Below are 72,089 nucleotides of genomic sequence, written 5' to 3' on the forward strand. Positions count from 1 at the left end.
CATAGAAACCAATCAGTGTTTATTTCAGATGCATATGTTGCTTTGTTTAAGTTTTTATGTTGGGTAAAATAATAACGAGTGGGCCACAACGTGATAAACGTAAGTGCTGAAAATATATTATACATATATAATATTATAATGATTATTTATTATATTTATTTTTTGGGCGTCAGGACACCCAGCTTGAAACCGGGTCAATCCTGGAAAAACTGGGTCACTGTAGCTTGTGTTCTTCTCAGAGCCACTTGAATTGCTGACTCTCAGGCTTGTTAATTTGTTTTGACTGAATTTTATAATGAAATTGCTTCAGAAAGTAGAAAGTAATTTTGAGGTTCACTATTCCTTCAATAGAAAAAGAGATGAAATGGGAAAGAGGATGCATTCTCTGTCACTTCTTATAAGAGTGCAAGTCAAAATAGACTCATACTACTAAGCCATGTGGGCCATTTGCATCCTTTGATGACAGTTACACTTACAATGGGTGAGCAATAGCAGTCCAATCAGGCTTATATACAATATGTTTGCCGCACGGAGAGGATTGGAGCAGAGCTCTCAGGGTATTTCAGCTGGACATTGCACAAGACCGGAGGCTGTTGGCTGAGGTCATTTATCAGCAGCCAGTCGCCGCAGGCAGAGGCTGGGTACTTTCTATCCCTGACCTATGTTCTCTATAAACCGAGACAATGTCCTACTAACACTGGGTTTTATTCTGAAAAAAGTCTCTCTATCACTGGTGACTTGTTTGCTTTTGTTTTTCCCGGAGGGAATGAATCGTCCTCTGAGTGTTTACCTGAAATCTGCAACATTTTTCAATCACATAGAAAACAGTCAGCCAATCATTGGCTCGGCGACCTGTTGTTACTAGATCTCCAGAGAGAAGCCTTAGAGAGGAGATGGAAAACTACATTGAGATGTTTTTTGGCTCCTAAAACCCACAAATATATCTTCTTATGGATCAACACTTTAAAAAACACTCAGGAAAACTACCAAATATGGGACCTTTAACACCAATAATTTGAATGGCAGTTGCCATGACAATAATCACATGATCACTTAATAAAATTTCCGTTTCCACAATCATTTACCAGAAGGACTCCGTCATGATGAAATCCAGAGCTCTGTCATGACCAAAAAAGGCAGAGCTGCATCTCCCACTTTAAAAAAATCAGTAATCACAATTTGATACAGAGGAATTAACAAGCACAGAGATTACATAAGACAGCCTCATGAGTCAGCTAATAGAAATGATCCAATAGTAACTAATGCTGTAAACCATGGCAGCATAACAGTTGCGTGAAGGAGGAATATTAGACATTTCTACATGTCTGCAAACCATCATCAGTCATCAGATGCACATCTGCCCTCTCCTTCAGGTTTTATGTAATATGTGTGTGCTTGCTGACACATTCTATCAACTGATTTTGGCATTTTATTGCATGTATTGATTTGTTTTAATATGATGTGACCATGGCCTGCATACAACTGCATTAGAAATCTCTGTTTTCTCAGCTCCTTACAGCGTCTCTATACACATTGTTAGTGAGTGAAGAAACATAATTTCAACAATCTGGATGATTGAGTCAATATCTGCCTCCCTATTATACTCAGGATCACTGACAAGAAAACAAGAATATCTTATAACTGCTATAATCACAACACCTTGAAAGCCAGACATGCCAGAGTTAGCCATCTGCTTGTTAGCCCGGTGTTTTTCCACTCAATAAAAATGCAATAATGTTTACTCTTTGCAATGCAACACAGTATATATTTCAATCTCTGGAGTTAATGGTTTTTCAACTGGAGTGGCCACATTTGCAAATAACAATTTTGCTCCTGCAAATGAACTCAACTCCCTGATGAGGTGAAAAGTCTACCAGCCTTAACAGCCGGCAATGATTTCACACGGGCTCCTTATCATATCATATACACACACACACACATGCATGCATGCGCACACAAACACACAGGCTGTCACTGCATTCTTGACTGTGTGAATGTCAGAATCATTCAATAAGAGAGGCAACAACCAGGGAGAGTCTGAACATCTGGGGAGGCTGTAAGGAGAGGTATATGAGCCTCTCCCTCTGTGGGTAGGCTGACACATTTTATTATTGCTCTCTGTTTTTCTTTGTCACTCTCTCTCTCCCTCTGTCTATCTTTCGCTATATGCTCCATGTCCTTTATTTGCATGAATGGGTAATGTTGATCATAAATTAAGCATATGACAGAACATCAATAAATGACTATAAAAAAATGAGAACATACGTGATACAACAACAGACACAGGTCCAGTTACAAACATATATTTCTATAGTGTACAATGCGTTATCATATACTGTGCAACTGGTTTATAGGGTTTCATCAAGCAGCTGTTTTCTCTCTGATGAGATGGCAGAAGAGTATGCGCTTGCGGGTGTTTGTGCTGGATGTATGTTTTCATGCAGCAGGATGCAGACTGTGCTTTTCACAACTTCATTCATAGAAATTTCACACATATCTCCAGCCTTAGAAAATAATGACCAACAAGAGATGTGTACCCACACACAGAAGAAATGTGAAGAAAAAAATAATGCACTGAAGCCACTGCTAGCATCTACTGTTAAAACCCCCGAAACAGTCCTGCAGCACTGATCTATCTGACTCCCCTCTATGTGCACAATACACTGGTATGTCTCAAACAGAGAACAACAAATGACCTCACTGTGCAGCAGGCAGTTAATTAAGCAGGGTACTTCAAAAAAAAAAAAAAAAACCTGGAATACTCCATGAAATCCTGCAAAAAAAAAAAAGGCATGATGATGATGATGCAGCCAGAGGGGTGGACAAGAGGCTCAGCATTTTTCTTAAATTACGTAGTGAGGACAACTCCACTCTCTAGACTCCATTCAAATTCTAAGGATCTGCCAAATGGCCTCCTCACCTCTCACAATGAAAGTGTCAGAATTAACATCGGCCAGACAAGGAAACACCCTACTTCAACCCAAAGAGGCCGATGTTTTGACAGGATAATGAAATTAAGATAAGGTATGTGAAACCACTTTTTGCGACCTTTTTGGGGTCATCCCGACTGTGGATCTGAAGATAAGGAGCAGCTCAGTGGGAAAACACCACTCAACCCACTGAAATATATTCCACCATTCCATCAGACATACCAGATATATAATGGGCTGCATTCTCTCTCCGATGGGCCTCGAAGGTAAGAAAAACTTACCAGACTCCTGACATAACCTATAGATGCATTCCTGAAATGACATAAAGGACATGTCTGAGTTGCTATGACTTAGCTGTCCAACTATTCAGAAATCCAGTTAAAATTACACAGCAAATGTTTTCAGGAAAATGTTTTCGACTGTGGATAGTTAGATCTTTTTGACTTAGAATGTGTAATTATTATACTAGAGACTGGAGACTGTATTTTATTATATTGTTGATCAAATTAGTCGCAAATTAACTCCAGTCCATCTAGTAATAGTATTAAAAATAAATCTTGATAGTTAACTAATCCTCTATATCATCCTTGATGTGCTGCACTATGATTGTTGCATTATTTACATTATTACATGCAATTGATGTTGGGAACCAGTGTTCACTGACCTTAGTGATAAGCTGAAGTATGTGATCTTTGTGCATAAACTCTCATTTAAATCAATCTGACAGATACAGACAGTTCAGAATCACCTCCTTTCGCCATTCCTTGAGGCAAATGAGTCGATGCTCGTTGGAGACGAGGTGCAATTGAAAAGGCACGTTCTCCACCCATAATGCACGCCTGGACCTGCCGGCTTTTAAAAAAAAAGAGCTGACTGACCTTGTGTTCCTCAGCACTTAAGGCACTCTCTTCCTTTTAATCTGTCTTTTTCTTTTACTTCTACTTCACTTTTGGCTTTTGCTTTGGTTTTTTCCCTTTTTTTTTTCTTTGCTTTTTTGTCTTCTCCTCTCTTATTCTACTTCTTCTAGATGGGTATTCTCACAATAATTGTGTCTTTTTTGTGACACTGCAAACATTTTAAATATTTAATTAAAACAACCCTCAGCCAGCAACTTAAAACCAAACTGAATAAGCAATTTTTTTTAAATACATTTTTGTACCTCAGTAAGTCTCGCTTTGATACTATTTTGGAAGTACACAAATTTTGGAAGAAGAAAATTACTTTCACGACTATTCGACGAGTCTAGTCAGGGGAAACGACTTTAGTAGAACCTGCCTTACTACAACCGCGACAGACCAGTGAGACCGGCAGAGTCTGCATTGTCTGCCAACTTCTGTCTGCTTGCGAGAATCATCCTCAGCCTTAAAAATCGGCCCCATCAACCCTGGGGGGAGAGATCGCCAGATCAGCTGAGCAGCCCTATTATCTGATCCTCGTCTCTTGGCAACGACCGTGTCCCGGGAAGCATCACCTCGCCGGGAGAGCCGTGAGTTAAAGTGTGCACAGAAAAAAACTTTGGGGTCCCAGTGAAAGGGGTTGAGTGTTGAGATGACGCTGCAAAAGAAGGTAAAACTTTACTTCTGCCGTCTGTGATAAGAGTCGATGTCGGGTAGTTGCTTTGAAGTCTTATTTTTAAGTCCCTGGAGAAGCAGATTATCCTCATAGCGTTCTGACGTTCTCTGGTAACTCTAAACCACATGCTTCATTTCACTATCGCCAAATTAAGTGATCAGTTCATTCAAAGATCAACTTTATTCATCTGTTTGATTCTGACCTCTTTGTCCTTGATGTGCTGCCTCATTAACTGAGCTGCTTATAGACATTTAGCTATAAATAAATATCTCGCCAAGTCGTGGACCCGTGTATTCCTTCCTTCCTTCCGTATTGAGAGTTTACTACTTCTGACTGATTCATTTGGTTTGTCTATTTCGCCTTCAGTTGAAGGTGCTGCCCCAATTTTCACTGAGTGCAAATTTAAATTCAAGTGTAGTCGGCGCTACAGTTGATTAATGGCGTGTTTGGTGACCCAAATGAGCAATAAGTAATGCAGATACTGATTATAGCTTTGTCAGGCTATTGGCTTTTTTAATCACCACATTATGTATGCCTCTGACCCTGCTGGGATATGTTCTGTGGACAACATCAAGTGGGGATGATTCTCTTCTCTTCTTTTCTTTTCTTCTTTTCTTTTTTTTCATAATTGACTGGTAGCAATTTATAATTTATAGACACACAGAAGCAGTTAACTGGCATCCTGCACCACTTAGTGCTACTTATCCAAACAAAGCAAATTCAATGTCTTTATCCATCAAAGCTCATAGGCGGAGATAACTTTGAAGATTTATTTTGGAGCAGAAACACATCTGCACAGTACAGTACGGCGAGTACAGCGAGGCGGGCGCTACATCTAGCATCTGCAAGTGTCTTCCCATTGAGCACAGCACACGAGGAGAAAACAAGTAAAGGCAACACTGCTGTGACAAAGCACTGACAAAGGCTGTCAGGTTTTCAGGCTAATTAAAACCTCAGCCTCACTCTGTTCCCTGATCACTCCTCACAAAGACCCTTGAGTGGCATCAATGAGCACGCTCAGGCTTAAGTGAATGTTTACCTCCCCTAATGACTATCTGTCTCAGTGCTGAGTAAATGCAACTGCCTCGGTCCTCTCCGCCACTCGTTGAGGTTACACACACCTCACGCGGAGGCCAGACCTCAGCCCGAGAGGTCTGTGTACCCGCTGCTTGTTGACACGAGACCATTTGCAGGTTGTTATTGTTTTGCTGCGCGTAATGATGTTGTTGGACAGCGCGGTGATGTTTCATGCTAGTTTCATTCCACACCTCTGTTCCTCTCTGCTCCTTTAAAAGAGTTCAGGTCGGGCGAACAGAGGAATCTGACCTACTGGCATGTGTGAACGTGAACGTGAATGTGAACGTCTCTTTATGTGTGATGGAACGATTCACTAGTGCATGCTGGGATAGGCAATACAGATGGAGTACAAAAAAAAAAAAAGGTGGGTTAATGGTGAGCGTTTGATTAAGGTGAAGGCTGAATGTAACCCAGGTTTTATTTGTACACTGTATTGTGAATTTATTGGGTATTTACATCTTTTACATAAAAAATACATTGCAATTAAAAGTGTTCAAAATTACAGTTGTTACATCGCCAACCCTGTCTGTTCATACACTGCTTAACTCGTTTCCCAATTACATTGTAGTGGCAACGTGATCGCTGGCTAGGCTGCGTTCATAGGCAGCACATTCCTCTAATATGCTCCATCTGTTAACGGCAGCGGACTTGCAAAGAGATTGTTAGGGTGGACGGCAGGCGTTACAAAGCGCACGACTGTCACTCCAGAGACTGGAGTTTGTATCTCCAGTACCCCCTGCGGTTGTGTTTAGGCAACAACAGTCCTTTGTTGAGGTCTGGTCTGGTTTAATACAGAAAAAGTTCACAGTGACTTCAGACACAAACTGTTTATTGACATTTAAACAATAGTCTTTCTATTCAGGGACGGTGCAACAAGCTGTGAACACAACACTGATATAAACAGCAGCCTTAAAATGATGAGGTAAAAAGTGTGAACACACAGTTGCCTATTTAGACATTCAACAGACACAAACAAACATAAACATTCATTCAGAACTGGCGAATGTAAGTCCGATATTCACTGAAGAACCCGGCTCTTAGGCTGCTAAACGCTCCACTATGTTCACCAGCTAGTCACTAACTCTGTCCACCGTTAAGTGCTGGGCTGATGGTGTGTGTGGTTGGTTTTTTAGAGCTTTTTCACTGCTGCCTATGCAGATGCAGAATGATGACACTGAATCAAAAACAGCAGGTGTTTTGAGATTTGAAATTGCAAACTTAAAAATGAGTAATGGAAAAACGTGAATTTGGAGAAAAATTCAAATGTCACAAAAAAAATGTATACGATCGGCATGCCCCAGTGGCTCACCTGGTACAGGCTCACTAAGGCTCTGTCCTTCAGTGGCCAGGGTTCAAATCCATAATACCATTCAATGGAATCACAGACCAGTTGCAAGTTTTCTGAAAAAAAAAAAAAATCGCTTCTATTTTGCACAAAACTGCAATGGAAATGTGGCTTGTGAAAAAAATCAAAACAACGAGCTGAAAGATGCCAAAAAGCTCAGTAGAGGGTTTGTCACTGAGTGATCCCTTTCACATTATGCATCGTAATTTTTTCATATAAAAATATTTATTAATATTGCTCAAGTAACAGGATTTTATGTGGTTGGTTGGAGAATATGTTTAATACAGTTTCATTACATTGTGTGCGTTTTAGCTGCACTATTTCCTGACTGCAAAACCACAAAAAAAAAAAAAATTCCATTAAGAGACAATAAAGCTAAAGCTGAACTAAAAGTGGAGGCCGATCGTGACCCTGGATGTGACAAGAGCAGCAGTGAGGATGAATTCAAAGTAACATTTCTACATGGTTTGCAAAATTGAAAACCTCTGCAGGAGCACGTCTGGCTGAATGCAGTTACCACAGTTCTGCTGGTGCAATCTTTGGTGACTGTGGCCTCAAAGAGCGCGTGGATGACTCCTTGTTATAGGTCACTGCTCAGCGGCTGTGACCTACACATTTCCTGCACTTTTTCTAGAGCTATAATGAGCCCCTTTACTGCGACATTCTCTTTGATTTTTTTTTTCTCCACCCTTCATGTGCTTCGTTTACATCTGGTTTCACATGGGCGTCCTTATGTTCCGTCAATGAGGCAATCAATTCTGCTGCCTTGCCCCGTCTCTTCTGCCATATAAGAAATAAACAAGCATGCTTGCTGCTTTCCACATTACAGTACACACGTAAACATATCTTCTCTTGCACATAAACACACAAGCACGAATTGATGAATGATTTATTTGAAACAGTATAAATGTAAGCTGCAAGGACTCGCCTCCACTCTGCTCATATGAGTTTTGGGGCTCTGAAACCTGAAAACAATGTTCTAAAAAAACGACGTAAAAATACAACGTGAATCCATGGAAGTAATGAGCCGTGATACTCTCTCTGCTGAAAGTCATCTTTTATTCAAAACTTAAAAAAAAAAAAAAAAGTTTAACCTGTGCTTGCAGACAAACTTTAAATGGTCGACTACATTGTGGTGTAAAAACAGGCAGGTGGGGGGGAGGGGGAGGGGGGAACAACACTATGGACCAAAGAAATGTCAGTTCCTATTAGGGAGTTGTCCTTCACAAGTCATCGCAGCTGCGAGGCAGGGTCAGAAGAAAAAGGCACCCAATCCCAAGACATGATGATGAAACCGTGACAAATCAACTCATTCTTTCACTCCAGATTCTGCAAGTCGCTGTGCCACAGGATTTCAGCTTCTCTTTGAGTTTGGGAGCCAGTGAATCTCACGACTCAATGGTGTTCATTTCTCTAATCCAATCCCTGTATAAAACCACCCTTTGAACGTCTACAGAAAAGCTGAAAGGCAGCACATATCCCTCCCTCCGTTCGCCCTGCTCTCTGCCTCTCTGATCCGCGCTCAGTGTCCGATGCACGAGCGCTCGGATAGAGCGGGGGATAGAGCAGATCTAATTAAGTTTGCTGATGGTGAAAGTGATGATTATTCCGCAGGAAGAAAAGGGAGAGAGAGGAAGAGGGCAAAGAAGATAACGAGAATAACTGCAGGGGGGCTGGATACACCCTCTCATGATCATCATCATCATCATCATCAGCAGCAGCAGCAGCAGCATCACCACAACCTACAACCATCATTAAAGTCATTATTCAGACAATTCAAACTTTTTTTCAGGATTCATTTACACTAAGATCATATCCATTTTTTATCAGTAGATAACTCCAAGAGTAGAGTGTTAGAATATTCATGTTATTACATCAAATTCCGTTGGGATGACTGATTTTCTGTTGTTTTTTTAAACATAATTCAACTTTTTTCCAGATAACTTTTTGAAATCCAATCGTAATGTTCTTGATAAAAGTGGCCTTATTTTGTTTGATTTGTTATTAGAAAAATCATTTATACTGTTCAAAGGACAAAGGACTGTAAATATGAAGGGAAGTCGACTAATTAAAGTTGACATGCCATTTATTCCTCTCTCTCCACCGTGCCTTTAATGTGTCTTCTTCAATCTCAACTGCAAGTGACTTCTATTGGTTTTCGAAAACGAGGCATCAGACTCCAGCACATCGTTATCCTCTGACCATCGCCTCATCCCCGCCCCCCACACACCCCAATCTGAACACCTCCTACTCTCACTTCCTTCAGTAACGTCCCAGCCAACCGGGAGTGTGCTCGCTGCTGGAATAAATTAAATTGCAGCGGTATGGGAAGTGCTACAGGAGGGAGGGAAAGAGAGAGAGAGGGGGAGAGAGCGAGAGAGAGAGAGAAAGCGCCGTGAATGCCATTCACACATTCTGTGCGCTGGGAGTCCAGGCACCGTCAGCAGCGGCGTTAGAAGCAGCAGCAGCAGCATCAGCAGCAGCTCTCCCGTGCGCCCTGCATGCGCCCCGAGCCCGTCTCTCCAGTCAAGAGCAGATATGAGTTAGAGGGCAGCAGCAGCTATAGCCGCGCTTCTCACACGCAGGGGTGGGGGTGTGTGTGTGTGTGTGTGTGTGTGTGTGGTCATTTGGTCCCCTGTGCCTTCACCGAATCCAAAATATACAACAATTTAGTCTACCTGGAAGGGTTTGACTCCGTGCGCTCTTGAAGCATCGCATCGCCTGCGACTCATTCCTTTGGATTGGATTGGATTGGATTGGACTTACAGTACCTACTGCGCAATCGTCGGAGGCTCTCCGCTGGAAATATGCCACAGTGAGACAAAAAAAAAAAAAAAAAGAAGAAGAAGAGAGGGGTGTGTGTGTGTGTGTGTGTGCTCTGAGGAGGTTGGATGTCATCTTCGGTTTCGCTCCAGCTGCCCTACCTCTAATTGTGCGTCTGTTTGCATTTGTGGCGAAAGTCCTTCACGAGAAAAGTCATTCTCAAATGCCGTCCCGTCTGTGCGACGAGCCGAACCCAACTTCACGATCCTATCAGGGGATTTTGCGGAGATTAATTCCGACAGGTCACGGATCACAATACTTACAGAATAAGGTAAAAAAAAAAACAAACAAAAAAAAACCATCATTCAAACTAGAGCAAAAAATCACTGTCTAAAGGTTTTATATTAAGTTTATTATTACACCCATTAAATATATAAGTGCGTTGATTTGCTTTATTGTGTACAGTAAATTAGTTATAGGTATAGTGACCTCTAAAAAATATTGTCCCTCAGCAATGATTTCTGACCTAGTAATACTGGACAAATGCAGCCCTCTCAGTTCATCTTCATCCTACTTACGCCCAAACCAAAATTACAACCTTATTGTTCTCCAGTGTGTCTCCAACTCCTCTCCCTCTTCCTCTCTTTCCTTTCCTCCCTTTCAGCAGGACTCATCTAGAGTGCAGGGAGAATGAGGAGTCACCGGGGCCGGGGGAAGCAGCATGAGTGGCCCGTGCATCTCCATTAGACTGACGGCCCTCATGTTTCTATGGAAGTGGTTGACACTAAGCCTGCTCCAGAGCTGGGTGTCAGTAGGGGCCGGGGCGGCCGACCACGCCGGGGCTGGCTTCAGTGGCTCCGCCGGGCCCCTTGGCTGGCTCCTGTCGGACAAGGGTCCTTTTCAGCGCTCACAGGAGTTTGTTGATTTCACAGAGCGCTACCAGCAAGGATTCACCACCAAGTACAAGATATACAGGTGAGAGACGGTGGGCAGCTGGGTCACGGTGTGCAAAGCTCGGGTGCTTGTGAGGAAGGCTGTTTGTGATATCTGAATCCAAAATGGACCAAATGCAGAGATGCAGACTCAAAGATTTTACAGATTCAGGTTCTGGTTTTACTTAGAAAAGTATAGGCAAGAGATCACATAATGCTTTTCTTTAGTCTATAAAAGATGGAGATTTAGTAGGTGGCAAACTGTAGGATGAGCGTTGAGAAGATTACTTAGTGGAGTTTTGCATACAAATGAAAAGCTCAGCGAGCTTTATTTGGGGTGCGACTGCCTGCTTCCTTCTATTCTGTGGGCAGCAGAGACATATGGTTTGAGTATGATACGAACCCACAGAACGCTGCATATCACTGGAAAGTCGAAGTGAAGATACCGCAGGAGGGTTCGGGCAAAGCAGCGGGATGTAACAGATATCTGACTGAGCCAGTTGATGTGTGACAGTGGGTAGACAGGATGGCTTCAGAAGTGTGTGGTGTGAAGTGCAGTGGGTGTGCGCTTAGAAGCAGCAGGATATTGTTTGAAAGCTCGCTACCATGACATTTCTTCAGCTTCTTAGAGACAAGAAAGTGGAATTAAAGCAACGTTTGCGAGATGCGATCTCTCACCTGTGAAAAAGCTCAGGATATTAAGGAGTTGTCTCTTCGAATGTCAGTCAGATATATGGGTTTGAATTGTAAACATGATGCACATCAACATAAACCGGTAGCTCTGAATCTTGTACGTCAAAAGAAAGGATGCTAGTTTTGTCATCTCAGACGTTCCACACTTCAGGTTCACCTGCCGTATGAACTTAATGATTAATGTTCGCACGCAAACAGCAGTGTAAACCTCAGCCGTACCCAGCAGGCTTTCCTCATTTGTTACAAGTCCGTGTGGGTGTGTGTTCGTGTGCTGGTATTTCCCCGAGTGTTATTATGTTCCGTGCAGAAACACCTCTGAAGCGTTTAAACGGTCGGATAAAATGCGTTTAGGTGGTGGTCCAGTATGACCCACACACAGTATGTAGCTATAAGAGTGACATTTATTATACAAATTGCCATACTAAGTGGATTTTTAGAATTTCTTTTTTCTGATCTGACCAAACTGTTCCAAAATGCATTTTTTTTCGCAGTAGCTAAAACAAAGCCTGGTTTTCTAACTTTGACAAAGTCGCCAATCAACAACATGCTTCCTAACAGGTTACTGTATGTCTGAGGATGACTGGGCGTGCATACTTGAGTGTCTCGTTTTTGTGGCTGTGTATGTTTGACTGTGTGTGTGTGTGTGTGTGTGTGTGTGTGACTGTGTGTGTGTGTGTGTGTGCCAGGTAAGTGTTTTGATCCTCCTGTGATGAGAGCGATGCTGTCGGAGCGTCCGCAGCCGTGCAGTAGAAAGAAGGCTGATGCCATCTGAACAGAGGTTTGACTGACACTGGCATTTAGCAGCTGACAGGGGTGACAATGCCAGGCAAAGATAGAGAATGTAGCGATGTTGGGTTCCCCCCCTCCCCCACCCCACCCCCCCACATCCATCACTTCCTCCCCCACTTGCTCTCCGTTGGCCTCTTCTTTCTGTCTCCATGGATGTCTCCATACCTCTCTTTTCTCCCTGCTTGTGTTTTTGTCCTCCTGCGCCTTCAGCACCCCACCCTATGCATGCAAATCAGAACAGACATTTGCATACACAAGATTTCACATCACTAAAAACACACAGACAAAACTATAGCCTTAAGCCTTTTTAGCATTCAGTAACCTACAGTACGACTTCTACTGACCTCTATCAGCAAATATCCGGAAATGCAAACTTGACATGTCTATAACCCTCCTTCCCCCTCGAGGTACAGTGGCCTTTTCAGTCTCCCCTGAACAATGAGAGTAAAGCTAGCTAATGAGAACAAAAAAATCCAATAGAAACCGAAGAGAGGAGGTAAAATATCACCACGTTAAAAAGTGGGAATAATGTTCCTGCGTTGTCATTCGCTTCCCTCAGCTTGAAAAACAAGCCTTTTTAGGCTTTAAATATCTTGCACCCGTAACACTGTCATCCATCGCTGAGCAGTCGAGGATGCCAGTTTGCTGAGAACTAAAAGAGATCACAAGTGGCTTCAAACTGCAACGGGCTGCGTTGTTTTTTTTGGGTTTTTTTTTTTTTTGGTCCAATACAGATTCATTCCAAAAGCCAGAAAAATCTAGTGTAAAGCAATCTTTGAGTCATTTGTATTGATCAACAACACCACTCTGCTTCTTGCAGACACATTACGCTCCTTTATGGGTCAGTAAAAACCTTGTTATTGCCTCTTGAGTCGTCACCGCTATGTATCATAATCCTAAGTCCAAAAGCTCAAAGTGGCCTCTTGTGGAGCTGAGGAGCAGCCAAAAAAAATGTCCTCAGTCTGGAAAGACTTCCTCAGCGCTCATGCAGATTTGGGTCCTCGTATGTATAGAAAAGCATTCTCACACACAGAGAGAGAGAGAGAGAGAGAGAGAGAGAGAGAGAGAGAGAGAGGGAGGAAGAGCAATAAGAAATTAGTTTTAATTAACCAGCAGGTTAAAAGAAGGTTAAATAAAAACATTAAAATCTAACCTCTCCCTCTCTCTCTCTCTTTCTGTGCCTCATCCCCACGTCTGTCTCACATTTTCTCTCTTTTTCTCTCCCTCCCTCCCTCCCTTGTCGAATGATCTCAAACCAATTGCTCTCCCTCGCTCATAAATATTCTCCAGAGCTCAGTTGGCCTTTCCCGTCAGGGGGGCAGGGGAGAGGGAGATGAGGAGGAGGAGGAGGACTGGAGGAGTTGGGAGTACAGAGGAAGGGGGCATGAGAGGAGCCAGAGTTTTATCCCCCCCTGCTGGAGGGCCACTGCACCGGAACAGCTTCTTCTTTTTTTTTTTTTTTTTAATGATAAAAGTTTTAAAAATTAAGAATTTTTACAGTATAATATTCTGAGTGGAAGTAATAAAGTATTTCATTTTTACACTCACAGCCTTTATCTGTTGTCTGGACTGTATTAAAAGCCAAATTAAAGAGCTTAGAGACACATACAGCTTTCTGTGGGCAGCGGTGTAAATGTAAAGTAAAAAAAAAAAGTGCTTTCAAACCATAAATCCTCCGAGTGAAAGAGGTTTTCTCTTCTCAAGGTCTGATCAAATCCAGTAATGGGAGCTGTGAATTAATGGATTCAGTCCATTGAAAAGCAGTGAAAAGCAACCATAAGCAAACAGTCAAACAACATTCATTCATTCAGTCCATCTCTCTGTTCTCTGGCTTTTATTTCAAACTGAAAGCAGTCAGCGGGTTGCATGTTTCCCCCGTCAACCACAAACACACGTCGGTGTAAGCAATTAACATAAATTCTTCATTTACTTCACTCTGATAGCATGAGTTCAAATTGGAGACATTTCAGTGGAGCTGCTGCTGTTAGGAGCGCGTTGAGAGGTGGAAATGGTTAATAGTATTTCATTTAATATTATTGAATAAATCATTAATAATTTAGAGGCTTGCGGTTGTTTTTCAAAATCGTTTTTCCCGCGAACGGGACCCGGCTCTCGCTCCGCGTTTTCCTCGGGTGTGTGGTCGAGCCATATCTACAGACAGTAGCATATTAGTCAAAATGTCAGCTCCTCCTTTCTTCTTCATGGCCCATAACTTTTACATCACGCCTCATCTCCCGTGTTTTCTCCTCTCTTTTCTCCTGTCAGCCCCGCCGGCTATTTCCACTGGCTTCATTTGATGTAAGGAGTCATCTCTCGTAATTACGGAGTGATTAGTGTTTCAATTATCCGCAAACATGTTTGTGGAGAGGATAGGGTGCAGAGGCATGACATTACAATACCTGGTGCTGCGCTGTGTAATCATGTCATTCAGATTTGGAGGGAGCAGAGGCCTATTGTGCTCTATCTGTCTCGTGTTTATGACTGTGCTATTGTGTTTTGAACACTTTAGATGGGGAAGCGCATTTAAAAGAGATTATAAAATGGGCTGGAATAAATGGGTACACAACTGCATGAAGCAATGAAGAGAAGAAAAGAGAATATAAAAGAGGGAGAACGTCAAGGAATATATCATAACACAGTGCAATGGAACACAATACTTTCATTTACCACACCATAGATAATACTGCAGGTGCAGAGGGAATAATGATTTAATATTTAATGGAAAATATAAAACTCTTAAAGTTCGCCCTGACAAAGACTCAGTGAGTTCACAACCAGTCGGCGTTTTAACCAATATGTCTGACTAAATAAAAGCTTCAAATACATCTCCTCTTTTTGCTCAGCTTAAGAGTGTCTAAGCTGAGGAGTGTTTCCTCTTCTTCTTTCTGTCTACGCGTGGACACACTTTTTATAGACTGTCTCTGTATGCAGTGTGAGGGTAGGCTGAATGGTGACTGGCAAGTCAGTGGTAGCAACGTACAAAGAAGCATAGCAATGTGCCTGTGAAGGCAGCGGGAAGAAAGACAGCAAGCTAGTAAACATAGATGTAAACAAGGAATAGCAGAGACTACAGTGCATTGAATGTTAATACAGTATAAGACATGTTTTACTCTCCATCACTGCTTCCGTAACTTATGGTTAAGGTCTTAAGTTAAGGAAATTAAACTACTCTGTTAAATTTAAATATAATAAGGCTGTCGTCATCATAGACTGTGAATAAAGATGGTTGTAGCCTCCATGACGTCACCCACAGGTTTCTGAAGGGCAGAGTGAGCTGCTCCACCATCGCCATCTTGGCAGTGTCTGTCTCCGCCCATAACTCCTGGCTAATCCAAAAATGGGCAGAGAGGAGGGGCGTGTGTGAAGCCGAGTATACGCTCACCCACCTGTCAAAGTGGCCACGCCCTCAATTATGCAGAACTTTAAGTCGTAAAAAAATGTAGACAGGTGAGTTATATAAAAATTCACCCCCTGTACAGTTGTCGCGAAGGAGGAAATTAGCTACAGCCACCAAAACCATCTTTTGTACCTGTAAACACTATTATTTCTGCTGTAAAGTTGGACATTTTAACATGGGAGTCTGTGGGGAGCCAGCTTCAAGTGGCCATTTGAGGAACTGCAGTACGACACTTCCATGTTGGCTTCATTTTTCTTCATTTTCTTTTGTTTATATTTATTTAGGCTTAAAGAGTCCATGTGAAAAATGACGGTTGTGTTTTAGATACAAAATGTAGAACACTGTTGTGTGCCAAAACAACAAACTTATTTTATCACTTTAGAAGCTGCCACTCTTTGGATTAGGCAACATGTCATCGGTCACGGCCAACATCTGCTACACCTCAAGAAACAACCCACAGACAGTGCACGATGAAGACTCAGCTACAACACCGCAAAAACAAAACATCCAAACAGTATTTTTCTCCCCGTGTCTTTTAAAAGAGGTCATTAGAAATGATAAATAATATCAAAAATGAGTGATGTGAGCATTTTAACATTTTTGGCCAGATCACCCAGCCCTGTGTTAGAACAGCATGTAAAACGTATGATTCCCCATTTCCCTCCAGTCAACATTGTTTTCTTTTCAACTCTTCACCATGATCGATTTTTATCCTGAACCAAGTTGTGTGTGTGTTCCCAAACCAAACAAACTTTCATATGAATCCTTTTGTAACGCTTCTGGAAGGCACTGACAAAGACTGCTGTCCTGCAGCTAAGGACGCCAGATCAATACACGCTCTGATAAATGAGCTGTTTTGTTGTGTAGTTTGGAGGTCTTGTTGTTGGGAAGACTTAGTCTTAATGGTTTGTGGTGAGAGGCAATGAGACCTGAAATGTGGCCTATGGGTTCAGAGTAACATACCTTTGTGCGCCAGAACCATCTGCAGCAGAATTCCTTCCTAAGAGGTCCTGAGGTGGAATAAAAAAGGTTGCACTACTTCCACCTTTGCTAATAAGAGAGGACGTATAATAGTACCAGGTCTGGGAGATGTTCTTTGTCATGAAATCACAGACACATACTAGGTTATTTCAAGCGATCTTTGGATACTCCCAATTTTGTCTGTGCAAGTAAAGAAGAAGGAAATAAAATAAACCTTTGGTATAATTACAATGAAAAATTAGACAATTAGATATGATTCATCCCACGCTTCATTTATTGTTAGTGCTTTCTTTAAATTCAGAACACATCCCAGCACTTCCCCTCTGCCTCTCCACTTTCCTGACATACGTAACCAAATCAAATCTGACCTTGTGGCTCACAGTGTAGACTGCAGTTGTAGGTGGGGGCTGCTCCTCCTCGCTGTGATGGTCTTGTTTGTTTATAATCAATATATTAGTGTCTGGAAATTATCGAGGTAAAGATTTTGTTGCAAACCCGTGACGGAACAGACCAACAGAGAGCAGAGGGGTAGAACGAGATGCAGTTCCCGTCAACCTACAGTTTTCTCTCATGCATGAATGCCCGAGCGGCTCGTTCAATGAGGGAGCTGTGGTGGAGAGACGGGTCGGTCTATAGTCCCGCAGTCAGAGGTTGAATGTGTCTTCAGGACAGAAGCGGAGCGGCCTCCTCCTCCTCCTCCTCCTCCTCCTCCTCCTGATCACCAGCAGCAAAGGCAGTGACGAGGACTTCATCGAGCACACAGCTTATGGCTTCTGACAAGTGTGTGATGGGGGAGTTATCAGGGCCAGAGGTCCACAGAAACAGCTTTTAAGAGAGAGGGAGTCTGAGTCTGAGTGTATTTTATATGGATGGCCTACGCTTTGATAATTGGGGTAGAGTTTGCATGCCAGTTTCAGTAGGTGCTGCTTATTTCCGCTCTGTGTTATTTCCGGAGCGCTGATTCTTAAATGAAGCAATTTCCGCCGCAGTGGCGCAAGTGGTCAGTGGCAGGATGTCTTCTCTGTGCAGTGAATCAAAATTTTAAGAGTAAAGTGCACAAAACCATGAGCAAATATCCCCCAGTACTGCTATTGATGTCTTCACAAAGGCATAGCAGGTATTCCTTGATGTCTTGGAGTCCAATAAACCTTCACCACCAAAAAGTGAAGTTGCATATAACTCTAAAGGAATTTAGCCTTTTTCTAATTCACAACATATTTTTCATGGTTTTGACCATCGCTTCTGTGCGTTGGATCGGACGGCAACATTGTGGTTCACACTTGAAGCTGTGTCCCAATTCGGGGGCCACATCCTTCGGAGGGCTCGGTCTACGAAGGTGTGGTCCTTCAAAGGCCAAACCAAAATGAGACAGTCTGGCCTACAGAGGATTTTCACTTTGCATCACCAGCTGTACCTGCCATGACCTTTTGCATCGCAAAGCACGGCTCCCGTCGCCTAGCAGTCGACGCGTAACTTTTCACAAAAACTTGAGGTTTTAAGGCCCCTGGGTTAAACAGTTGTATCGTATCATCATGGTTTACTTCTAATTTACAAAATTAATGGTTTGGTTCAACTTTCAACAACCAGTGTCAGTATTTCTTGGCCTGTCTGACGTAATGAAGCTAAGAACAAGTTCAATCAGGAACGCTATCTCTACGCTTCATTCATTCACAATTCTGTGTCACTCTTTACCTCTCTCACAGCTGATTTCGGGTGTTTTCGGGAACCCATCAGATTTCGTCACGATCTCAGCCAGCCAAATGCATTGTGGCTGTCAAACTTTAAAAATCTCTTCTCCTTCCTTCTGCTGCTGTCAGCTGTCATTTCATGGCGTATTGCTGCGACCCTCCTCCACCCCATTCACCTCCAGTCTTCACATCTCATCACATCCACATCTCCAGCATCCTCTTCTTCCCATCACATCCACCACCAGCAGTGTGTAGACCCCGGGGGGTTTCCTTTACTTCGGCACAGCCCCCCCCCCCCGTTTCAAATAGACTCTCATGTCTCTTCTTTTCTTCTCTTGTTTTGCACACGGCAGTAGAAGTGTATTTGCTGAATCAGAATGAAGCCTCTCCTGATTGAACTAATGTCACTGCGTAAATATTGAGATCCTGGTGGGAAAAACGTTTGTAACTGATATTGTATGTTTGAGTATATGTGAATGTGCTTTTGGGAATATGTGGTGATAAACTGGGTGCAGCTGCAGAATGTGATTAGAGAGCTAATTTTAAAAAGTCCATGCAGGCCTGTCTTCAACCGAAAACACCTGTGTCATGAAGAGGAGGATTTAGCGTGGCTGGTGGCTCTTCTGTCTTCTGCTCCCTATGTTTGCACGTGTGTGTGTGTGTGTGTGTGCGTGTTTGTGAGGCTGAGAGCGAATGCACAGCATGTACATGCCCAATTATGTACACAATGTGATTCCAGGCATTCCTTGTTTTGTGTATGGAGAGAAGTCTCTTGTCAACACTGTTATGACAAATTGCAGTACAAAAGGGATCAGCAGTCTCGATGTCAGCAAACTCTGCTGCAAATCATGCTTCCCCCCTCTCTCTCTCTCTCTATCTCTCTCTCGCTCTCTCTCTTTCTCGGCCTTGCCCTTGCTCCCTGTTATCAGAGGTGTAGTGATATTCATGGAAACTACAAATCAATAACGCAATTACTTTTTAACAAAGCTAACCCTCCTACAACATTTTAGCAGTTTTTTTTTTCCTTCACACTGAGCAGCATTTCACAATTTCACAAAAATGAGCCTCAATGGGCTAAAATAAGGTTAAATGAAAAAAAAAAAAAAAAAAATATATATATATAGAAGGCTTGTTTTTCTTTTCCCCCAGGAAAACTTTGCTGAAAGGCAAAAAGTGTAAAGACAGAAAAGAGATGGCCATTATTTTATATGAAGGATTAATTTAAAATGGTGTAAAGTAGTAAAAAGGGTTTTGGTTGGGAAAATAAAAGCAAGTGCTCATTTCAGCCAGGGACATTTACATTAAGGAAAATGTCCATTCATAGCAAATAAAATAAAACATGAGATTTGGTGGAAAAGGCTCTACTGATTCCTCTCAATACACAAACACACACACACACACACACAGTACATACATCTTAGTAAAGTCATGAAGTATAACATAGAGGAAACAAACAGCATGAGTGTAGCAGAGTATAACGCCACAGTGTACACCTGCTGTGCAACAACTGAGCTCTCAGAAACAAGAAAAAGACAAAAACATGGGGGAAATATTACTAAAAATAAGTTAAATTATCTCTATCCAACAGCACGAAAATTTCACTTGCCCTGATTTTTTAAAGCAAGTCAAAATAAGCTTGAAACAAGTCAAACTCTTTAACATAAAAACTGCCTGGTTATAAGAAATATCTTGCGAGACAGAAAACAAGCAGATATTTTTTTCTGTGTGTAGAGTTAGAATTGGATGTTTCTAGTCAGCTGGTAGCCAAGCAGCCGATGAATGAGACGCTGATTATAAAGAATGAATGAAGCAGCTGATGCCGATCAGCTAATTCAAGTCCAGCTTCAGTGCTGTCTGACCTGGTAACATCGTCTTTGATTTATAAATAAAAAAAAAATAAAAAAACAACAGAGACTTGTGTTTTCATGCCTCCACACTGACAGCAGCCGGAGGCATCATGTTTTCAGGTTGTCTGCCCCTTTCTCTTGAGCGTGATATCTCAGGAAACGCCTGGAGGGAATTTCTTTAAATTTGGCACAAAACGTTCACTTAGACTCAAAGATGAACTGATTCGATTTTGGTGGACAAAGGTCAAGGTCACTGTGACCTCACAAAGCATGATTTTTGGCCACAACTTAAGAAATCATATGCTAATTATGTCGAAATTTCACGCAAATGATGAAGATAAAATGAAGTGATGACATTCTCTATGTGAAGACAGCGTGTCTCTCGACTGGAAATAATTCCCTGGGATCATGTGTCGATATAGTGACAACGTCCATTTCACAAAAATACCCTTTATTAAATTCCTTCAAAGTCATCACTACATATATTGTATGAGTGTGGACAGATATGACTGTAAACTGCAACTTGACTGGTTTGTAGTTATTTTCACATCTATTTTGATCTTATAAATACATTTTTAAATCAAATATAATTTTTAGTTTTACTCCATTACATGAAACTGCGTGAAACCATACAAATGACAGGACAGTGAAAATGGGGGTTGTCAAAATGGTCTACAATGATGTTTTTACGGCCAGAGTGTGTGTGTGTGTGCTAATAGTGACTGCTGTCATTGAGAAACAAAAGCAGATGAAGCACCACAAAAACCTCTGTGGGAGGGGGTCAGTGTCAATGACTGGGCATACAAATTGTCTGATGACCTGTCTGCAACAAACGGTCAACCCTGTTCTTTTACACAGTGGTTCTCAAACTCTTTTACATCAATGCCCCTAAACTGACACAAATTAGACCACAGACCCCAAGCTGATAAGACTTTTGATTTTAGATGTTTTATTACATAAAGTGTTAGAGACCCATGACCAAAATAGTTATGCATTGTGTTGTTGTGATAGTTATGGATGGAATTATAGTGAAAATAACTTATCCCCCTGTTTGCTTGGGACGCCCCAGGAACCCCATTAAGGACCCCTGGGGCGCTCCGGACCACACTTTGAGAACCACTGCTTTAAAAAATGGTTAGATATTTCAGAAAATATTTTTGTTGACTTTATTGTCAAACGTTTGCTAAGAGGATTGAGAAGAGTCATGTTTGTATGCTAAATACATAGCTCCAGCCTCCAAATGATTGTCCTTCTCTTAATCGTAGCTCTTTCTTGCAAGGCTCCAAGCCATTCGCAGTGGTTCGGACCAATCAGCATCTCATTACAGAGGAACTATGGGTAGCTATGGGCAAGCGACTGTTTTCGTATTTGTACGAGCACCTTTTATGTCGTCCTAATCGTCCTTAAAAAGACAACATGACTCGCTTACCGATATGCTAACTAGCTTTCAAAGCTCCCTAGACTGCGGCTTGTTGTTGTGTTGTGCTTTCTCTTTTGCGCTCTCTTGCTCCATCATATGATAGACAGATGGTTCACCCAATCACCTGCCAAATATTTTTTTGAAAGCACCTGCCCTTTCCCAAACAGTTTCCAATGAAGGCTCCCCCAGATGGTTCTGAGTAACAAACCATCTGGTGCGTCACATTAATAAAGACTGGAAGTAAGGAAAAGGTAGAAAAATCCTTGTACCAGCTCCTTGTCAGTGCACTGGTTGTCACTGTATATTCTCATTTATTTAATTTGTATCAAAATCAAAGTGGAATGAAAAGTTGTGACTTCATTTGGAGGGTATGTGCTGGACTATTTCTTGGCCAGGAGCATAGATATTCTGGAGTCTTCTTGTCAACGTGAGGTTGCCAGGCATCTGGGGAGACTCTTGAATAATGAGGAATGGCAGCTCACTTCAGTTGTCTTTAGTCTGACTTCAGGCTTCTTTTATTACATGTGGTGAGTATTTTAAACCAGTGAATTTTATTTATGATGCTAAAGAAGGATGAGAGGAAAAATCTAGCCAGTCAGATCCTTCCAGTGTCTGCATTAAGTTCATTTGACAGATATTGTGCAACTGAATGAGATGTCCGGTAAGCTGCAACCTACTTAAACCGCTCGCGGTCGATCCCAGGTTGTTTTCATTTGCACCATTTTGCATCCCCTGCGACAGTTTCGGGATGTCTGTGGCAGTGGTCACAGTTTTAACGTGGTAATCAAGCGTTTGAAATGTGTACTTGAGGAACGCTCAGTTGCATCAAAGGCATGAAAAAGCAAAATGAGCAGGAAACAGCATGTTGCCTTGTTTATAGGACCTCTCAGCAGGTTTAATAGGATTTTCACAAATTAATGGTCTGATGTTTGTTTGATGTTGAAAATCTGTTGGTGGCAATTTCATGAAGCGTTCACAACCAGTAGCTATTAACTACATCATTACACCCTCTGTCTCCGTCTTGATCTCACTTTCTTCCCTTGTTTATCTCCACGGTGGTTGGATAACTAAGACACACGGGTCCCTCCATCTTTTTGTCCCCACTTCATCTTCCTCCCTCTCTCATTGGACTGTCCAACTCTCCTCTTGTTAAGACGGTCTCATCATTAGCTTAATTAACAAAGTTGACGTGTGTCACTATGAAGGTGCCTTTCAGGGAAAACGCTAACAATGCAACTGGCATGCGCAAGAAAATCTTTTGATGTCGCTGGAATGAAAAGCCTCTTTGTATGTAATTCTTAATTTTGTATAAAAAAAAAAAAAAAGAAAAAAATCATCTCTATGTGCTAATGGTGCATACATATTGAGAAAGATCAGTGTCACATCAGATTAAACGAAGAGGAGAAAAAAAGCAAATTGCAATAAAGAAAAGCCACTGAGAAACAGCAGGCCGAGCGGTTGAGGTTTGTGTTGCGTTAAGTTTTACAAATAAATTGTAATTTAGTGTATCTTACTAAATGAAGCATGAAGGACTTTTCTCCCATTCTACACAATTCTCTTTGGGGAGGTCCTTGAAATAACTTTGAGTCTACATCAACCAACTGTTTTGCACAGCGGGTTATTTTGGTATCTGGGGTAACCCAGCTACAAAACACAACAATGTGTTTTCACTCAGGCCTCACTGATGATAAGCAAATGTTTGTCTATCAGGGTAAGGTAAATGTTGCTCATGAGCTTATTTGTTTGTTTGTTTTTTTTTTTTGTAATTTTTGGATAGAAACTGATTTTCTTTCCCCTTGACACCATTGTTTTTTCTTTGTTTCTTGCCTCTTTTATTTAATTGAATATGATGAATGAGCTTTGATTAGGTTTCAAAATGTAAATAACATCAAACTCGTTTATCACCATGGCCGTGTATAGATTGTCCAGGTGAAACCCACCTCCTAGAAATAACATTTACATACATACAAACACATTTTGAAGGAGATGTAACACTATTTTTCTTTTCTTTTTTTTTTTTTATAACGATAATACGGAAAATGATCCACAGTCACAAAATGTTAACACTGAACGTATCAGACAAATGATAAACAGTGAACATATTTCCTGACAACATCTGCTCATAGCAACAAAAGCATTATTAAGCTTTTGTTGTTTGTTTGTTTTCTTCTTTAGATGCTCACAGCACTTAGGAAAGATTAAGGGAAGACTGACTTGAAGCATGCAACAGGATGAAGGAGGTTTACTTTTTTAGCATGATACTGAAATCTCACTTTCTTTTTTTTTTTTTGGCATTTATAAGCCTGTCAGGACATTGCAAAGTGACAGGAAATGGGACAGAGAGCAGGGGAATGACATGCAGCAAAGAGTCCGGCCAGCCCAAAATGTAGCACTTGCAGAAACTGAGACAGATGATCTGATCATTCATTAGTTTTCCCATCAAAACTTAACTGGCAAAGCATATTAGTATAGTAAGTATGAAAAACATCATCTGTAGGAGCAAAATACATTTTTACATCACCCAAAATGTAAAATCATTTTTGTGTGCAATGAAAGACAAATATGTAGTTTCAGTAAAGGCTCAATACTGCATGAAGTCAAATGTACATTAATTACATAAGTGTGTAAATATTGTGAATCTGCTTTGTAAAGCACAGCGTGAATCCACAGTTTGGATAGAAACTGTTTTGATTGCTGTAGAGCAATGATCTGGACCTAACTGCTCTAACGTCATCACGCTGTATCTGAGAAAAACAGCGAGGACAGGAGAGATGGAAGACAACTGTCTTTAGCGGTAATCAGCTCTCTGTCGGAAACAGTTTATAAATGCAAATATTCAGAACACCTGCGAAGACAAGTTGAGTTATTTTTACTTTCTCTTTTTTTCTTCTTCCCTTTCTTCCTCTGTAACATTCAAATGTTCTTATGACGAGTTGAAACAAGTATGTTTGGTGGCAAACACCAGCAACGAGAATCACAAAGAGTAATTACCAGACATGGAGTGATTTTTTTTATCATAAATTATGTTTTTACACAACGAAGAAGCCGGCATTTTCAGTCTCATAACTCTGTGAAAAATCATTCCACCAACAGAGATGTGGGTTTGCATGAATTACATGACATCCTCACACGACGCCAGTCTCGTTATTTGGTGTGTACAAGTTTGAAAGATGTGACATGGCCCCCTTAGTGGTTTGCAATCATTTAAAGAATTATGACATAACAGAGCTACTGGGGCTTTTTTATTAACGGTCTTTATATAGATGCTCCCCAAAGTATTTTTCACAATGAATAATGACATTGAGGCTGATCTAAACAAAAGTGTATGTGGGCCAGTGCCACTATGCGTTCAAGTGATGTACAATGCCAATTACAATACAGTTCATAGAACTCTACTTGGTACTTGAGAAAAAAGGAAGAAAAAAATTGGAGAAAATTAAAAGAATACCTTCAACATTGTTGCTAGAAGTAATATTTGTTTAAAGGCAAAAGTAAAAGCTATTTGTTTTTTTCTAACAGCAAACTAAACATTTCTAACATATTTACAAAAGACTCTTTTAAAGGAGCTATTTTTTAAATTGCTACATAGCTAACGTTAGCATTAACAGCTGTTTACTGACCACTCTAGAAGAAACGTTGCGAGTTATCATCAAATTTGATTCCTTTACTCACCAAGAGGTGTATCCAGTGGTGGAAAGAAACTCCAATGTTATCTCTTGTATCTATCACGTCTTTTCTTCTACCACAGTTAGCATGCTAGCCAGCTCGTCCCGGCCCGTCACTTACCTTTTTAGTGCGACGACCTCCTAGTTCATCTCTCCCGCCATTTCACCACACTGACAATACATGTAAGTTTTTTTTTTTTTTTTTTTTTGGACAACACTCGTGCTGGTACTTGTCTCAATCCTCTCTGCCTGAATTCATGGGGGGGTCGTGGATGTGGATGCAGTTGCTAGGTAGGCTAATAAGGTAAACTTTCATTTTTCACTCCCAATTAATAAAAGTATTGGCATTTTCATTAGCCAATCATCACTGTTGTACCCATTTTCATAGATTTACGGACACAGAATTGGACATAACCAGGAAGAAAACAGAATAGCAGTAGAAGGAAACAAATGAGGTTTTATTTGAAACAATGAATTTCAAAATTAGGAGTGAATTTTCACAAAAAAAGGATTTGTGTCCTGGAAAGGAAGATTAATTTTCCAGGACAGTCGCTCAAAACAACAATCCCAGTAAAACCAGGATGGGTGGCAACCCTACACTCACTCCCGGCAAGAAAGTACGTTCAGCAGCAGAGAAAACTATCCCCTTTAAGGTAAAAGGTAGTTGCAGTTTCCAGCTTCCTGCTGTAAAATACTTTTTACTATTGAGTCTTCTTTTGTTTTTAAAATACAACATTCTGTGTTTGTCTGAGAGCATTTCATATTATCCCCATAGTTTCCACTTGAATTGTCTCAGGAGACAGCATTAGCAGTAGCAGACACTCCCCTCGCCGGCTCAGTGACATACTGAACTGACTGACTGATCTGCATTGCTATGCCCAATAGCATTTCAACTGCATCAGCAGGTTATTTGCTAGGTTGATTCCCTGATTTGTTATGTTGGGCACCGAGCAGCACCCTCAGGCTGTCTGTACGCTGTGATGGATCTGAGACACCTGTGCTGTGATGGACAGGTAGCAGGGTATGACTCCCCTGCTCTGATCGCAGCCCCTGTAGCTCTGGCAGCCCCTCACCTCCGGGTGCACAGCGCTCCGTCTCGCTCAGAGGGGGGCTGACAGCTAGATGCGCGGCAATCCCCCTGCTGCGAGGAGCTGCAGGTGAAATAAACCTGCGGCCTGTGCGTGCATGTGCATGTGTGGCTGCGATAGGCAATTCCAGTCACTCACAACATGTCCCTGATGAGTGTTAAGGGCAAAATAAACCTTCAGTCCTCCATGACGCAGGATCTTTTCGTGTGTGTATGTGCGTGGTGAGCAAAAAGGTGAGGCTGAATTGAAATCTTCCACAACAGATCTGTGTATGTGTGTGTGTGTGTGCGTGTGTTGTGTTTTCCAGATTAGCTGTGGCACCATTCATAAATGTCCATCAGCGAGCAGCATAGTGAGGCAGTGTGTCTATCACAGTTAAGCTCTCCCTCTTTCTCTCTCCGCTGCTCCCTTCTTCAGCCGGCCCCAACGGACGGAGAGAAACACTAATGGCCGATCGTTATAGAGAAACACCGACATGAAACGGGCCTTAATGAGCTGCTTTCTGTTTTGAATTTTTCTCGGGGGGTCATTTTTATTGGTGGGAAATTGATTGGCAGCAGGCCCGCACCCACAGGGACACTGCGATATTCTGGGCGATAGCAAAATTGTTGCAGCAAGGGCAGCTTTGTTTAGACGTTTGCAGCTGCAGGCTGTGTTGAAAGTGAGTATGAGCATGTGTCTTTGCACGAGGGAGTCGCTGTGCATCTGTAGGGTGAAGGAGGTTGTATGCATGTCAGACAGAAAAAAACAAATCAGAAAATCCAAAGTTAATTGTTCCTTTGTAAAGACAATTATTTTCCAAGCACTGTTAAGAGGAAACTGTTGTAAAAGTTTGAAGGACTTTGCTAGCAGTATTATGATGTCAAACAATGTAGAAGCTATAATGTCACTTCTAAAGCCGTCTTGCATTGACAGAGTTTGTCCTTACACGGGAGCAAATTAGCACAGGATGGGATCTGCAAGTATGGATGCTTCTAGTGCTTGATGATATAGAAACAATTTCCAGAGTGTAATTTAAATGAAGCTAGTGATAATCCATGTTTGCTTAAAAACCACTTAAGACTTCTTATAAAATAACCTGATGGGGATGGCTGTGTTTCGCTAATCCATTGAATGAAATACAATACCTGACAAATCAAGGTGCAGTGCGGAGGAAGTCTGTTTAACCTTCAATAATCAATCAATCAATCAATCAATCCACAGAGGCATAGAATCCTAATCGTTTTTGTTTTGGTACTGCACATTTAATGGTTCAGTCTCAGTATCCTCTTCAACTCGGCAAGCGAGCAGCTGTTTTCAGGAAACCACCACTGGTAAACCCATAGTATGCCACTTGCCCGGTGCCAAACAAAGGCAAACAAAGTTAGCGACTAGCCGGTGAAGACAGTGTAACGTCCAAAGAGCCTCAAGAGACAGTGGAGACAAAAAAAAAAAGGGAGGGAATGTAGGATTTTCACTCATCAGCTGGACGGTAATGCAGCTAAGTGAACGTTTATGTTGCTCCATGTCTGAGGGAGTTGTTTGACATTAGCCTTAGCATGTTGGCAGCTTGTTTTTGTCCAAAAGTTGATGGGATAGTTATTTTGGTTGAAATAGTTTAGTAAAATCCTGAAAGTTCTTATTGATATCATGGTTTATAGGTTATTGTCATACAGAGCAGAGACACCGCCCCAGCCTTATATTTTTTAGAAAGCTTTTGGCAGCATTTTGTGCCTTAATTAAAGAGTGGAAAGCAGACGGATGACAGGAAATGAAGTGACAGAGATGGAGTGTAACACGTAACAAAGGTCCCAAGCTGGTCTCAAACCACTGTGAGTAATGGCCAGTGCTGCACCAGCCCCCCCCCCCCCCCCCTCCTTTTTCTTCGCCTCTAACAGCCTTCATCCTCTAAATTCAGGAGTAAAACTGATATCTTAATTGCAGTCTGTCTTGTTACAGCATCTCCCAGACTGCATCATTGCATGATTAAATCAAGATAATAAAAAAAAAATGGCGAGCAGTGGTGGAATAAACAGAGTATTGCAGTGTTATATAACGTCTTTGTTTATCCTCTCCGAAATAGCTGTAATCAAGTCAAAACCAAGTCCTCTTCTCATCAGTGTGTCTCAGGTGTTGCTAGACCATCTCAGTCATGGCTGTTACTGTTTATCATTTATCTCTCTACTGATTTAGCAGCTAGGTGCCAACAAACAAACAGCTAAAAATATTTAATTTCCATAGTGAACAAAACAAAGTAAATTGTAGCTCTTCATCCTCTAGACATTGAACAAGGAGGCTGCAGCAAATGTATAGTTTCTTATGGAGGGGAGATGTGTATATAAGATGCACTATGTTTTGTGTTGCAGCCACTCTTCCACATGTCAGTGTATATTTTTACATGTAAATCTCACCTATTGAAGCTCAACACAGAAAAAAACACATTCACTGGAATGAAATGTACCAGTTTATTTGTAGTGTTTCTTCTCAAGAGATAAGTCAACCTCCCACCCAACAGTGAATGAAAGGTCTTCAATTTCTCCCCTGCTAGGTTTGGGGTAGAACCATGTTTATTACCAGCTATATTTGAATAGAGCTAATCTATGCATCAAGCAGCAGCACTCAGTCTCTGCTCTTGGTAGATAAAGGCAGCTGGCATGCTCCAAGGCCGGGCTGAATATCAAACGACTTCAGACGAATCCCGTTCCCTCCAAAGGAGGCCCCAGAAAGCAGCGAGACTCCATCCATGATTACAGCCCGTCGAACCGCGCCGCCTTAAAAAAGTGACTCAAGATGAGAAAAGATTGCGCTATTATTTAAAATCGGTGGAGAAAGACGATGTTTTTCCAGCATGGTGCAAAGTAATTCTGCAAGCTGGAGGTAGAAGCAGCATGATACCATTCGTCTTTCAAAGAACGGCACACAGGATTCACTTAGAGGTCGTACGGACATCATATTTAACGCCCGGCAAGGAATAGATCTGAAGATGAGCCTCCTCCTGCGGGGCAAGCTGTGTCCTGTCCACTGTAAAATCCCCAAAATATTTTCTTCCTTTTCAAGGAGCAGAAAACAACCGTTAAGATCAGTGTTTTTATTTTGCCCCTAATGGAAATGTCTTCCAGATCCCTGTCACTTCCTTCTTGACAGTGATAGAAATGCTCTCCAAATTATGTGCAAGCCCAAACAACAACGCGGCTTCTGTTAGAACCTTTGTCCTTTTCTCCAATGTGCCTGCACGCGGCATTTCATGTGTGGTGTGTCCTTTGCTTACAACGAGCATGTGTTTGTGTGACATTGCAGGGAGTTTGGCCGCTGGAAGGTGAACAGCTTGGCCCTTGAGAGACAAGAGAACAATGGCTTTTCTTTGCCGCTGGACCCCGACTTCCTCCAGACCATTAGGCAGCTGGGCAGGAGGCCCAGTCTCGGCGCCATCACTGACAACATCATCAGGAAATACGGAACCCACTTCCTGCTCTCTGCTACACTGGGAGGTAAATGAAAGAGATGAGCTGTGGTTTTATTGTCTTACCTTAACAACATGTTTTTAAAAGGTGAGGTTTTTGGGCATCCAGGTGCCGCAGACCAAGTATGAACATTTGGCCCTCACAGACCATCAGCTACCAAACAAAGGCCTTAAAAGAGTAATCTTTCGTAAAGCCTAGCTGTTAATCATCTCTGAAGCTCTAAAGCTTTGTGCATTGTCCTCAAACAACTAAATATTTGACTAAATATTGGCTCAGCTGTGAACGTGGGATGATTTGTGGTTGTTTAAGCTCATATTCTCTGATTCAACATGGAAAATCTATGTTTGGAATTGTTTGACAAAAAAAAAAAAAAGAAAGAAAGAAAGAAAAATGTCAGTGGATTCTCTGTTTTCATAACAATAGATGCAAGTTAGCCAGAGAAGCTCAGCAAAGCTCCCGTGGCTATCTTCTGCAAAATCTCCTCCCAGCTCCTCTGCTGGCTCTTTTCATCTTTTTCTCTCTCTTGCGCATAAACTCTCAAAGCCAAGATGAATACCAACAGTATTTAAAATAGATTACAAAGACAATCCTGTACATTATGTGAGAAGATCAGCGGCTAAACCATGGCCTGATGTAACCTTTTACCTTTAGCCTTTGTTTGGGAATCTTAGTGCAGTATTGTATTGTAATTCCTTGTTAGTATTACTGTAAGTAAAACTGCACAGACAACATATAAAGCACAAAATGATTTACTCCCAAACTGAAAATGGAAAAATGACTATTTTCTCTGACTATACATTGGCTTGTAGTGAGAGGGTTGCCGATTCATGCAAAGTCACACCTTTTAAGCCAATATTATGCTTTTTTTGCATATGTATTTACTATGTATAAATACTAATAAGGACTGAAATAAACTGAACTGAACTGAAAGAACACCATGCTGCTGCATTGGTTTTAAAAAAGGGAAATATGGTAATTTGCTTCTTGCTGAGAGTTAGATGAGGAGATGGATACCACGTTCACATCTCTAGGCTTAATATGAAGCTGGAACCATGAGAGGGTTAGTAGCTTAGCTTAGCATAAAGAATTGAAGCAGGGGGAAACGGCTAGCCTAGCTATGCCCAAAGGTTAAAAATATTCAGCTACCAGCACGTCTAAATCTCGCTATTTAACACGTCATATCTCTCTCTCTCTCTACCTGGAGACAAGTGTTAACCCCTTTATCTATCCTGAGTGTTATGCTAGTTTTAGTGTCTCTCCAAATTAAAAGCACATTGCCCATAAAACCTAATGCTGTTAGACAGGATGTTTCTATTGATCTCTCACTCCCTCCAACATCTGTCAATACACTGTCTTCTGAAAGCTTTGGCTCTCGTTTGTGTTGAAAGACAACATCATCCATTTGTGCATTGTGGCTGCAGATTTATTGTCAGTGAATTTGCACACGGGATAAAATTGGTAGAGACTGTGAGCAGATTTTCACCCTCTGATGTGCTGTTTCCCTGCCTATGTGATTGTATAATGAGTGCTGTCAGGTGTTCGTTGGTTAATATTTACCACCACGCCACAGAGAACATTGTGTGTGTGTGTGTTTGTGTGTGTGTGTGAGTGTGTGTGTTCACAAGGGCTGAGTCATAAACGAAGTTTGTGTACGTATCTGTGTGCGTGTGTTCATAGGGGAAGAGTCATTAATGATCTTTGTGGACAAGCGGAAGTTGAGTCGGACGGCTGAAGTGAGCGAATCCAATGGCACAGCTGTGACTCTGGAAGCTCTGCACCAGCTGGCCGCCTCCTACTTCATCGACAGGGAGAGCACCCTGCACAAGCTGCACCACATCCAGATCGCCTCCACTGCCATCAAGGTAAAACGCCTGCTGTCCTGCTGGGCTTCTGTCACAACACAATAGCAATTTAATAAAAAAAAAATAAATAAAAAATTTAATTTGCCAAAGATTTAAAATGCTCCCATTGTTGGATTTTTTTTTTCATGTATGATTACAGCATTTCCATGTAGACATTGTACAAATCAGATTCTGTTTCAGTTGATAAACATAATGATTGGATTTATTTATATTAAGAAAAAGTCTGGATTAGCTCTTTCACTAAGGAATTAATGAAATCACAGACAATTTAGGGCATTTAAATGGAAACCGTACAATCAGCAGGTTTTGCTTATTTTTAATGAGAAGAGCTACAGTATTTTTCAATCAGGGTGCTGTTTTTTTTTGTTTTTTTTCTTGCCTCTGTGGATTTAGTCTCCAAATTAATTCATTACACACTCTTTAAACCACTTTTTTTTTTTTTGCAAACATTATAAAGATCACTCTCAAGCCCCTGATGCCACTATATAGAGTCTGTATGCAAACAATATGGTAATAACAGAATATGATGGGATCTTTATCATGAAACATGTGCAGGCAATCATGCAGCCCTATTGAATGCTGTAAAAGCCACATACTACGGAACAATTGGACAGAAGGTGGCAAAAGCAAACTCTTGCTGTGATTTTTAAATGTAACTCTGTGATTAATAGAGTGTGAGTCATTGACTCACACTAACAGCTGTTTATGTGCTTATGTTTTTGAGATAATAATGGCCGCTTGTGCTTCCCTCTGGGAATAAGTATTGGAACAAATTAAGAAAATTACGCTGCACAGTGGTCAGTACTTGCCAAGTACTTAGCACTTACTAACAATTACTGTATGCAGTTTACGACCCATCAATAGGCCCTTTAGTGCGGACTGCAGCTTGTTTCAAATGCACAATATCATTATGCTGCAGATTATTAAAACATATTTTAAAAGAACATAACACAATCTCAGGCCTTCGTTCACAGACCAGAACCTTCATAAGGACTGATAAACTTTTTTAATTAATGAACACTTCAAAGTGAATGGACTAAAAGACATCACATAATGTTCAAGCCAGAAACCCAGTGGCAGCCTTTACAGAGGTTACCTATGGTTACTTGAGGAGCAGAGAGTAACTCAGAGAGAACACCTTTGATGGGGCAACCTCTCATCATTAAATACATTTAGTCCACATCAGGATGAGGACGGCACAATCTCTACTTACTTTTAAAAGAAAGTCTAAAAACAGATTTTTTTTCGCTCAGTCTTTTCTTAAATCTGATTACTTATCTTTCTACCTATTTTGTCCTATTTCAGTTCATTTTAATACTTTTTATTATTGTTAAGCACCTTGTGTCGCCGTCTTTGCACGAAAAGGTATAAATGTACGAATAAAGCTTGATTTGATTTGATTTGATTGAAACTTTTCCTCAGAAGAACTTTCAGGCAAATTGTGTCATGCATCACATACGTTTTGTAAACTACAGCATCCTTTCATATTGGTTTTAATTTAACCCTACCCATCACCAATCCACATGCAGTATTTGTGATGTACTGTATATGAACTTATATCAGTATTTGGTAAGATAATATAGGCCTCTTCCTCATAGCTGTTTTATGTTGCTGTGCAGATTTGCAGATAAAGGTGTATTATCTCTCTTAGTCACTTGAAATATTCAATATCTTTGAGTGTTTTGTCTCACAATGTCTACCTTGGTGCCACTGCTGCAGTTTTCAACCCAGAGCGGGACATTTTTCCAGTACAAGAAAACCCATGAGCCAAGTAGCTTTCACTATAAACAGTCTGATCTCAGTTCTTTTGTCCGCTTAGGTTCGGTCGTCTTGAACTGAGATGTATCAGCATTTCTTTCAGCTCTATTTGCATTTAAAGAACTCCGTTTTAGATCAATTCAGTGACAAATCTTTTCACAGTTTTGGTCTGACAGTCGCTGTTTCCGACTGCTGTGCACCTGGGAAACTTTGCTTGTGTTTTGTTCGCTTTGTTTTATGATGTGGTGAAGCATCATTTAACAGAAACAGAACATTTCTCTGCAGAAAAAAAAAAAACGGGCGCTGGCCTAAATCTTGCAGCACCATTAACCCATCCTTAAGGCACCATAAGGTGTCAGGTGGCTCTCTTCAGAAACCGCTGTCCTGCTGCTGCACCTCTATGAAAGAACATGTTCAATCTGGAAACTGATTGATAAAATTTAAGTCAAATATTGAAAACTGACTGATTGACTTGACATTCTTTATTTCGCCAGTTGATTAAAAGTATATTTCTTTTCTTCCTAACCTTCCATTGTATACGATTTATAGTGTTTCAACTTGTTCTTTGGAGAAAAACATGCGCACCTGCACGCTCAATGAGCAAGAGGGAGTTGGACCAAGAAAGGAGATGAATCGAGCAGCATTGTTTACTTGCTCCTTCATGTGTGTATTCACGGGCATATATATGGAACAGCGCCACTATGCATATCAAAATATGCTTGTGATGTAAATATCACCCTGTATCTTTTACTGCTTAATACCTTTGGGGAGTGTTCATTCATCACTCTGTCAGTTGTTATCTAGCAGAATGAATTGAATCGGCTGAGTTTGCCCTTCGCGCCGCACACAGAATTCTCTGTGCTTTCCTGAGAATCTGTTTCTTCACGTGGCTTTAATGTGTTTATATTTGCTTGTGGTAAACAACAGATTAACGTCGCAGAATGTTGGTAAAATCAGCAACCTGCAAAAACACCCATCTGAGACACTGTCAGTTTCCTGTTTATCATAGGCTGTGTGCTGTGATTACACCTGTCTCTGCAGTGGGAGTTATGGGACTGGATGTATCGGGAACAAACACCTCTGATCTGACTAATGGATCCACATTTATTGTTTTAATATTAACCACAGTGTGGGACCTGTCTCAACAGATCTGGGACCTGTCTCTTTCCTGCAATGACGCTGGGTAAAGCTGCTGCTTCGCTGTGAGACAGTAGTGAAATATTGAAAACATGTGATACTGAAAAAAGAAAAAAAGATGAGCTAAACTGAAACGACCTGAGATCAACTGAGAGAAGAATAAATGAGATAAAATGGGGAAGCATCTGATGAACAAAAAAACTGTAAAAAAATCTTACTTCAAAAGCAGCATTTGGAGAACTGTCATGGCCTTCATCAGCAAATGGAGCTGGCTCAGGTGTCAGACTTTAAAAAGCAGATATTAATATTTCACAAAACCCAAAATCCTTATTATGATGTGATTCATTGTTACCGTAGCATTACTACTCTCTGTCCTGTGAAAACCATGTACCTCCAAAACATCAGCCCAGTCTTTTCAGATGGTCAGATTGATTTTTTAATGGTTTATTTATCTTATGAAAGAACTCTGTCCATTATTTCCCATGTGGTTAAATTGTTTGTTTCCTGTGAACAACATACCACATCACAATGATATAAAAACAGAAAAAAATAACTGCAAATCTTCACACTGGAGAAGTTGGAATTAACCAAACACCAACTTCTAGGGCTGAAAATTGAAGCCACCACTAAAGTGCCAAAAAACCGCAGTTCTTCAAATGACCACTAGAGTCTGGCTTCAAAGGTGAGTCAATCCCCATAGACTCCCAACTTTACAGCAGAAATAAACATGTTTACAGCCTGGCACAAAAACAGTTTTGGTCTCTAACACTAATTTCCTGCTTCATCTGTACAGGAGGTGAAGTTTTTTTAATTCACCTGTTTGTATTTTATTAAGGCTTTAGGTTATACATGATTGCGGGCGTGGCCACTTTGAGTGACAGGTGGGTGAGCGCATGCTTGCCACAAATTTCTCTCAGCTTCACACGCACCCCACCGGTTTTATCCATTTTTGGATTAGCTGGGAGGTAGGCGGAGTCAGGTGCCGCCAAGATGACGATGGCAGAGCAGCTCACTCTGAGCTTCAAAACCTTCAGAAACCAATCCAACCAACGGATAAAAAGGTGACATCTCAGAGGCTATGTCCATCTTTATTTACAGTTTGCGAAATGCCTGTTGACAATTTTCTGTTAATTTTCTTGTCTAGTTTGTACATTGGTTGGTATGTTGGCACATCGGGTGGAGTGGTTGTCACTTCATATCCCGGGTAAAAAACAAACAAAGAGCGGTCACCAGTGAGTAACAAGGAGCCAGCAGGAGCCTCTTAATACAGAGCTCCACTCGAAAAGTAGAAACATCAGTGTCTATTTCCCTAATTCTGACTGTGTGGCTGCAGCTTAAAAAAAAAAAAAAAAAAAACTAAACTGCTTGCCTTTTTCTGAGCCACAGCCCATTTTTCATGGACTTGTCCTTATTGATGCCCCACTATAGAGCCCATCAGAGATAGAACTGTACATTCTCTAAAGTGAATTGGCAAGAGGACGTTGAGCTGATTTGGCAGCCGCCACTGAACCAGAGTCCTGCTAAAAACCCCTCTGATTGAGATGAATGGAGAAAAAGCCCTCTGGGGTACATTTGTTTGTACGGCGTTTTCAGGTGACTGATGTAAAATATTCACAGCGTCAGCAGCCTTTAATTCCGAACATGGGTTTTTACCTCACCCCAATGAAGACGGATGCCAAAACAAAGCTGCCTTTAAGAAAAGCAGTGGTCCCCTGGTTTTAAGAGATAACATATTTTAAATGGTAGAAATGTCTGGCCTGAAGGAGGAACTGTAGGACTGAGCACAGTTGCACTGGAAAATAATCAAAGACGGGAAAAAGGAGATAGGAGTGTGGGGGGAAAAAAATGGCTGTGCTGTTTCATAGTGTGATGAATCAGCCTTTCCATTTCAGTAATTTCCTTTGAGAGCCTCCGTCATTTGTCAAACATTTTGTGGTATGAGTTAAGGTGTCATGCGACCGAACAGCAGAGATGAGACGGGGACAGACAGGCCTTATTTAGCAGGCCTTTTAGCCCCGGGATCGTGTACGCAGCAGGTACACAGGAAATGCTGCATCAATCAATGCGCTTACCTTTGATTTGCAGCCCAGGCTTCTGCCGTATTGAAGATTCATTAAACTAAAGTTGGGAGGAGAATATCATTGACGGGGAGGAGAAGTGATAAGGAATGTTTGACCCAATTTGCTGTGCGAGGCCCTGAGTGCTCAGTCAGTCATGCAGCGTCACGCTTCATTTGTTGGAGTCTGAAAAAAAAACACACACACACACAAGTAAAACTCGAGCTTCAGAAATCAGATAATGGCTGCTAAGGAACAGTTGCAGAGAACACGGCTCCCTGAGTTTGGGGCAGTTTTGATGGCAGGATAAATAAGACAAAAAAACAAAAACAAAGCGTTCCGGCCTCTGTTATCACGAGCATGTATGAATAATTCATTACTGGCTGATTTTTTAGCATTTTCATTATTCAGAAAGGAAGATAAACATTCTTCTGTTTTTTTTTCTCTTCACCACTCCTCTAACCTTTAACTAACTCCACAGGTTTTCCTTTGCTTGAGAGGTTATAGGTGAGAAGACTTCAGATCGTTGTATGGTAGAAAAAGATGGATGATAGTTTCTAGTTTTAGTCTGATATATGACTATTTCTCTTTAACAGTCCTATATTTTACACTTTTGTGGTGTTTTCTTTGAAGTGTTGATCCATAAGAACATATATTTGTGGTTTTAAGAACCAAAAAACATCTCAATGTAGTTTTACATCTCCTATTTAGGGCTTCTCTCTGGAGCTCTAGTCACAACAGATTGAACAACCAATCAGAAGAGGGGCTCTGAACCTCTTTTTGATTGGCTAACTGTTTTCTGAGTGATCAAATACAAATATAGCAGATATCAGGTAAACACTTGGAGAAATCAAATCCTGCAAGGTTGGATCTGGGGTCCAGGTGGGCGGGTCATGGCTGGGGGCTGTACTTTTTTGTGACATCACAAAGTTATAGAAGTCCTGGCGGCTCGTTCTAATGCACAGTTTTTAAAGTGAGGCTGTGTGTATTCTGTCTATGGATTGCACACTTTGATATTTTCACTGTATTTATACAGCACATAGACCTGCTTTATAATCAAAAAAGACAACTCACTTTCTACTATGTAGGACGTTTAATCTGCAGCTGGGTAAAAGAAGTGAAGCCTGGAGAGAAGAAATAAATACACAGGATCAAATCTGCTCTCTCTGTCCTTCTTCAAGTGACTGGTACCTCCTGTAAAATAGCATAGCTTACTTTCCCTTAAAGAGACTCAGTGAACATAACACTACATACTGTATTAAATTCCACTTTCTTCTCGCAAAGGTTCCCCTCTGTTCCCCTGTGGCTTTGAATGGCTTTATTTTTTTTTTTCAAGAGGGCACACAATAATCTCATTCTGATGCTATTTTCTCCCTCTTCCCCTTCTTCCTGCTCATAGTTTATAAGCTTATCCCTCGCTGGTTGATATTAGAGTGTAAGCCAGTGCAACAAAGTGGTCTTAAAGCGTGCATTGAAATCCTCAAAGACTGAGTAAACAGGCGAGAATGCATCTCAGATGCAAATGTGGATTTGCACATCTTACCATGCCGTGGTGATTAAGCAAACGACCGTTCTTGAAGGTGCAGCAAAAGGCAATTTGGAAATGAGCGATGATTTTCATGAAACATTAATGCTATCTTGTACTTTTTTTTCTCTTCTTCCAGCAGGCAGAAAGTGCAGCCATTTAAAGTCCATTGTTGCTCAAACATCTGACAACAGCAGCTTGCTAAGTGACATTTTATGCTGTTTTGTGGAATTATTCATATGAGGCATTTGCAGCAGTGATGAATCTTAGTCAGTAAAAGATGCACCCGCCTAACTGGTCTTATAATAATATTAAAGCTTGTGCATTTTTTAAATAATGGATGTGCCTCGGAGCCATCTGTACCGATGGACCATGGTAACGGGCTAAGTGCTGCGTCGCCCTGCTGAGGCCACACACCAATAACACAGAGGCTATCGTCTATCTATAAACTGTGCAAGACATAATCTGATTAAGATAATACGGGTGGTTTAATAGCCAACTTGTAGTGTTGTTTCCTTTTATCATGTTCACTTTATTCAATTTATTAGCTGTATATATTTAGTTGCAGCTTCTCAGTGAAAACAGATATGTGTACAGTACATGGGGATGAATCCCAGCTAAGCCAAGTTTGAGAGAGGATCAACATTTCTCGGTCATCATGCTTTCCTTATTTTGTTTTATTTGTGTCATGCACTGGCTTTTGCAGCAACACCATTATTTTCAGTTCTTGCAGTAAATTTGAAACTGAGAGGTATGTGTTTCTACTTGTGTGTGCATAACCTCTCTAGTGGGAACACTGAACCTAACATCACGCCCTCCTCCCACTCCGCTGTAAAAACTGAGTAAAACTAGCAGCTGTGCAGTGCTTAATCCAGTTACGATGCCAAATACCGGCTCTGGCTCTCACCTGCTCCAAAAGTTGAAATGACACGTCCTGAGCCATCGCGCTTGTGCACTGGGGGGGCCGTTGGGTTGTCTGAGAGTGGAACTGTGTCAGCTCAACCAGCAGCAGTGTTTTCCCTGAACAACATGTCTGGCAGTAGGCAGAGCTGCATTTTCTCCGACAGAGTGTAAGATGAAGCTGAAAAGGATGCCTTCAGGGCCCACATGGGAATATTTGTTTTCTGCTTGAACACACAGACTGGTGACAAAATAAAGGAAAATGAATGGAGGGAGAAGAACAAATGCAGATGCCTGCATATGGGGCACGAGAGAAAAAAAAAAAAAATTATATGAATCATATGGTGTGGCATTCACATTCACCAGATCTTAATCCAATTGATGGGACACATATGGCTGATAATCTCCACCACCGTCATCAAAGAGGGTCCCAGCAGCTTTTACTAAGACACTTTATGTTATTATTTTCCAGTCATTTGTCATCTTCTTTGCTCCAGTGATGCCACATACATACATTAGGCCAATATATATATATATATATATATATTCATATTAGAGCTCAAAACTCCCGCAACGTAATATCCAACTTTACAGCGGAAATAAACATGTTTACAGCCTGGTACAAAAGACGGTTTTGGTCTCTACAGTTAAATTCCTCCTTCATGACAACCTATGAGTGACGTCACAGAGGCTACGTCCATCTTTATATACAGTCTATGGTTTCAGCTTATGGCCTTCATCAGTGTCCCTAGTGAAAAGCGTTGGTCTAATAATGAAGTTCTTCTGTTTACTGCAAGTGTTGCTGGACTTTTGACCACTTTAGACTTTTTTGGACTTTGGAAGTAGGTGAAGTTGCGCCAGAAACCTTTACTTTGCTTCTACGGAATTTCAACGCCATACATTCACTTCGCTGCTAAGTTTCCATGGATGCTTTACCAGATGTCCACAAAACCTTGAAAATATGCAAATAGTTACTTTCTCACAGCCGCTATCATAAAAACACCTAGATATTACAATATTACCCCCAATCAACTTTATGTGGAATGACATTATTCTATTTTCTAAATGATTGATTTCAATCACAAAACTAATACAAGTTGTTGTTGAAGTGTTGGTTTTGCAGGTTTTTCTAATATAATGCATAACACTGGAATGCATGTGTTGAACACCCAGATGGTCCTCATAAAAATGTGATTTCATCTGTACTTGTCAGCTCATACTATATGAAGTATTTATTACTGCTGTGATATTCATTTCCAGCCATACCAGTCAGCTCTAAAGATATAAAAAAAGTGAAAGAGTTCAAGTGAATACACTCTTAAGGAGTATTTAGACAGTAAAAAAAATACAACATAAGGCATGCCTGGAGGGCAAAGTGAAATTCATCACGATGAGATAAAGAAGTCGCGTCCGCAGCACGTGGAAGCATCACAAACTGCTTCTTCTAGAAAAGCCTTTAAGTGCAATTAAATGTTCCATTAAATGCAGCGGTTAGTTATTCCGACACAGTCAGCACAATTATCTTGTACTCAATTATGGAGCATTAATAATCCCCCCCCCCCCCCATCCCTTCACATACATACCCCTCCCACCAAACCCATCCATGTCATTTATATATCACATTCTCAGAATAACTTGTATGTTTTTCTCACCTTTCAGCAACAACTGCCCCGTGAGGTTTTGAGATAAGTGTAAAACCTACAAAAAAAATTTTTTTTTTTTTTTTCTTTTTTGGGGTCAGTTTCTAATAGAGAAGGCTGACTGTGCACACATGCTCTGCTCCACTGGGTTCTTTTTTGCAGATGGTCTCATTGCTATGCATAGAAAAGCCATCTTTAGATTTGCATTTGGTCAATTTTCCCCTTTAAGTTGGACATCTGTCTGTGTTAGGAATTAATCTGCGGATCCCTATGGAGGCTTCTCGGATTTTAATTAATTGTGTTAACGCATCAATAATAAAAAAAAAAAGCAGAATGGAAGTCAGTTACTCTCTCTCTCTTTCTCACCCTCCTTAGCTCTGTCTGCCTGTCCTGCCCAAAATGATGTCTTTGTATTCAAAAGACTATATTTTAATAAGTTTAAATTGAAAAGCGGCAGCTCAGTTCAGAATTTTTTTGTCAGCAGGAGATTGAAAGAGACACTGGATGTGCAACCGCTCATACAGAGCTCCCAGCTTTTATTCCTGTTCATGTCTCTCTGTGCTTAGTTCCCTCATTGACCTTGTAGTTGTCAAAAGTAGATGTTTAAGAAGAAAGACAACTTTCCTGCCTACAGCGGCAAGTCTTCCTTTTCCCTCCTGGCTGGATACCACTGTTGCTGTCATTAATCTAGCAAGAAGATGTGGTTACAGTTATTGGACCTATGGGAAAATATTAAAAGAAGACACCGTCACGGTGTTTGGCAATAATTTGCAAGTGACAGCGAAGGAGATGGATTTCCCTCCAGGTTGGCAGTTTATCTTTGCTGCCCTGTGAAAACCTGGATATATATATATATATGCGTGGTCTAAATCAAGCTTTTGTCAAGGATGACTGAGCTGAGATTGTGAACAATCTAACCGTGAGCTCAAAGGAAAGGAGCGATTCTACGGTGTTTTATGTGCGTCTTTGTTTTGTCAGCACAAATCTGGTGCTCTGTCTTTGAGACTCGCGGCGCGGTTGCATCTTCCAAGACTCGCGGCGAAAAGTTGTGAGATCTTTTTATGCCGGTCTCAGAAGGTATTCTGTTTTTACTTAAGTTTTCTCACTCCCAACTTCTCATCCAACTTCTTCAGTGGATTCAGCATTTGCTCAAAAAGAAAATTATTTGGAAAGAATCCTCTTTTTTTTTTCTTCATGGTATTCATGCAGTATGTCCTTATCATTATGCAGTCTGTAAAAAAAAAATAAGGACATCACTTTCATCTCTTCTTTTGACACAGTCTAATATCTGCTTAATTCAAATGACTTTCCGTGTCGGAGGTAGTTACCACACTCCGCACATGACTGTTGTTGAGGAATTTTTGTTTGTTTTGCTCGTGTGCGTTTTGGTCTCTGCCGTCAGTGTTCATTTTTTACACTTCTGCCAGGAATGGTAGCAGATGTTTGCTGCTCTTAGTTCAGTTTTTTTCCCTTTTGTGTCACATTTGTTATTGAATAACTTATCTAATTATACCTGGCTGTGATAAAAACCCAGCAGCTTCACATTTCTCTTCTCCATTTTTTAAAATTCTTGTTCTTATGTGAAGTCATATGACATCAGGTTCACTCATGCTCGATTCCGAGTGGGCCAAGCTGCACGAAAGCCACCACACACAATTTTTCTAGTGCTGAGTGCAGTAAGAAATAATACCCTGAAAATGTTTTATTCTCCAACTATGCGTGAAGTGGTGGTGTGAGAGCAAATCACCTGAGTTTGCATGACCATGGTGCCCAGAAACTCATTTCTAAGCACAAGCCAGACCACTTCTGTATGGCACTGCAAAGTTTTAAATCCACTATGTCACTACAAGGCCCTTCAAATGAATATGGTGTGAAAATATTCTCCCTTTTTTTTTATTCATAATAACTAAGAGTCCCTGGGTTCTCAAAGGCTACAAGAGCTCAGTTTGGCTAGATCGTCACTTTATTAAAAGAATACCATCAGTGTAATCAGTCCGATACATGAATACACATCTGTTAAAAACCCTATGTCTACAATTTACCTTAAAGGTCCCATATTATATAAAGGGAGATTTCCATGTCCTCTTTGATTATACAGCAGGTCTAGGTTCTATATTAATACTGTGAAAGTATCAAAGCCTCAGTTCCACAGAGAAATGCACACAGCCTGTATTCAGACACTGAGCCTTAAAACCAGCCATCAGGACTTCTGTAACTTTGTGTTGTCACAACAAAGCAGTCGATGCTTTGTTGTGAGCCTTGCTCCAAGCCCCTCCTGGACCCACCATTCAGCCTTGCAGGATTTATATCTTCTTATGGCTATCAAAACTTCAAAATAAAATACAGGACAAGTATAAAACATGGGACCTTTAATGCTTCAGTTTCTGGTTATAGCCCAGCGGCTCCAGTAAATTGAAGCCGACTCCATTAAAATAGTTTGCTTCTTGTCTTGCTTACTTTGTGTTATTGTATTCAGTCAACCCACATATTGAATCACAACATTTTAATTTAGAATAAATGTAAATATAGAATTTGTTTTGGAGTTAAGCCAGCAGAGAATGAGCAGCGAGTTTTAATAGATCACCCAACTGGTAATAGAAATAAACACATTCAGGTCGAGTGGGACTGTGGATCATCTGCCTGAGCAGCTTCAAAAGCTTCATTTGTCCCAGAGAATCATTTCCTCCTGGCACACGAGAGTTTTTTTATTTCTTATTAAAAACAGGAAGAGGATGCATTCACTTAATTTTCCTATAAGTAAATACAAGCCAGAAACAGATGCTCTACAAGAAACATTATCTTAGTCACAAGCAGTGTTCTGTTCGGTTTCCTGCCATTATATTGTTTTCTAAAACTTTTTTCACATAAGCATTAGACTCTTAATGGTTTGTTACTATTTTTTCCATTTGCAGGATTTGGGTTTCTATCACAGACCAAGTGAGAAGCATAGGTTCTGTTGTCATGTGTTTACCGAGTGACCCGCAGAGTTATTTCACACGGCACAGACGATAAGGACACAGTGATATTTACTGCACAGGCTGTTTATTCAGACAAACAATTCTTGCTCACACATCTCACTGCTTGAATGTCCACAGGCCTCTGTATGTGCATATTTTTCCTCAAATATGAGCTGGTAAACAGGTGGACAGAGTCTTCTCCCTGTGTGTTAACTGGCGTGATTTCTCTTCTCCTACTCCTACAAGGCTGAAGCAGTTAGTTAACCTGTATTAGAGCAGGTATGCAAACCCAAGCGCCCCTCTCCAGCCACCGTTTCAAACGCACTCAATATACGACCAAGATCTCACGAGTAGATCCAAATCCTCCTTCCAGTGCTTTTTGTGAATCACATCCGTCTTATTCGCTAATTATGTAAACATAGCTATTGTGTGAGAGATTATCAGACATACAAAAATGCCATAATGACACATGGCGAAGGGACAAATAAGGTGGTCATATCCTCTACAGACAGGCTGGGAGATGACCCACTCTCAGAGCCAAACCGACTAACTCTGCCAACTTGTTTGGCACCTCACTGTGTGTCACCGAATGGCTTCCTTGATTTGTACAAGAGGGACAAGAGAAACTCATGCTAACCAAATGTGTTCTGCAGTACTCCAGCACTCAGTAGCTCGCCTGGAGTGTCATTTTCATCTCTCATGGAGACTTTACACCTCCCACGCAGACACATCAGTTTTCTCTGGGAAGAGTTTTTTTTTTTTTTTTTTTTTTGCGGTGAAACCTGCTCAACACTGTTCTCTCCTTCAATAAATTGTCTGACAGCCATTAGGAAAAACTGTATTCTTTTAAAGAGCAAGAAAGAAAAAGAGAAGTGGCTTGATTGATGATGATTGAAGTAATCACGCCTGCTGACGATATAGTCCCATTGTAGTTCCGTTTTCAACTTCGCCACAGGTGCTCCAAAATTGCTAAAAAAATCACTTGTTACACTCTTTGAGCATTTGATTGAGGTTTGTGTTGTTCGCCAACTGATTTAAAAATATATCCATTAAAAAAACTAGAGTGAGAAATGATGCTCTAGGTCCTAAAATCGTGCTTTGACAGTCTTTAATGCAACAGTAACACTTTCTAAACAATCTTATCACCATTTACTTAAACCTTTCTAATAAATCAATAAAGTAACTTCTGAAAATTTGTCACAACTGACATCACAGACTGTGTTCATTGTTATCGCTGGGTCACTGTAGGAAATTCTAGTAACATAATTATCTGACATGCTAACTGCTAACGTTTAAGCATGTGAGATAGCTCTATTAGATCGTTGACGTTTCAGTTGGTTAAAGGTGGTTTAAAATGTCAGAACAACAGATCTTTGTGACCAAACGTGTGCACAAGTTTGGTCAAAAAAATGCAGGTATATTCAAAATGATTCACATTTCTCATTCACACTTAGAATGACTGCTTTAATATTTAGTTTTTTAGCCATCCCAGCAGCAGGGATGGGTCTGTATCCCAACAACTATGTGATGGATTGCCATGAAATTTTGTACAGACATTGACTGTCCTCAGAGAAGGAGTTCTATTGACTTTGGTGATTCACGTTCCTCTTGAAGCACTAACTTGATCTATTTTTTGTGGATTTTAGTAAAATTTCTGAAAAACTCCTGCATCATGTACCCTCAGGATAAATTGTATTCACTTTGATCTCGACTTTTATGTTTTTAATTTCTCCAGTGCTTTGGTTATAAACTTCCCATCAGCCTCAGCTGTATTTCTGTGTGTAGTTCTAATTAGCAAATGTTTGCATTTTAATATAGCAATTAACTAAACTTATATCAGTGTAGCATCAGCATGTTAGCATTGTCATTGTGAGGATGTTAGCATGCTAGTGTTTGCATGTAGCTCAAAGCACCACTGTACCTGAGCACAGTCTCACAGCGCCTATAGCTTGGTCGTTGAGGTTTGTTCAATTCAAGATAACTTTATCCAGGATTAAAAAAATCAATCCTCCAACCGCATTGGAGTTAATGTTTAGTTGTATAACGATCAATTAAATGCAGTTCAAGTCGTTTGCAGGGAAATAAAACATCAAATTCAAAGAACGATGACAACTTCATGAGAATTAATTGGATTATTTATCTGGCTAACTGCATGTTAGTCTGGATTAGTTAAAGGGAATATCCTGCCTTTCTTAGATATGCAGTATTACCTCCCTATGCAGTATTACTGCATATCTAACAACAGTCGTGTACAGCATTTTGTGATCTAAAGCCAGCAAAAGCTGAAATTATCTGAAATATGTCTGGTTCTGCTAAATCAATTTTTCTACAATGTAAAAAAAAAAAAAGAGTCTGGCAGTGTTTCAGTAGTGTGCAATACTAAATTAGTGGAGTACACTTTTAAGATTCATTTCAGGAAAGAGCCCACAATTAAGAGATGATTTTGTTGCCAACCGTCATATCACATTTCAGCCTGTGTAGTCCAGTAACAATATTACATACCTCATGTAAACGTTTGCACCGGGCAATTACATGAATCCTCGGGTGCGAATATATAATTGAATAGAACATGCTTACACTGGCATCACGATGGATTTTAGCATGTTATGTGTGTCAGTGGGCATTGTAATGGGTAAACACAATGTAGAGATGAATTTGACAGATGACACCACAACTTACTCATTACGTTTTACTCCAGGGATCTTTATCGCAACTCAATTTCCAGCCCACTAGCTCACAGAGTCATTATCCTAAATATGATTTGCACAACGGAGAAGTCTAAATAATGCGTAATATATTTTGTGTTTCTCGAGAGTGGAGATATTGAAGAGAGAGGGTGTTGTTAATCTTATTCTACGTGACATTTAGTCATGTGCTCCCTCTTATCCTCTTCCTGTTTTTTTTTTTTTCCTTTACTTCTCTCTGTATATTTAATTACATTAGTGTCGTCCTCTCTAAGTGTGGATGATTGTTATGTGCCTTTGTTTTTCTCCCTTTAGGTGACCGAAACAAGGACGGGCCCTCTTGGATGCAGTAACTATGACAACCTCGACTCTGTCAGCTCCGTTTTGGTTCAGAGCCCTGAAAACAAGATTCATTTGCAAGGTTGGCCATCCATAATTGAACTCCCCCAATTTCTGATGGAATTGTCACAGTGTCTGTTCTCTGGCAAGCTTATAACTGCAGCACGAGAGTGTCAGAACGAATTTAGCTTCAATCACTCTTTCGCTTTTTTTTTCTTCTTTTTTCTTTTTTTTTTTGCAATGCATGCTTGCAGAGTTCTGAAGTGAGTCTCAGGCGGTAATGAATCAGAACAAAAGTAGCAGAACTATGCAGTAGAAATAAAACTTTAAGTGAATCTCAGCATAATGCATGTGACGCCGAGCATATGTGTCAAGAAAAAAAGAAAGAAAAAAACAGAGAAAAATGAGTGCTGGTCCTCAATGATTTACAGATCTAACGTACAACAGCACATCTAAAAACATGTTCTGCAATACCTGAAGTACTTACAGCTCCCTCTTCATTCATCCGTATGACATTCCCATGTATTTCGTCCTTGCCTCAGGCCTGCAGGCCGTACTGCCAGAGTATCTGAGGGGCAGGTTCGTGCAGGCAGCACTCAGCTACATCGGCTGTAATGAGGAGGGCCAGTTTGTGTGCCGGGACAATGACTGCTGGTGCCAGTGCGCCGTGGACTACCCACAGTGTAATTGCCCTGAGGTGGATCTGAGGGCTATGGAAGCCAGTTTACTGCAAATCCGAGATTCCTGGAATATGGCCAACCAAGACTTTGAGGAGTCAGGTCAGTCTTTTCCTCATTGCGTTCATCCGATCACTGTGACCCCCCCACCCCCCCACCCCCCCTTTCCTCCCCCACTGACAGCAAATTACACCCCATTGTTAGAGGAGCCAATGGCCAAAGAAAACAAAGACAGAAAGGCCATGAAAATAAGGGGCAATTACATCCAGTCTGTGTAATGGGAATTCATCTGTACACACAGGAGCAGTTTTTTAAAAGCAGCATCTTGCAAAATTATATGAAAACAACAGAGAAAAGCATATCATCCCTATTAACTATAATTGCATAGATGTGATGGACTGTCCCAAAGTCCCAGTGTTAGCTGTGGTCATAGCCTGTAAATTGTTCCATAGAAGGCAAAACATTAATTCCTCATAAACCTAAAGCAGCAGACATGACTATGCAGTAGTTGATGTTAGGTCACTCAACGCCTCAGTGAGGATAAAATAAATCTATTGTGTTGTTTTAAAGTATCATTATATAATGTGATATTATACATTTCTGCAAATTCACTAGAGATAAAAATGTTTGTCAGACAATTTGCTAAATTAAATGTCTGACAAATCAAGGTACTTGCGCACTAATGACATTGATGCAAAAATCCTGTAAATCCAATCCTGCCATAAAGCAGCCGCTGCTTATTGATTGGCAACATTTCCCCCAGTGGCCTAAAAGCAGCCGGAGATATTAAAGGCACGGCTGACTCTGCATAGCAAAATCTCTTTTAATAGTTGGGATATTTGTCATCTCACAGTGTGCATTGTCAAAAGAGCCAACCCTCTCCCCTGGCATTCAGACAACTACCTTGTCCTGCTATTTGAGTCTATATGGAGAAATTGCTCAGTGAAAATCTGAGTGTCCAGAAAATGAAAGGGCAGCATTTACTCTAATGTGACTGGGTCAACAGTGATTCAGTCCAAAGGAAGGGTTTTTTATACCCACGCAACAAACCACAGCGCTGCGATGTAACCTGTGATTTCATACTTTACGGCTCAGCTGTTATTAAGCTGTTTTTATTAGCTGACCTAATTTAATGTCAGCTGAGTAACTGGCAGGAACAGGCACATCGGCCATCAGCTCGCCATTGTGCTCATAGTGTTAAGATAAACACAGTAAACAGAGCAAAAGCAATCCCACAAGATTTTTTTTTTTCTTTTTTTTGACCATTAACACGGATGCTGCGCCCTCACAGTGTCGTGTGTCATGTATTTTGAGTATATCTCTCGACGCCGCTCTGTCTCTGTGTCCCCCTTGCCATTACCGAAGCTGTGAGCTGCATCCACGGGCTCTGAGGGCACCTAGCTGTTTTCAGTCATTTCCAGCCCCTGCCTTAAGCTGTTCTTTGTGCAGCTCGCCGGCTGAGAGTGGTTATTACCGGCTACATGCTTCTGTACGAAGGGCAACTTGATTAGCGCGCAGCTGGCAATAGCTTAAGCAGCAAGGTGCCCTGAAGAACCGCGGTTGCGGTGTTGTATTAAATAAGGAAAAATAACTAAGTTGCTTTGAAACCCCCCCGGGGATCCACTCATGTGCAATATTTGATCCAATAGAACAACTAACAACTAACACCAGCAGCAGAGAGATTAATAATCATGACTCTGATTGCTGAATGAGTTTTTCACAGTCAGCTGATGGTGGAAGTGATTTACTCTGACCTTACACTGTGTGTGTGATATTCTTTAATTAGGAAACCACAGATTCGAGATCAGTATCTCAATTCTTAATAAATCCCATAAGCCTGCATCTTCAGTCTTCAGTGATACAGATATCAGAGTCATATTCATAATAGTATATTGAAAATAAATTTAAGACTAAGACCCATTGACGAGTGAGTAAAATATGTACTCAGGTCCTGGTCAAAATATATTTCAGCTCTGTGCATTTATTGGACACATTAAAATTAACCCAGCTACGAAGGCACATTATTTATTCACCGTTACCTCACAATTTAGCAATTTGGGAAGATTCTGCCAAACAACCCTCTCACATAATTAGCCTCCAACCCCGCTCATGTTATTTTTAATAATGCCCACACAGTGTCTACGCTCACGCTCCTCCAAATCTGACAGTGCTTTCTATTTTTAAAGTCATACAAAAGGGAAGCGCTGTTACCTTCCTGGGTTCAGTGGCTGACAAGATAATAATGGTGGGGAGAGAGTGGGTGTCCAGGGATGAGGTATCATTGTCTTGGTGAAAAAATAATGGTCTGTAGTTCAGCAGCAACTTGCAGTTTGCATCTTCTACAGGAAACTCAAGGGGGAAAAAAAGTTAAGTTAGTGTTTCCTCTGCTGTATTTAGTTAATCAATATATTTTATTTTATTATTTTTTAGCCTCAAATGAACCGAGACGCCTTGAAAGATTCAGCATATTTTTCGTACCGAAGAGGCCAAATAGGGCCGGGGAGGACTCTTTCCCCACATATGTATATCCATTGAGCTTGTTTATTGCATGAATTGTGCAAACAAATGAACAAATAAAGATATGGAAAGAAAAACAGGCAAAAATCAAATTTTTACAATGAAGAAATCATATATAGTGTTATAGATTCTATTTATAGAAGTTATATATTCAACAAATCCAATGAAAAGAGCAAATCCAGTCTGATATAAAATAGAAATACAAGCCACAATGCTGCACATGTTCCTTCATTAATGAACATAGGTACTGCAGTCTATTTGGAGTCGATGCACGTACATCCAGTTGCTGTGCACATGTGTCTGAAAATGGTCCCTGCGAAAATGCAATAGTACCAAGTGTAAAAACTACAGTACCCAGCTGTTTTAGGAAATTAATGAGCTTATTTGAAACTATATATTTATGGCCCATTTCTTTAAATGTTTACATCTTCAGCAGGAACGAATGGGGTTGTGACTTGGTGTCACAGAGGCGGGGAAAGATGGGAAGTTTAGACTTTTTGTTGGATTTAGAGCAAAATTATAGCATAGCAACACACTTTAAACTCCTTGTGAAATATAACACAAATGCATTTGTCAAAAGGCAACAGTCTTTATTTAACATGGGATTCAGTGAACAAACATTGAAGCTACACAGTGTCTCCTCTGGGGAACATCTCTCATTTATAAGCTGAAGACCCTAAAAAACCCTTTTAATATATTTTATTACAAGCTGTTTAATCAAGTTAATAATTTTACAGGAACATGTAATACACCTTGCAAAATCACCAGGGAAGCCATTGACACTTAATTGGTTTTCTAATCAGATGTTGCGTTATCAAGATAATGTTACTAATATGTTACTAATTACAAACAGTGGTGGTTCTCACACAAGTGTTGAACATGCATCGATTTCCCATTCAAGCAATGGATGATTATGATGATGATGATATTGTTATTGAATGCCTCGGAAGCGTAATCTGTTTACTGTGCATTGTGCGAGCAGCAGACAGCAGCTCTGAGGGACTGACACATATCATCCTCCGTGCTCCTCATTCACCCTGTTCTCCCACAGACAGAGCCGCAGTGTTGCCCTGGGAAAGCTGTTGGCTGTTCCTTAATGAAAGAAAAAGAAAAGAAAATCTTTCCCCAACCCTGCATTTAGCTCTGCCTTTTTCCATTAGCATATGCGTCAAACAATATCACTTCCAGTTTGCCCTGTGGCTCTCGAGCCCATGTGGCCTCTGCAAAGTGATTCCCTCATTTAGTCTTGACTAAATTTGCCAAATGTAGTTGAACGGAAACGAGAGAGTTAGTTCGGCCTGTGTAGGAGGAAGAAAAAAAAAGGTTGTTCCATCCTCATCACGCCTGTTTTTCCTGCCTTCCAGATGAGTTTCAGAACTTCGTTCGGAGGCTTCCCACGTTCTACGCCCTGAACACGTCCGCCATCCAGTACTTCTGGACCATGGAGCCGGCCGTTCACCAGCGCTACAAACAGCTGGAGCTCAACACCCAGCAGCTCCTGAGCAAAGCGCGGCGCATCGTCAACAAGCTTTTCACCCTCAGCAAGAGGTGTCGAACTCAGCCCAAAATTGTTATGCTGAGGGAGAGGTGAGAAGCTGAAGTATTCCTGCTGACCTTTCTGTTGACATGGATGTGGTTATGTGCATGCGTGTGTGTGTGTGTGTGTGTGTGTGTGCATGCCTGTGTGTGGCTGAGTATGTGTGAAAATAGCAAAAAAAAATTCCAAAGCCTGCAGCCACATCACGAGTCCTTTCAAGCAAGCTGTGAACGGCACTGCTCATTTATTTTCTCCAGCCTCTCTCTCTCTCTCTCTCTCTCTCTCTCTCTCTCTCTCTCTCTCTGCGCATTGTTATCCCCTGAACTAGGCATTATGCTAATAATACACACAATATATTAGCGCTTTGATATTCAGCGGAGGTCCTACTGAAGTAAGCTATAGTGTCACACCTGATGACTTGGCTGCACTCCCGGGTCTCCTTTACATCCAGGAAATCAAAGCTATCCTCCTGTGAAATTAAAGTTTGCAGTGTTTTAGAGGAATGTGCTAAGTTTGGGAGATTTTAACGTCGGTTAACCAGCCCGTGATGAAATCGCAGAGACAAAAAAAAAAAAAAAAAAAGAAAGTTCTCCATCTCTCCTCGGCAGATCATTCAATCTATTTTTGTCTTTCTCTCACAAAAATGCACTCGTACAGTCTGCAGACTCCGAGCTTATGAAAAAGAAATGTGATTATGCCAGTACAGCTGATGCAGCCAGGTTTATTTTAGCAGCGATTTCAGGTGAGAAACCAAATATTCATCCTCTGAAATGTGATTATTTTAGCCACAGATACAGTCTCTGTAGAGATGCCCACCCCTTCCTCTTGCCATTAAATAAGGAAATATCCTCCTTGTTCACTCAAACGATACACTGTTCTTTACACCAGCATTTTACCAATCACTCACAGAATCTTATTACACCCTACAAGATGTATATGTTAACCTGAGAGCTGCTACAAGTTTCTTGCTTGTTCAACATTGAATATGATGATGTTTTTGCTGTTTGGTCTCAATGCAATATGTATTTCAAGGGCGCACAAGATGGGAGGAGGGAATGGAAATACAAATAGCCGTTACACCTGATTTATCATAGCAGACTGGCCGCTGCGGAGGAGGAAACTGCATGTGAAATTTAATGTCGGGGGAAAAAGCAGGTGTAAAATCTACTGCACTGTTTTATCAGAGCCACTCAGCGGGAAAGAGACAATCGCTAGACACGGTGAGCGAGTGGGAGAAATGCAGATTAAAATGCATTACAAAGTTACTTCAGCGGAGCTCTCAGTTCAATGCAGCGACAGCCTGTTATTTTTCCCCAGCAGCTCCAGTTCCGTGCAACGTGATTGAAGGAACCAGTAACTGTCATTACGTACAGGATAATATTATCGGTTCGTAGAAATAATCAGAGGTTTTAACAGTTTTACCAAAATCCAGCCATCTTTCCTGAACTCAAACTCAAACACTGGTCTCTTTGTGGGGATAACATCAGACTGTGGAACTAATATTTCCTACACACACGCTGAAGCAGGGCGGCTGGCCCGAAACGTTCAGCGGTTTAAGTCTATCTGGAGCACTTCACCTTTGCCACTTAAGGGATCCAGCTCACAGTTTTCATGTTATTGTGAGCTGAGCGAGTTCTATCCTTTTCTTATGTCTAATATTTCCTCACATGCAGCCTTCCTCTTGCAAAATAAATGCACACTTAGCAGTTCTATGCAGAGGTAAAGTAACTTTTTCTGTCCCAAAGTTCTTAGATGACATGCAAATGAAAAATGCATGGCTAAAATTGAATGTTCCTGCTGAAAAACACTAAAAATGTCTATTAACATAAACCAAATGACTAAAATCTGACTAAAACTAATGAAAAGATTTAATCAGGGGATCAGGACTGAAAGTAAATAAAAGTCAGGAGATGAAATAAGTGACTTGTAGGACTTGAAATGTGGAGATGAGTTCATGAACACGACATGTCCACGCACCATCGACGCTGAATCTTATGTTTAATATTTCAGCTGGGAAGTATCTGGGGCAAATTTAAAGAGAGTAGTAAAAGCTGTGATATGATATAGTAGGAGTGAGGAAAGTAAATACTTAAACTGGATATTTTGGATCCTGCTGTGATATAACCCGGTGCTCTTAAAAGGTCTGAGAAAGAGTTGGTTCAAATACTGATTTTCCCTCTATATCAAAATCTTTACATTGTGGAAGATAATTTGTAACCTTTTTAAATCTATACTCAAAAAAGCAATTACTATTACTGAAACATCGTGGCTTTTGGTGGTTCTTCTGATGAAGAAAGAGCAAAGGAAAAAAAACATCATGTACTTTTTAACTTGACACTGCAAATCCATTTTCTTTTGTAACTTTCTTGTACAGTCTTTGGAGATAAGGATAGTATGTTTTTTAGCTATTTCAGCTGCACCGTCTGAAAATACAAGAGGTGTCAGAATTGCAGTGATGTGTTCTTTCTTTCCTTTCTTTTTTTTTTTTTTTTTTTAAATAAATATGGATTTTAATGGAAAAAATGTAGTGCATCTTCCATTGAGAAGATCATTTTTGCTCACATGTGAAAATTGAATTTGTGGCACGAGGAAAAAAAAAAAAGAAAAGTGTGCTGCATTGATCTGTGTGAAATGAGCTGACAGACAATGAACAGATTGCAGAGCGAACACCCGGCTTCTCTCCGGCTCATACTGCACACTGCGTCTCCATGACAGTTTACATGTCCTGCTGACACAATGCACTTTATGATGGCAGGACAGCTTCCTCTCTCTCGCTGTGCACAGCCTCCACTCTGGAGGTGAGATATGCACAACTGACTCTCACTGATGACTTTCAGAGTGACTGGGGGACTGTTAACGCATTACATCAACTGTTTTTGACAAAATGTCACCAGATTTTAAAACTGATGATTTGATAAAAATGTATTCTGCTCCTTTTCTTTTCTTTTTTTTTCTTCCTCCACACACACACACACACACACACACTGTGATGTTGGAGTATTAAAATGACTTCCTGCTTCAACGCACGCAAAAGAAAAAAAAAAAATGGATCTGAAACTGACAAACACCACAGATGGAGTTTTCTATAGACTCTGGCTTTTTCATGCTCGGGATATTTGTGCTTAATGAGTGATAGAGTGCAGCACACTGGAGGGAGGAAAACAATGCAATAAAAAAAGAATACATCACAGTTATAGATAGTGGATCTTATTTTTCCTCACATTAAATGGTGTAATTAGCTTTGTGCATCTTTCTTTTTTATATTTGTATTGGACTTAAATGTATTTCTACAATTTTCTGCTGTTTTCACGCTGCTTAACAAATGCAGCAAAAGCTGACATGTTAATTTAAGATGTGATGACGTCTGACAACATAAAGGCATTAAATGCTTAACTACATTGCACAACTGCACTGAAAATGTTACTTTAGGAAGCCTGTATGCATATAATTTTACATTACCATCTGCACAGCATATTATCACAGCAGCTTTGCCATTTCTGTGCCTGTTTCTGATCCCAGGCAGACTCTAAAAAATGTGTCTTGAGTGAATGAATGAACTTTACTGATATAGCACCGTTCATGCACACAGTGCAGCTCAAAGTACTTTATAATTCAGCAGCAAAAAAAAAAAAACTGGTTTAAAACCATGCATGAACAAAATGAGGTTTTGTGCATTAAAAAGCAAAAAGGTAAATCAAACCGAATTCCATTTTAAAGTGTCGTATCAGATCAAAGTAAGTAAGTGGCCATACTGTTTGATGGCTTGCTTAAAAATACTACATACAGTTATATGAGGCAGTTGTCAAATCAGAGAGCTTCATATCCAACGTGTCAAAGTTTTCATCGGCTGTGTTTGAGAAAAAAGGGTTTTGTTTTAAGGTTATAGCCAATTGCTTTCATCTGTTCTTCTTTGGCGATGGTGCTGTGAACGAGATCATGAATTCAACATTTATCATCGTGTCCCATCAGGTGTTTGGTGAGGGGGCATCAGCAGCAAACTCTGCCATATGTGTTTGTCCCCGTGTAGAAACAGGAACTAGCCCTTCAGAAAATGTACTGGAGGTAGCCTCTTATTTTGAAATACGCCTCACAGATTTGCTCTCAACCTGGTTTGTGAAGCGGTGGTGAGAAACTGATTTTCTCTCACTTTGATCTAATATTCATCATAAAAGTTGTAATTCCCAACGCTGCACACACCAGGCAGTCCAGCTATTATGCAGCCAAACAACTGTTTGGACAAATTCTTTTTTTTCTCCTTTAAAAAATGTGTTTTTGAATGTAAATCACTTATACACGCACCATTATTTCCCCTAAATTAATTTAGCAGCTACAAAGGGCTATAATGACAAAATTGCTAACTCTGCTGGAGAAGAAAAAAAAATGGATTTCGAAATGTGACCGATGTGAGACAAAGAAAGTTAAAGACTAATTTATGACATTATATTCTTGTCATCTGGTCCATCTGCTCCTTTCTTCACAAACAACCCCAGGAATTTTGATTTATCATTCGAGCTGGTGTCTTAGACTAAACAAATCATTTTAAAAGTGCAACTTATATAGTCCTGGTCACCTACTCTAGATCATCACTCTGGATTGAATCATGTATCAGAAACTCTCTAATGTTTTAATCTGATGTTCTATGTGGTTGTTATTTATGATGTTGTTAAAGGGCCATATTATCCTTATTATCAGCTTATGGGGTTTCACATTAAATGCTATATTTTTGCCAAAGTTGGAGCAACAATAGTTTTAATATATGAGGAATTTCTGGATTTATGTTTTTGTTTGTGCTCTTCTTCCCTTGGTTTAATGTGGACAAGAACTAAGTTTCAGAATCTGATTTAAAATCGTTGTGCTGTTTGCTGTGTTGTCAGGAGACAAACTGTCAAACACCCGATGAAGCAAACTTTTTAGCGCTAAAACTGTTTTTTCTCTTAACTTTACAAGGCCCAGTGAAACAGCAGTCAGAGGACCTTTAACCTCTGCAAGGGGAATTCTCTCAAACCAAATATGTGGCCAGGGTCTGCTCTCTGAAAAGGATCTAAGCAAAATGTCTGGAGATTTGAATGGATCGCTTAAACGTTGGCCTTGCTTAGTGGACGCGAGTCTCTGGACAATATGAAGTGATACGGAGATGTAGGACGGCTGCAGACCTTCACCTTCACATTGTTAGAACAGGAGGCAAACAAGGCAGATGGTAGACATCAGCCATGCTTTTTTTCCATTAGCACTATCACTGTGCTAGCTACGAGCTAATGATCATGTATGGTGTTATTGTAATGGGATTAGCTGGCTGGCTGACTGATTTCTAGACACTTGGAGGATGTGTTTTTTTTTCTGTGGCTCTAACTTTGATATTGCTTATTTAGTCCCATATATCAACTATTCTAACTATTGATTTGTCAAATGCATTAAAGGTTTGATTATAAAGCAGGTCTAGGTTCTATACTAATACGGTGAAAGTATCAAAGCGCTCAGGCCACAGAGAAATGCACACAGCCTGTATTCAGAAACTGAGCCTTAAAACCAGCCGTCAGGACTTCTGTGACTTTGTGATGTCACGACAAAGCAGTCACCGCTCTCAGCTATGCCGCAAGACCCGCCCACCTGGTCCCACCATCCAACTCTGCAGGATTTGGTTTCTCTGAGTGTGTTTACCTGAAATCTGGTATATTTTTATTAGATGACTGGGAAAACAGTCAGCCAATTAGAAGAGAGGCTCAAAGCCTCTATCCTCGTTGTTACTAGGGCTCCAGAGAGAAGCCTGAAAGAGGAGATGTAAAACTACATTGAGATGGTTTTTGGTTCTTAAAACGACAAATATATCTTCTTCTGGAACAACACTTCAAATAAAACACAGGAAAATTGCCAGTGGTCAAAATAGCTTTCATACAGTCACTCCTCACATTTATGTTTCTAAGCAAATTGGATAATGCTTAGTAATTATTTATAATTTAATTTTATAGATGTATTCATATTTACAGGAAGTCTTACATCCTGCTCTGTGTCTGTTGCAGGCCCTTCAGCTACTGGCTACACTACATCCTCTCCATCATGTACTGCAGCGAGAACAACCACATCGGCTCCTACCTAGAGGAGACCCGCAGCTGCTCCTGCCCCTACGAGCACCCGCCCTGCCAGGGTGTGATCCCCTGCACGGTGGGCGAGGGCACCTCCTGCGCCTCCTGCTCCTACGAGAACCGCTCCCGCTGCGCCACCTGCAACCAGGGCTACATGCTGAGCCAGGGCGTGTGCCGCAACGAGGTGCCGGACTCCACTGACCACTACATCGGCTTCGAGACGGACCTGCAGGACCTGGAGCTGCGCTACCTTCTGCAGAAACGCGACAACCGCATCAGCATCCACGGGATCTTCGTCAGCAACGACGTCAGGCTGAATAACTGGTTTGACCCGTCGTGGAGGAAGAGGATGCTGCTGACGCTGAAAAGTAATAAATACAAGTCAAACCATGTCCACATGCTCCTGGGGATGTCTCTACAGATCTGCCTTACCAAGAACAGCACTCTGGACCCCATGCTGTCTGTGTATATCAATCCGTTTGGGGGAAGCCACTCGGAGAGTTGGATCATGCCCATTGACCAGAACAACTACCCAGACTGGGAGAGGACTAAATTAGACCTTCCCTATGACTGTTATAATTGGACTTTGACTTTGGGCAACAAGTGGAAAACATTTTTTGAGACAGTCCACTTTTATCTACGGAGCCGGATCAGGGGGCCCTCGACTAACGGAAATGGGACTGTATATTATGAACCATTGGAGTACCTGGAACCGGGGCGAAATCTAGGCTACATGAAGATCAACAGCATCCAGGTGTATGGCTATAGTATGCACTTTGACCCGGAAGCGATCCAGGACTTGATTTTACAGCTGGACTACCCGTACACTCAGGGATCGCAGGACTCGGCCCTGCTGCAGCTGCTGGAGATCCGGGACCGGGTCAACAGGCTTTCTCCGCCCGGAGCTCAACCTCTGGACCTCTTCTCCTGTCTGCTGCGGCACCGGCTCAAACTGTCCACCACGGACGTTGCCAGGATCCAGGCGGCACTGCAGACTTTCACTGCCAAGCAGCCCAACTCGATGGAATACGAAACAACCAAATTATGTAGCTAATAAGTGGGCTGGCAGCCAGGCGCACAGATGGCAGAGCAGTTATCATACAGGCCTGATGATGGTTAAGAGCAATTCTGGAGCCGTGCGAGGGGACATTTGGGGGACTTTTTCGTTGTCGTCATGGATCTCAAGAGTGCGTTTGAGGTTCTCATGTCAGCTTTTCGTATAAATTTGTACATCGTAGAACTAAAGAGGATTTCACCAAACTTGCCTCATAGTTTTTTTCTTTTCACTCACTCTCTCTCTCTCTCTCTCTCTCTCTGTCTCTCTCTGTCTCTCCTGATGAAAATAATAACTCTGACAGTTGATAATATAAATTGAAAAAGTCTGCCATCACTGATATGTTGCCAATGTGCTGACGTTTGTAGATTGCACAAATCTGAATCACTCACATAAGTAAACAAAAGCTTTTTGCCGATGAAGTATTATCCAAGCAAATGTAATCATCTCACAGTTATTACCATTTCTACACCAGCATGTTTTTTTTTTCTTCCTGTTTTGTATTTTTCTGATCACATTTATCTTGCAGTTTTAACATCACGGCCCTGCCTTTGAACCGGGGACATGATGGGCACCTCATTGTTTTTAGCTCTCCATACAACAACAAACTCACTCCTTTTTTTTTTTTTAAAAGACTCTACTACACATTTTGTAAGAAATACAAAGTGAACAAATAGATGCTGTATTATTCCAAATTTGCCGAGAAAAAAAAAAAATGACACCATTATCACAGTATATGTTACATGTGCTTTTATTTTTATAATGCTGTTGTTTGTGAAGCAAAAGTTACAAAAACACTGTCTATAAAATGTATAATACAATTTGTTAATACAGTAAATAAAATACATTTTTATGTGTGGTCTATAGACAGTGTATGTTTCAGGTATGTGAAAAACACTCACATGTCTATCACTGAATCAAGCTTTCTCAGACGCTTTGACCTGTCTCAGGGGGAAAAGCACAGGTATAACTACAGCTGCAATGAGTCATCAATTAATTGATAAGTTGATCAATAGAAAATTAATCAGCAACTATTTAGATCACTGATTAATTGTTTCAGCCAAAAGCTCTCTGTTTTCAGCTTCTCAGATGTGAGGATTGGCTGTTTTTCTTTGTCATGTATGACAGTAATTATCCTCATATGTTGTCAGACAAAACAAGACATTTGATGACATCAGCTCGTCAAAGCTGGTTTAATATTTATCTGGAGCTGTTGTCTTAGCACTGATTCCTTCAGGCCAAAGCTACAGAAGGTCAGCCTTTCACTTTAACTGTCCTATAAAGGTCATTTTCAGATCCAAACGGCTGCTTTTCTTAGTAGTATAATGTTAATATTATTATAATAATCGTTTTACAGTAGGAGTAGGTTGTTGAAATCATTGTGAATTAAATTATACAACAAAGTAAAATAGATACCCTTACAAGGGAAGCAAAAGTTTTCTGTCAAAACAATGGAACAGGGGATTTATTACAGAAACTTCCTACGTTGCAGATCCTATCCTAAACTGTTTGGTAACCATGGTAACTAGGGTTAAGACCTGATTTAGGAAAAAAAATAGCCATTACAGATGAATAGTTACTAAGTCAATGTTTTATCCTATCTTAAGATTGGAAAAGTGCTTTACACAAGATTCCTTACCTCCCAAAATCTTAAATAAACTCCTTACTCCTACTACCTTTAGGATAATCTGTCTCAACTTTCACTTTTCCACCGCTTAGCTAAGTTGTTCAATCCATGTGGCTGATCTTTTATTGCTTTTACACAACCAACAAAATGTCAACAACTCATTCACTGAGAGGCTCATGGCAGACCCTAACGATGTGTTGTGGTTTAATGACAAAAAGCTCATTAATAGATACATGTAGATACATATCTTAGCCCACTCTCTTTTATCTCCTGAGTTACCGTTGTTGTGGTAAATTTCTCTAAAAGAACATCACACTCCTAACTCATCCGTCTTGAAGTTAAATGCCTGTCATTATTTTAGTTCCATTTCTTGTACGTTTTTAATGAGAAATCCCAGCAAAGCTCAGCGAGATGAGATGAGAAACTTAGCGTCTGTTGCTAGGTAACAGACTTAAAAGTTGATAACCCGATTTTGGATTTGCTTCTGTAATACCAAATTGGGAAAAAAAATCTTCTGCCTCTCTTATCTTAGGATGAGAGTGGAAGGACTTACAACTGCAAGTTTCTGCAATATGGCCCCAGAAGTAGGAAAAGTGCAGGTGTAAGTAATAAAGGTGATGTTGGCTGAATTCCATATAGCTGCGTCAGTTTCAATGTCCCAAGATTGTTCATATTAATGGCTTACTGTGACCAGAACAGAACCATCATTAATGTTATTAGTAACACCTGTGCTTTAAGGAACCTTTTAGCGGATTTAGTGATTTTGATTTGAATAAAACTTTATTTAATTTATTTAAAATTATGTAAGTTTCATTTATAGGTAAACCGTATAAAGTACTGACTTTATGAAAACTGACCATATTCAGATACGCTGTGAGGAAAAACAACTGTGCTTTGCCCAACAACCTCTGCGTTACTACTTCTGTATGGTACGTGAGAACGTGAACATAATTTAGGCAGCAAATATGTTAATACTGAGCAAAACTAAACAGTAGTATATGGAGGTAATTTCCAGGAGAGAGGATCGCTGAAGGTGAAACAGCTGTTTCACATATCGTAGCTGGTAAGTTTTGCATCTACACAAGACCTATTGTTTATGTTGTTACATAGTCATTGTATATTAGTTATTTGAGTATTTTTAACAAAACGAAAAAAATATAAGATAACCTGTTCAAAGCAGGAGGAAAAGTGTGGAATCAGAGAGATTAAGTGCAAATGCAACAATTTTCGACAGATGCATTAAAACCTGTTTCATTTAGTCACAATGCTGAATTCAGTTGCTGGTGAAGATCACTGGGGACCGATTTCCACTCATCTGCAAAATAGCATCTCTGAATAGAACCTTTTAGCATACCTTTTTGAACACATTAGACAGAAAAAGACTGGAACTTTGCAGTGATTTTCTTTGATAGCTTGGGAAGAGGTCTAATAGGCCAACCACAAAAAAGCGTTTTACAGAAAAGAAAAAAGCTGGTAATTCACATCATATTCATTATATACTCATCTATTCGTCTGAACATCAATCCAACATATAAAGAGAGAAATATTGCTGTGATATGATAGCAAAGTAATGAGCACTGATGAATGTCCAGCATTTTTGTGTGTGTGATGTGACCCGATCACGTTTGGCTGATTATTCAGATACACATTCGTTCACATGGGGCTCTGTGGCAACAGGAGGTGAGTGTCTCGGTTTTCAGATCTCTTTTGGATCGGTGCGGAAGCCACACCATCAAAGCCCGTTATCCCAGGTGCTTCTCCCACCGGTTCGTAGACTGTTGTAATTTGAGGGGGTTTATGTCTTACTCCAAGCCGTGAAATAAAAGCCCCCCACCCCACCCCCAGATGATTTGTGGTATACACACAGTGTGCATCACAGCGCGTAAGCCCATTCTCTTACTCCTCTCTGATGTTTAACCATTTCATATGATGAAAGCAGGCAGTATGGAAATGCAGCTTCAGAGACTCAGAAAATGCCTAGAGTATTCCCCATCATATGTTCAGATAGCAACGATGCCACAGTATCTGCCAGGGATGTCAGGAAAATGCAAATGGCTCCCTCCTAGTAGAATGGTGGAATGAAAGGACAGATCAAGTTGAAATTACAAGTAGAAATTCAAAGATCGCTCAACCATAGGTTTTCCAAGACTGGGTTAACTGACATTAAATCAGCATGAGATAAAAAAAAAAAAAAGTGCACAGAATCACTTTGAATATGTACTAACGTCTTAATAATGTACTGCTTTTAGTATACCTGTAAAATCAGACAAAAACAAAATAAATAACTGAACGTATAATTTCAGTTCATAATTTGTACTTCAGCTTATTAATGTGCCCCACTGCATGTTGGGATAAGCTGCAGCTGCCCACATTTTGTAAAAACACTGTGCTATTAAGCTAGCACTGACATACTGAAAGACATTCAGTGTCTGTGCGGAAAATTTACATTTTTAGGGGGTTAAATCAAATGTTACAAGCCTCAGTGTTTTCTTCATCTCTTTCCTCATATCTGAGCCGAATCCCTGTAACATACTAATACTGTAATTACACCCAACCAGCAGGTAATTTTCCCCTTCCAACATTTAATGGAACAGAGTGTAAGCCCCATCATGCACAGGAGTGTCTGGTGTTTTGCTTTTGTCATTATTTTTCTGCATAGCGATTTCGTTTGAAATTATCCATGAATTACAACAATCACAAGTAACGCCTGTGTGGAATGTTTTACTCTGTGACTCCATCAAAGTCAGAGTGAGCCAAGACTTATATTTGGATTCCCACCAAAAAACAGGGATATTTTAATTAAACCACATGTCCAAGTGGGAACAGGGAGGTAGGCATGAATTTAATGTCTTCATGCTCAGGCAGCCATTGTAACCAATCTATCAAAAAAAGGGAAAAAACAAAGTGGTCAAAGTGGATGACCAGTGTAATTGACAAACTTTACTGTACTGTAAGGGTAAATGGGAGCATTAAAGTTCCCATATAGTCTAAAGGTAGATGTTCATGTGTTTGATTATAAAGCAGGTCTAGGTTCTATATTAATACTGTGAAAGTATCAAAGCCTCAGTCCACAGAGAAATGCACACAGCCTGTATTCAGAAACTGAGCCTTAAAACCAGCCGTCCGGACTTCTGTAACTTTGTGATGTCACAACAAAGCAGGCACCGTCCTCAAGCCCCGCCCACCTGGACCTACTATCCAGTCTTGCAGGATTTGGTTTTTCTGAGTGTTTACCTGAAATCTGTTGGACTGTTTTATTTGAGAACTTGGAAAACAGTCAGCCAATCAGAAGCCTCCTCTCTTCTGATTGGCTCACTGACCTATTGTTGCTAGAGCTCTAGAGAGAAGCCTGAGAGAAATGTGAAAGTAGAGTGAGGTGGTTTATGAAACTTAAAACCACAAATATATCTTCTTATGGATATCAAAACTTCAAATAAAAATACTGTTAAAGTGTAAAATATGAGACCTTTAAGCTCAGTGGAGGTGGTGCCCAAAGCAAAAGAATTCCCATTAGAGTGAGTATAGACTCATTTCTTATAAAGGCAAATGTGTTTTGCGAGGCAAGGAATTTATAAAGATGAGACTTTCTTTGACTTTGTGTTGCTTTTATGATAAAGACAGTCACCAACCTCTCCTCAGACATTCTCACTGACAGCAGCCTTGTGATATTTGGGACATGATTAACTGATTGTTTCAGCCTGCGCTGAACGGAGTCAGATCTTGGCCTTGAGATGAAACAGAATCAGAACTATTTAGTTTAACAGCCAATACAGAGTCGTTTCTTTTCGTTCAAATTAACAGAAATGTCATTCAAAGCAAAAGTTGAATAAGGCAGCTATAATATGTGAATACATTTTTCATCAGTAGATCATTTTAGGCTTAGTTACAAGGTTAAACGTTTTTGTAAATTTTTTTGCAATTAAAGTTCTTTTACGAATTGATGATGGCACACAAAAGGAATGCTCATAAAGAACACCATCCAAAAAAACATAATATCAGGAATCAGAAAAAGTGAAGAAAAAATTGTGTCTTTACAAACATAACCTCATATTACAACTGAGCACAAGATCAAAGGAAATTCTCACATGGGGAATTTCCATGTGCAGCTCCACAGAGACCGCAGAGCAAAGCTGATGCCGCATGACAGCTACACTCTGAGAGGCTAACACATCCGTGGTGGCATTTAATGAGAAAAGTTAGTGTTTCAGGCTTCTTCAGAACCGGTCAGTATCAATCCACTCACTGATTTACAGGCAATGGATGCTACATTTTAAAAATGGCCAGAGAAAATAGCTTCAGTTCGACTTGAACAGGAAATGAGAAGAAGATGAATTTTAAATTAAATACAGGATTCTTTTGGTAAAAAAAAAATAAAAAAATAAAAGAAAAATAAAAGCACATTTTGTATGTGTTGTTTGTCTGAATTTTCTTGTAATTTGGCTGTAGGTAGTTTTCTTCTTAACATCTTGCTGTAGGATGAACCGCTGAACAGCCTGTCTGTTTTCCTTTGTTATTGCCTTTTTCTCACTATCAACATACAGTATTACTTCCTGCAGAACAATATTGTCCTAATACTGCATCACATGGTGTAGTTACACAGTTTGTTCTAACTCCGCCTTTGTACAGACAGAGGATTAATGAACAAAAGTTGTGGCACCTGTCGGAATTGTTTGTATTAACTTTCAAGGCTTCATTTACTTCCACTGCTGCAGGCAAGCTGGAAATTAACCAGTTTCTTAATCCTTGAAAAAGGTCTGTTTTTTCTGAAATATACATAATTTTTCAGGTTTAACTTTTTTTTTTAACCTTGGGCTTACCGCTGATTATTTACTGGACTTGAACTTCTTAAATTTCCATTTAAACTGGAAAAATGGGGGAGCTCTAAAACTTCTCTCCAGTTGTGTACATGCACAAAAGACCTTCCAAAAGAAGAAACCAATAGTCTAAATAAAGAGGCACAACTAAATCAGGTTGGCAAGCAATATTCTGGAATTTATATTTTTTCTTAAATTAAAAGCAACTATTTCCTCAAACAAATGGATGTTTTGGGCTCAACCAAAGGTGCTCAACCAATAAAAGTTTGGTTTACACTCAGTGTTTGTCACAAAAACACATTAAGTGTGTCTTTGAGGTCTAACAGACGTGGGATTAAAGACATTTGCAAAACAATTTTTTGAATATCTTAAATTGTGGATTGTTGGCTTGTCCTCCTTGCCCTTGTTGGAACATTGCTACACTTAAAAATCACCACCAGTTGTTGATCAGCAGATTTGCATGAAACGAGAGGCTGGAATGAAAGTTTCGCCTCATAAATGCTCATGCATAAGCGTACTTAATGAAAACAAAGATACTAACAAAATAGGAACCCACTTGGCAACATTGCTCCGTAGTGTCACTAGTGCTCAAATCTCCTTTTAGGGTCTTTCAGTAAACAAATCTTACAAAAGAAGCCACATACATCACACACAAGCTGATAGTGATTATCATTACATTTTATATCAACATATCATTATGCTCAGCAGTGTGATGATAATGATGACAATGATGTGCTTGGTGACAGTGACAATATTATCAACATTTTATAAAATTCAATAGCAAAGTGTCCTATCTCTGCATGACAACTAAACATATAAAGGTGCATTATATCATTCAAATGATAAACAATAAAGGGGAAAATACAATTCCATATCAAACCCTATAGACAACTGATCCCACGACTGCATGAAATCCCTAATCCCTTTATAAATTGAGATTTACAGTTTAGTATAAAACAAATGCGATCAATTTTATTCCAAAGAGTGAATCAAATCGAACCAAATCTCTTTTGGCTTTAAAGTTGAATTTACCCTAAACATAACTCCAATTTTTTGTTATTCATAGCAGCAATTTAAAGAATCTAACAATCTTTTATTTTCAGAATATTTTATTTATAGTTATTTTGTTATGTTTTTTATTTTTGTAATGTTTGTGTCTACATCTCATTACAAGTCAAACAGTGAGACAGTTTAAGTTCCATTCATGACAGGCTTCAACTCTCAAGTAGCAGCATTTCCGTCCTCAAGAGACAGACTATTCTCTGATTTGAGTGTCAAAATATTTCTGCTATCAGCATGTGCTGCTTTGCTTTTATTGTTCGCGTGTTGTGTTGTTCCTCCTCATCTTGGTCCCAGCTTCAGCTCCCTACAGAGCAATCTGCACGGCTCTTTGAAAACGTACTTCATAGTTCGCCACACAAGCCGCAATCAGGCACAATTCCCAAAGTGACCCCGAGAGTCGCAGCCCTTTCTCCTGCAGAAAGAAAACACTCATCTGAACTCATAATGCCTCAATGGGGGCACTAAAACATAATGTTAAAGGATGAAAGTGGAAGAGCGCCGTCTGCACAGAATGTGGTGGGTGAAGGTGACAATATTATCATCATCTCGATGCCAGATCCTCAGAGAAAACATTCCCTCAGAAACTTAAAGTAGACAGTCAGACATGGTGTCCTAGCCTAAGAACCTGAATGAAAAAATGAGAGTAATTGAATCTGTATCACAATAAAAGTACAAAACATGAAGGAGTTTTGAAGGGTATTGACATTCATGTGGCCTACCTACAGTGCACTTGAGCTGAATATTGTGAGAACAAATGTTTAGGGGTATAAGTTATTTTTATGCACATTATGCTTCCTTGCCAGAGGGGGTAAGTGAATCCAATTTAGCGGCAATAAAACTAAATTAATGGACTACAAGCATCGGAGCACATAAAGAACTAATTCCATCTGAAAGTAACATTAACACGGAGAATATGTAATTGCGAAAGGGGGTCTATAAAAATAGTGATTTGGTCGGCCAAATGCAAATGTGTCTCTCAATCAACTGTGCCAAGTTCTGTTCAGGCGTGACGTGCAAACTGGTTCTGAGGCAAGATTTTTTCCCCCAAAATCATCAGATTTGAATGTAACCCTGAAGTGAATCAAATATTTGAGATAATGGAGTAGAAAGATTTGACCTCCTCAATCTACCTTTGGACTTGGAAATTAACTACTGCAAACATCCCTGTAGTTATGGCTATGCAGTGTTTGTCCTGTTGGTTGCCTTTAAAGCTGCATTGATGCAAGGAGTGTTATTCGTGGTGATGGACCCACAGAGAGCTGTCAATTAACTCAGCTCTACTCAGCTTTTTAGCCTCTTAGCTTCATATTTGTGTGTTTTTTTTTTTTTTTTTGGCCTACAAGCTCTCCTCACCTCCTTTCCAGTAACAGAAAGCTGTTTGTAGATAACAAGCTCTGATAAATCCACTCTACGCACCCAGCACCAGATGGTAGACAGACAAAGTTAGCAGCTAGCAGGGAACAAAGTGGAACATTAAAAAGTGAAAGACTGAGCTAAAAAAAGAGTGAATTTTGGGCTGGCATTCATAAGTTCACTTCAAAACTAACTCTAAAAGACTGTCATTGCATGTCACTGCTAACACATTAGCATAACATGTCAGACGTTGTGTTCAACTGCCCCAAACTGACTGAATTGATGCAAATTTAAAGACAACCCCCCCCCAAAAAAAAAAAATAAATAAATAAATGTCTCAAGTCTTCTTTCTATTTCTGTTTAAAGTGGCAAAATGTTTGATGACTCATGCTAAACTCTGAGGCACACACATACATTTCATCTAAATGATGGAGCAACTAGCCATCTCCTCACAGCTGTTGCTAGCTAGCGAAGCATTATAATGGGTTCGTGTCTGCAAACATCCCTGCAGTTACTACTATGCTGTGTTTGTCCTATCGGTTGCCTTTAACGCTGCACTGTTGCGAGAGGTGTTGCTCATAGCGATTAATCCACAGAGCTGTCAATTAACTCTCAGCTCTACTGAGCTTTTTAGCCTCTTAGCTTCATAGTTGTAGTTTTTTGGACCACAAGCTCTTCCTCAGTAACGTCCTCTCTGGTAGATAGACAAAGTTTTCAGCTAGCAAGGGAACACAGAACATTAGCCATTAAAGGGGCTATTTGTGAATTTTTCTCCAGCCGAACGTGGCTTCCTGCCGGGAGCAGGTGGAGGTGCTTTCTGTTCGACAAGAGCTTCAGTCATCGTTGCATTTACAAGGCAAGAGGATATAACACGCCCACTGAGCAGCACTTCGTCTTCAGGGCAGATTGGAGGCTGCAGTGAGTCGCTATTGGAAAGAGACAAGACAGGCCACGGCTAGCTGGTTAGCATGCTAATTTCAGTAGAAGAGAAGACATGAAAAAGACAGAAGTTAAGAGGCGATGCTTTCCACCACTGGAGACAGCTCTTGGGGACTAAAGGAATGAAGTTTTATGCTAAACTTGCAATGTTTCTTCTAGACTGGAGGGTAAACAGCTGTTAATGCTAATGTTGGCTATGTACCAATAACAAAACTTACAAATAGCTCCTTTAAAGAGCGACAGACCACTGAGACAGAGCTAAAAGGAGAGCGAACATTGGAAAGGTTGGAACACAACCATGTCAAAGGTTGTGTTCAATTTTTTCCACTGCCCTAAAGTCGCCAAAAAGTTGATTAATGTAAGTTTAAAGACACACACACAAAAACATTTCTCAAGTCTTCTTAGTCTCTTAGTGTGAAAAGTTTCAATATGTTTGATGACTCATTCTAAACTCTGAGGCACATACATAAATTTAATCTAATTGATGGAAGAACCAGACAACTCCTCACAGTTGTTGCTGGCTAGCAAAGCAAAATAATGGGTTTGTGTCTGAATATCAGTTGACAAAAACTTTTCTTTTTTCATTTCCAAGTGCTGTAGATGTCTGTGATTATTTTTTTCCTCTCTTTTTCCGCCTCTTTATTCAGTGCTGATGAGCCAGGTGTGGGTGAAAGTGTGGTACTGCACAGACTCCGTACCCGGCTGAAACACACCCACTTTTCAGCAATTAAATCAAATCTCTGAACAATTTGAGCAAATCCCACCTGAAATTATAGTCATATAATTTCCTGTCTCTGAAATTTGTTATATCATGCAAGTTAAAAAATAAACTGCCATTTTCACAGTGTCGTTGGATATTAAGCTGCATGTAACAGAAAAACAATGCAGACCCTGCTGTTATTATAGTTTCTTTGGATTAAAGAAAGCTGATAACTTGCTTGTCTTAAGTAACATTTATCAAACTTTAAAAAGAAAAGCTCTGATGTGGAAAACTGAGCTATTTCTGCTCTGGGCTTTCAAAGCTCTGTCAGTGGCAGCAGGACACACCACGCAGCTCTTACACTTCTTATTATTATTCATTTCTCTGATCTCTTTTCATTCTATAAAGAACACACAAAGGAAATGTGAGGCTTAAAAGACAAACTCCTGTAACAAAAATATGCTAACCTCATTTCTTTGGAAAATAAAATACGTCTCTTTTTGTTCGTGCTCTCTTATCCACCACTCTTTGAACATCATAGCTTGCCCTCTTGCCCAACCTACTTATGCATGCCAGGGAAAAAAAGTGTTTTGTGTCCATTTCTATTCCAATTGCTTATGATAGCAGGAGCGCCTTGGTTTCCTCTGGGGCCAAGGAATGCTCATTTGAAAAATCGCCCAGACGTGCATGGAGGTTGCCAACCTCAATTTTTGATGCAGTTGCTCATTTTGTGTGTCTTCCTCAGGAGTCATCACCCAGCCCCACCGGAGGCCTGGCCACACTAGCCAGCCAATTATCAGGGCCTTTTCCTGCACCTGCCCGTTGCCGCCCCGTGTGTGTGAATCTGCAGCCTCCACTCCAGGCCATGGAGCAATCAAAGCTGATGCCCAACTACAGCTCAACTTTGAGAGGCACACGGAGCTGTGGTAGCATTTATTGAGAAATGTTCAAGTGGTTGTGGGTTGTGGTCTTCAGAATCTTTCAGTTTCAAACAACTCACTAGCTGTTACTTTTAAAAAATGTTCAAAGAAAATCATCTCAATTCATCCACTGTCTTGGATGGAAGATTAGAAGATGAAAAGGAAGATGAGCTACAAGCAAGGTTCAACTCTCATAAACATTCAGAAAATGTTTTGAATTTGTGTTTGAATTTGCATGTCATTTAACGGGTTTCATTCATTCAAGATAATAACTTCTTTTTAACTTCTTCTTTTGCTAATGTAAAAACTAAGAAATGAACAAACCTCTTGTGTTAACTTTGTTAACAGACTGTCCTCCTGTAAAAAGCCCTAGGACATCTGTGCAGCAGCTTATTATGACCCATAGTTGCATTTTGTTGTTTGACAAAATCTAGTGGTTGTAATAATTATGACAGGAGCAAAGGGAAAAGTGCGGTAACATAGTATAAAGATAGACAAAATCCACATTAGGAGGAGGCTGGGATGGATGGATGGGTCGACAAAACACAGGAATATGACACAGGACAGCGGTGTTTCCTATATCCATGACAGTTCGACAAAGTTAACCACATTGTTGTTATTGTAACCATGACAACAAAGATCATCTAATGTTAAGGTAGTACTTATTTTAATCCAAATCACAATCTTTTCCTAGACCTAACCAAGCCATGACAATTTATCATTGTAATCATGACGAAGAAGGTGCTGCTGAAAGTACAGTCCGTATGTTTATTTTTGTAACCATGGTACGATTGTTGCCATAGGGGCATTATTTCAGGAGACACTCAAATGGGTTGAAAAAAAAAAGATCTATATGGTTGTTCAGGTTGGAGGACTTCCCTTTTTTCCTGTTTCCTCTCTGCCTCCACACTCTCTCCCTCAGCATCTCCATAATTTATAGTTACTAAATACTTACATCTTTGTTGATAGAATTTGGAAAATTCCATGTTTCCTTCAGTCTGACTGGAGATAATGTATGGCGGATGCTGCTTGACTTGCAATTGCATTATGGGACATCTGTTGGGAGGATGGAGCGACTGAGAGACAGAGGGAGAGAGAGAGCACAGACACTCTGTTCATATACACAGACTCACACAATGTCATGGGCAACAAAGCAGGGCTTCACTTAATATGTCCTGAAATGTCTCTAAAGCCAACAATTCTGTCTGCTGTACATTTCATTCACGAGGAGCTACTTTGCAACGAAGCATTTCTTCTGCCACATCGCAATAATCCAGCACGGTGATCAAAACAAGCAAACTGATGAGCGCTGTCCTGGATGTAAATTAGTTCAAGTCTTTTTGCTACAGCCACATGAGACACGGGAGATTGAGTGTCGAGGAGATAAGAGGAACAAGTTGTCAGCGTGAGGAGCGGCTTGGAGATAAACTGATTGGAGTCTAGATTGGATGTAAAACTGGTCTGCATAAGTAGTTCTTGTCATTCACAAACCAGTTCGAAGCCAGACATACTTTGTGTATCCTAACTCCAGCCTTTTTATCACTTTCCCTGTAACTAATGTGACATTTTCTTTACTGAGTTGCCCACAGGGACGGCCTTTAAGATGAAATTCACCTCGAACTGCCATAACGGAGGACCACTGCTCTCGATGCCTTCACAAAGAACATATAGACTCTGAGACTGGCAGCTATAAAAACTATATGTACTAATAGGGCATAATCTCTCTCTCAGGTGTGTACATCGCCCCCTAATTACCGCCAATTAAATCACTTTTGGAAAGCGCTCTCATGCAAACCGAGCCACACTTGAGCCTACTCATGCACTGAATTAAGGATCTGACATTTTTCAGAGGTCCTCCTGACTCATAGCTGACATCACTATCTGTAAACAATGCAGAGCAGTATGGTATAATTAGGTTTATCAGCACTGAGCATTGTGTGTTAGAGCACAAATCCACAAATACAACTTCATCATACATGGGTTGATGTTCCTAAAATGTTCGTTTTTTTTTGTTTTGTTTTGTGGAAATCAGCCTTGGATATACTTGGTATACAACTGGATTGCTGACTGTGCAAACATGGGAATTTTAGAGGTGGGTCTGAAACATAAAGTCAACAGCAATAGTTGAATTCACCACGGGAAGAGTGAACTGGCACGACCTGACGCAAAGACACATGTACACTAATCAGCACATATCCCAGTGCTTTATGAATCCGCTTTATAAACGCAAAAAAGTTGAGAGGATTAAGGAGATTGAGACGACTGAAGGTAAAAAAAAAAAACGTAAAGAACTACAGCTACCAGTGAGTTCTGATGGAGTCAG

The 72,089-nt window shown here is 40.5% G+C and overlaps 1 protein-coding gene and 1 long non-coding RNA gene across 3 annotated transcripts; one reads left to right on the forward strand and one right to left on the reverse strand.

Moving 5' to 3' along the window:
* The first annotated feature begins 8,886 nt into the window (after window positions 1-8,886).
* brinp3a.1 (bone morphogenetic protein/retinoic acid inducible neural-specific 3a, tandem duplicate 1) lies at window positions 8,887-59,217 on the forward strand. Of its 2 annotated transcripts, none has more exons than XM_056379297.1 (8): window positions 8,887-10,018; window positions 10,355-10,662; window positions 29,464-29,654; window positions 31,305-31,489; window positions 46,463-46,568; window positions 47,029-47,265; window positions 51,045-51,267; window positions 57,235-59,217. In XM_056379297.1, the coding sequence occupies exons 2-8, from the start codon at window positions 10,409-10,411 to the stop codon at window positions 58,349-58,351; spliced, it is 2,313 nt and encodes a 770-aa protein (XP_056235272.1). In that variant the 5' UTR covers window positions 8,887-10,018; window positions 10,355-10,408; the 3' UTR covers window positions 58,352-59,217. The 2 variants fall into 2 exon arrangements, with proteins under 2 accessions (XP_056235272.1, XP_056235271.1); XM_056379296.1 differs by having other exon boundaries at window positions 9,176-10,018; window positions 10,352-10,662.
* Window positions 31,380-39,429, reverse strand: LOC130171341 (uncharacterized). Its single transcript, XR_008828125.1, has 3 exons — window positions 38,874-39,429; window positions 36,457-36,627; window positions 31,380-31,517 (listed from the first exon to the last, which is right to left on the reverse strand). It is a non-coding gene; the product is annotated as an uncharacterized LOC130171341 (long non-coding RNA).
* Window positions 59,218-72,089: the final 12,872 nt, after the last annotated feature.

Source organism: Seriola aureovittata, chromosome 6 (assembly GCF_021018895.1).
Source record: "Seriola aureovittata isolate HTS-2021-v1 ecotype China chromosome 6, ASM2101889v1, whole genome shotgun sequence".
Lineage (NCBI taxonomy): Eukaryota > Metazoa > Chordata > Actinopteri > Carangiformes > Carangidae > Seriola > Seriola aureovittata.

Coding starts and splice junctions, on each gene's coding strand:
- brinp3a.1 (XM_056379297.1), top strand. CDS start 10,409: ATGAGTGGCCCGTGCATCTCCATTAGACTGACGGCCCTCATGTTTCTA. Junction 29,655..31,304: donor GCTCTCTGCTACACTGGGAG/GTAAATGAAAGA, acceptor GTGTGTTCATAG/GGGAAGAGTCATTAATGATC. Junction 47,266..51,044: donor CCAAGACTTTGAGGAGTCAG/GTCAGTCTTTTC, acceptor CCTGCCTTCCAG/ATGAGTTTCAGAACTTCGTT.